The sequence below is a fragment of the Poecile atricapillus genome, chromosome 17 (genome assembly GCF_030490865.1).
Source record: "Poecile atricapillus isolate bPoeAtr1 chromosome 17, bPoeAtr1.hap1, whole genome shotgun sequence".
Classification (NCBI taxonomy): domain Eukaryota; kingdom Metazoa; phylum Chordata; class Aves; order Passeriformes; family Paridae; genus Poecile; species Poecile atricapillus.
This window is the reverse complement of record NC_081265.1, coordinates 2,615,553-2,686,450: the sequence shown is the minus strand read 5'-3', so window position 1 is coordinate 2,686,450 and position 70,898 is coordinate 2,615,553. Positions and strand designations below refer to the sequence as shown.

Below are 70,898 nucleotides of genomic sequence, written 5' to 3'. Positions count from 1 at the left end.
CAATAAGCTCCATCAGGTAATTAATAGCAGCCTTTACTACCTGCACTACTAGAACTGCTGCAAAGAAGACGGTTTTGTTACTTTTTAAAGAGCTTTCATGTGGTTACCGGTGCTTGTGGAAAAAAAAAATAAAAATCCTCATTCCCCCCAACAGCAGTCTGTACAAGTTGCTTTGTATTTTTCTCCTCCCATACCCCCTTCCACGACTTTGGGGCTTTCAAGTCATGTAATGTTTCGACGTGGCACTGGGAGAACAGCAAAAGAACAGAATCATCACAAGGATGTTTGAAAACTCTACAAAACTCTTCAGCAGCAGGGCAAGGTTAGTTAGCAGCTTTGTTTAGTTCAGTTTCATCATGGAATTTATTTACCAAAGAAAATTCAGCTTCAAGATGCCACATGTGGTTTCCCAATGAGGGTGTTCCAGCTTTTTCTTTTATTTTTCTTTTCCAAGAAGCAAGGAAAAGGAAAAAGCCCAAACCTGTGGTTGTCCAGGGGGAGCTTTACACGGCAGCTAGCCCAAGTTACACATCCAGTCAGTGGCTGAGTATTAAATCAGAAAAATAAGATGTTTCTTCACCCCATTTCCACCACTACTTTACCCCTTGTTTCTTCCACCTCAATCCTTGGGGCATCACGTGCTCTGCTTGGAAAACAGCAAGGCAGGAATTCAGAGATTTCCTTTCTGTTTAAGCCATGTGGTCTACTATTTCCTCTCAGCCTTGGTGAGACCCTCAGAGATGTTTATTTAACAGATAACTGGTAGCTCAGGGGCTTGGGTGACCTTCAAAGAGCTGAGCTGGACTCAAGGGAGCCTACACAAAAGATCAGGTCTGGACCAGCATCCTTAAACTTTAAACTTCAGCTTAAAGTAGCCTTCCCTACAGATATTGCAAAGGATGTTTAATGATGATGATGATGATGATGATTAATTATCCTCTGTGCAAAACTTCTCATCTTATTTCTGCCTTGACCTTTGGTAGTTCCATCTTACTGGATCTTGCTGTTCTCTCTCCCAGCCAGAAGGGATTACTGTGAATAAAGGGACCTTCTGCCATCTTTGCCACTTCAGGATGAGAACAAGGCGCTTTCTCAGCAGTGTGATCAAGGGGAACCAGATGTGACGAGTTTCCATCCTGCAGCAGAGCACAGCTGGATCCAAACACACACCTGCAGATGTGGCACAGCTCCCACAGCATCACTATGGGCACGAAAACTCTCTCCCAACAAGGAGCTGCCTTCAGCCTCTGTGCTCGGTTTTACTGTGGCTGAATTTCATGCAGGTTTGTCAGGTCACTGCTGGTGGATTTCCCCTCCAGCTTTCCAAAAAGGATCAGCATTTCCAAGAGCAGCCCAGAAGTGCAGTCAGTGGAGCAGCCCCTCTCCAGGCCTTGGGGAGGGAGGAGTGAGGAAATCAATGCTACAGCTCCAAAGTGATCAGACAGACACAAATTACAGCTCCAGAAGGGATGTCTGGACCTGAGCACACAAGGGATTTTGTTCAGGGTTTCTTTCTTGCTGTTGTTTTGGAGTTTTTATGAGCTAGCATGAAGCTGTCCCCTCTCTGAAGCCAGGTTTAGCAATCGAGGGATGTGACTGAAGTCAAGGCTGACTGTGCCTTTTCCTAGTTCTAGGAATAGAAGGAAATATCTGCTGTCTGTGCAGGGGAGAGGAGAGTTTTTCCAGCTCTGCACATCCCAAGGTGAACCTGGACCCAGCCCTCGCTGCCTTCTCCTCCCCACCAAGGCACTGCAAGGTGGGATGGTGCAGTGAGACCTCAGTGGGAAGGAACACATGACTCAAAAATCAGTGGGAAAAGCTCTCTTTTCATTTTCTCTGAATGAAGTATTTCTTTTTAAATAGAAGCTTGCTGATTCCTGAGGTTCACATTAAGATCTGATGTATCAAATGCCCATCAGCCACATCTGACCTTACTCTGAGAGAACATTCATGCACACATTCTTCTGAAGGGTTGAGAAGAATACAGGAGACACAAGATTTCCCAAAGGTCTGCTTTATCAAACTAAAACCCTTCTGTAAATCCTGCAAAGCAGCTCCTGATTAGTTAGGCACAGAAATACCTTTAAAATCATGGGGCTGCAGCTGGGATCCATCCTGCCACATGCAAGTCAAGTGTCTGATCTATCCAGTCACAGAGGCAGCTCCTGTCATCAGTGAGAGTGGACACCAGCACAGGGCATCTCCTCAAACTTCCCCTGAATGTCAGGCTAAGGGCTGAGACCTCTCCCTTTGGGGCACTATCTCTCTCTGTTCATCACAGAGGGAGCCAAGGTGTCTAATTTCATCTGCTTAAAAGTTCTAAGTTAAAAGAAACAGATCCCACCCTTCCCAACTACACTGATGAGATGAGTCAGTCATGCTGAAAACCCTCTGCAAGGCTTTTCCTGAATCGACCCACAGGACAGGGTGGCAGCACACAAGGTGCTTTGGGCTGCTGTCTCGCAGGAATGCTCAGAGTTTACCAGCAGGAAAGCTCTCCAGTAATGCAGTTTGAAGTTTAAAGCCTTGAATGTTTCCCAAAAGCAAATTTCACATCAAATATTTCAAGTATTTTGTTAGTCAATCACCCACGTTAGTTGGGAGGAAAAAGGAGCAATACCATAGGACAGAGCTATTTTGCCAGCAGTGGTGGAACGCTGAAGTTTAACTCTTTCAGAATAACTGGAGAGAAGAAATAAGGTACAAAAACATGGAGAAGTAATTTAAAATAATGACTAGAGGTGGTATTCTCTTTAACTGACCATCTGCAGCAATGTAACCTCTGAAAAACTCCTCACTTTAAGGAAAAAGTTCATCATCTTTTCTTCAGACATCAGCATTGCAAACATCAGCTGCAGCCTGGGAGCATCCAGTTTGGCTGGGAAGTGAAAGCAGTGGGGAATTGTGGCTGGCTCTGAAGCAATGGAGCAGCAGAGGATCACCTCGAGGAACATGCCAGGGATTTAGCAGCACATCCATCCATCACAGCCTGCTGAGGACAGCTTTACAGCCAGCAGGGACCAGGCTGGTCATTACAACACAGCAATGTGACCCTGGCAGCCCAAAGGCACGGCCTGAGGGATGGGATCTGCATTTCCACCCTTGGAGGGAGCAGGAGCTGCTGCTGCTGCTGTTCCAGAGCTGGCCTGGCTCGAGGGTCACTCAGAGGAGAGGCACAGCCTCGCTCCCTGCACGGGGTCTGAGCACCAAACACCTGCAGAAACTCCCTGTGGGCTGCTGTGCCACAAGGACACAGCTCTGGGCTCCTGGATCCTCTGTGGGATGGGGACTGGGGCAGCTCTCCCTCACCCCACAGCTCCGAGCACACCCAGGAGTACAAATGGGAAGATTTGCTGCTGGCTCTGCTGCTGGCCACGCTTGTCTGCATCCAACACACTCTGAGCAGGGGATTTCATCCAGCCCAGGCCTCAGGACACTGTGCTGGGACCTCAGAGTCTGGGAAAGCCAGTGCCTGTGACAGAACAGATCTTAAACTGGAATATCCTCATTAATTATGACTTTGCAGGGAGGTTGCCAATGGGAAAGAATTTCACAGATGCAAGAGTTGTATCTTACTCCATCCCTTCCTCTTATGCTTCAAAAGATAGGCCAAATGATCTGGTAGCTTATGAAGCTTCTAATTATTCCCAAAGCACTTGGCTCTTCCTGCATTAAGGGCCAGAGTTAAATTCTCCCTGGAAAGGTAACAGAGCATGGATCCCGACACAAAACCAGCCAAGAATGAAGGATGTTTGCAGTCTGTGGGAAAGGCCTGAGACCCTGTATGTCAATATTCAGAAGTCCATCCAAAACTCCCAGTTCTAAACTTAGTTCCAAACATAGCACATCCAGATCTGAATCTGTTTTGTCTCTGGCAAAATACAAATTTTGTCCTGCAAATTTTATTATTTATTCTTCTCATTTGTTTTCCTTGGTCATCCTAGACACAGGATGGGAATTATTTTTCAGACAGGATTCTGGGTAGATGCAATTAGGCTTTTATCATTACAGGAAAAGGGTGTTCTGCAAAAGGGAGATTTGGAGAGAGGATATGAAGGCTTCCCAAGGCAGCCTTGGCATTTGACACTGGCTGAGCAGCAGCTCCTCAGTGTGAGGGGACAAAGCTCAGTACCTGCCCAGGGCAGTGAGTGCTGGGATTTCTGAGGTGAGACAGGGTTTTGGCAGCTCTGGGATCAAATCCTTCCCACCTGCACAGCTGCAGAGTGGTGGATGCTGGACAGTCCACACAGAACATAATCTACTTCTCTAACATGGGAGTCTCACAGGAATTGCCACCTTAACTCTGGGTTTCAGGAGGTTCCATGGTTCTCTCCCAAGGATTTAATCACTGCAGGGATCTGCCCAATGGACTGATGTCTCCCAGGATGTTTGGGAAGCACAGGCCTTGTCAAATACCAGCTCAAGGCATCATTTCTCTTCCCAGTTATCCTTTGATTTCTTCAGCACCAGAATCAAGCAAACTTTGACCCCTGAGAGCAAAGAATGACCTCAAAGCTCCACTAAATCTTCCCAAAGAGAGCCTGGGCTGCTCCAAGGGCTTGTTGGAGAAGAGGAAAGGACTAGCACTGAATGTTTGTGGCTGCTTGCCCAGGTGCACCCAACAGAGCCCACAGCTGGGCAGATGCTGATGTGATGGAATTACAGGAGTGGCCACACCAGTCAGAGCACAACCCAAAGCAGACAAGGAAAAGTAATCTGGGCTCTGGTGGCCGAGAAACCCAACAGAGATCCCAGGACACAGCCCAAACATAGACACTAAAGGAAAGCCCAGCTGTCAGGGAGCAGGGGCTGTGCCACAGAGCATGGCCAGCGCTGAGACACGGGATGGACAGCCCAGCAGCTCCTGCTCTGCTCCCAACACCAACGCTCACAACTTGTCTTTTCCCAGGCCTTTGGTACGAGGAGAGCAGCAGTTTGGTTTTGTTTTATAGTTCCCATGCTATGAGGAGTTAATTGTAACCAGCACATTCCCTCTCCCAGTGCCTCCGAGAGCCGGGGAACGCGCTCGCCTCTCTTGGCTCCACGTTCCCAACGTGCCTTTGAAACCATTTGCATTTCAAAATTTCTGTGCTCAGGCTGTTTGCTAGCGATGAGCTCAGCTGACAGACACCCTGCATCCAGGGCAGAGAGGGGAAGGAAGTCCTGGTGTGGTCACCAGGAAAAGGCAGAAAAGTTGAGCCCAGTGTGCTCGAAACCACCCTGGGGAGGGACAGATAAATGTGTCAACATACATTTGTGTCAGGAATGAGTTTGCATACAACACATAAAACTGATGAGATCCATTCAACAGCCACACATTCAGCATGGAAAATGTGGTTCTTTGAAGAGCTGCTGGATAAAGCAACTGGTCCATCCCATCAGAATGCGAGGAGAGCTCTCCCAACCCTTTGGCTCAAGGGGAAATGGCTACAGCTGACAAAAGGTTGTTGTACTAATATCTGTAATTCCTTTGAGAGTCTCAGATCACAAGTACCACTAGAGGAGGGTAAAACATTATATTAGCAAGAGCCAGTTGTTATCCCCTTCCCTGTGGTCTCTTGCAGGTGATGGCTGTTCCATGGATGGGCTCTTCCTGCTGCTCAGTATTTTGTTTCCTTTTGCTTTTACCCTGACTGGTTTTTTATCTGGAGGCTGGAAATGCCAAGCACCTGCATTCAGAGGGATCCACTTCCCTGCTCAGCAGAGGCAGCCTCAATCTTCCCCAGATCTCCTCCCTGCTCCCTTATCCCTACTTCAATACAGGCACAAGAAAGGGAAGAGCTTAGAGCTGGAACATGGGTTCAGTGCAATGCTTAGATCCTGAGAGTGGAAAACTCACAGTCCCTCAAGAGGAGAGAGGCTGGGTTGTGGTTTCTGGAGGCAGAAATTTAATACAGGCTTGTAGAGTAAATAAACTGCAGCCTCATCCCTGTGTCTGGTGTGTGAGAACCTTTGGGCCTGGCAGAGGGAAAGAAATCCTGTCCCTGCTGGGGCTGGAGTGAGGAGCAAAGTGGGAGCAGCTGCAAGGCTGGGATGGGACCGGGCTGGTGGGCACGGAGGGGCTCTGGTGGCTGCTGCCCACTGCTGACCTTGGGATGGGGAATGGGAAATGGGATGGGGAATGGGAAATGGGATGGGGAATGGGGAATGGGATGGGAAATGGGATGGGGAATGGGAAATGAGATGGGGAATGGGATGGGGAATGGGATGGGGAATGGGATGGGGAATGGGATGGGGAATGGGGTGGGGAATGGGGTGGGGAATGGGAAATGGGATGGGAAATGGGATGGGGAATGGGAAATGGGATGGGAAATGGGATGGGGAATGGGAAATGGGATGGGGAATGGGAAATGGGATGGGAAATGGGATGGGGAATGGGAAATGGGATGGGGAATGGGATGGGGAATGGGATGGGGAATGGGAAATGGGATGGGGAATGGGATGGGGAATGAGATGGGGAATGGGATGGGGCAATGGTGGGGAAGGGAATGGGCAATGGGATGAGCAGTGGAATGGGGCAATGGAATGGGGAATGGGATGGGGAATGGGATGGGGAATGGGGTGGGAAATGGGAAATGGGATGGGGAATGGGAAATGGGATGGGGAATGGGGTGGGGAATGGGATGGGGAATGGGATGGGAAATGGGATGGGCAGTGGAATGGGGCAATGGGAGGGGAAATGGGATGGGGATGACTCTTCCCATGCTGTCCCCTGCCAGTGGGACCTGGTGATCGCCATGGGTGGGGCAGGAGGCAGCTCTGAGGGGCAGGGACAGGAAATTTCCTAAACCCTCTTTTATCCACAAGGACACTTAAGTGTCACAGAGTGAGAATCAGCCTGCAGAGCATCATTGTTAACCTAAAAAATACCCACCACAAACTTCCCCAGCTATAAAGGACTGAGCTGAAGCCATCCCAGAAGACCAGAGTTTTAAGCTGGTGACCAGCTCTGTCAACTGCTGGTCCTGGGTTTTAATTTCCTGAAGTGTCTCATTTCTCTCCCCTGCCAAAGGGAGCTGGAAAAAAATCCTCTTTTTCCCTTTCTTTCTCCCCTCCTCACAGCTGCTCTTTGAGTAAGGCCATACCTAACAATTATTCAGGAAAACATTATGTTGACATTACTGTTTAGAAAATAAAAAAGGGTTTTTAAAGCTAGAGAGTAACATCATGACCATATAGCACTAGTGAATGATTAAAAATTTAGATGACTGCCTTTGAAACAATAAAAAGCTTTCGAAGCTTCTTAATGAGCAGCTATCAGAAATAAAGCATTTAAAACTTCAGAAAGTGCCTCTGTGGAAATTTCATTGTCTTTGATGCTGTAAAATAACTGCAGGGTGGATTCATTTCAAGTTCTTTTTAGCATACTGGTCGTTTAGAAATATTGGGAGATATCTTTCTTAGCAATATGTGGGGAAAACAATGTCTTGGTCGCTTTCATTTATCTGCAATTTGACAGGAGTGCAGTTTATTAACTTGAAAAGAGACAGATACATTATCTGAAACACAGAGAGTATAGTGGGTATTGCCTCCTTTTTATACCAGTGGGAGTCCATGACACTTTGAACTTGCTCACCATTAAACGCCTTCCTGAGTTGTTGAAGAGGCCTTTAAAAAGGGAGCCTGTGCATTTATGATGTAAATTCGTTATTTTGACAGTCTTTGAAATCTGTCATATTCACGTCCAATTTAATGCACCGCAAAAATTCTTTTCTTTTAAAATACTTTTCTTTTAAGATTTCAAAGCCATTTTCATGTAGAAAACTATTGTTATACCTAATATATCCTGAAAGTGTTTTAGCAAAGGAACTTATATGATTCTGTTTTAAGTCATGTCAGGTTTTAAAACATGTCATTTCTTCAAATAAGCTTTGACCACACCATCTTCTTCTTCTTCTTTTTTTTTTTTTTTTCATTAGTTAAAGTGCACTTGATTTCCATGGATACAATTAGTCAGAATATCTGCTATAGGATCATCATTGGATCAAACAGGGTCCTTTCAGGCTGTGTTCCACGGAGCAATTGCCCACATATCTGAGATCAATACAGCCCAGCACACGGGTAGGGAGATGCAGGGAGCTGAGGGCTGCTTGGGAAAGTGGAGGATTGTACTGAAGCACAGCACATTTAACGAGAACCTGGGCCGGTGGGAAAATTAAACAGCTCCTTTTGAAATGATGAGCTCTGAGTATTTACTCTGAACGTGGAGTGGGGCGAGGAGGAGCAGGACGGGAGGGGGCCAGGAGGCATCTGATGAAATCCAAGTTCAGTTTATTTCTGGTCAAACCCAAGCCTCACGCATTTCAACTCAATCTTCAATCCAAACAAACCTCCTTAGGCTTGCTAATCCTCATTACACAGTGGATTTTAGCTGTACCTGCACTTCTTTATCAGTTTGCAAGATATTTTCAGCCGGTACAGAGGTCTTCATGCAGCTCTGCTTCAAAGCCCTGTACAGAGGAGGTTCTGTGCAGAGTTTCAGAGAATATTTTCATTTACAGATGCCTTATCACTTTGGGAGAGGGGGTTGGTGGGCAGGGGGAACACATTCCTCCAAAGCAGCCCAGAATCATCCTAATCTAGGGAAACGATCAAATAAGAGTTTCAAAGATCTCCTACTACAAAGGAAGGCTTTAAGCTCACTCCTTGCCTGCCCAGACTCCAGGGCTGTTTTGGAATACATGGAAATATCTCTGTAGCATGAAGGAACCTTCCACTGATGGTTTAAGCACCATTTCACGTGTCCCCAGTGGCTGGGTTTAAAATGCAGTGCACCACGAGTGAGAGAAACCAGGAGAATCATTACTTCAGTGGCATTTAACCCTATAATTGGGTGGTTTTTTTGGGCCCTGATTTTATAAGGTCACCCTGTTATTTCCTTTGCTGGCTGGCTTGTGATGGTGCTCTCACATGTTATTACTCTCTTCCATCACAAGGAATGATATTTCGGGACTGAAAGGGCGAAAGATTTGTAAGGACTGTCCTTTCCCACACTGTGATTGTCTGAAAGCTTCAAACAGCCAAGGGCTGAGTGGAAATGTGCTTTAGATGGTGTCTCTGGGGCAGAAATCCCACCTGGTCTAGGGGTAGAAAAGAACTGTAAGGATCTGATTATTTCATGGTTAGATCCCCTCGTCCCCCTGCAAAGGGAGGATATACTTTCCTGATAGGGCTTGTATCAGATATTAAACCAATACTCCACTTGATCTCAGCAAAAAGGCCATTAAATCTCACAACTTGAAAAAGGCATCTTGCTCCTTGAAGCAGGGAATCCTGCAGTGCCTGCCTCCTGCTAACCCCACGGCCCGGCTGCTCTCGCTCGCAGAAATCATTTCTGCTATCATCTCCCCCAGTCTCGGATTTCACTGGCACGAGCAAAACCTTGGGCTGCATGAGAAAATACTTTGAAATGGTGCCTAATTGACTTGGGCCTGGTTCAGGATATAGTACACCACACAAACCACCATAACATCAATCAGAGGCACAGAGGATGTCCCCATGTTTGGCTTAAACTACAGGGTATTTCCTTTGCCGAAAGCATTTTAATCACGCTTAAGTATAGGTTTGCCGTGGCAAAAAAGACAGACCTATTCCAGTCCTTGATTTTTCCCACAGAAGGAAACTTCTGTCAGGCATCCCAGGAAACGGCCCCGGGTTCGTTGCACCAACTGCACTGACTTCACCAGCCTTATCGTGCTTCTCCTCCTTTTGCTCCCACAAAAACTCATGTTTCTGTGGTCTGCAAGAGGATTATTTCCATCCAAGTCTGATGGCATTAAGCTTAGCCTCTGGGATCTGCTCTCCCCCATTTTTCTCCTGGGTTTTGTGCTCTTTTCCCTCACTCCCCCTCTCCAATTAATGCTCTGATAGTGCCTCTCTGGTAGAGGAGAAACAGGAGCTAGTTGTTAAGGATATAAAAAATGTTATTTCAAAGAGGTTACTGAAAATGGGCAGAGCCTGTGGTTCTGTTGGGCATGACTGCTCTGCACCCACACCTATGGCATTTTCATGCCTTAACACTGTCACAGATGAACTAATCACTCACTTAATGACTGTCCTTGTCAGACACGACTGCTGGCTTTAAAAATCTCAATTTTTGGTCATGCAAATGTCCACACTGAACATTTTCTCTAAGCTTTAAGTAACCTGTGTGAAAACCAAATCTAAGGAAACACAAATTGCATTTGGAAATCCAAACTGATGGGCTAAAAACCAACCAAGGGCTTGACCCCCTTTAGAGCAAGAGCTCAGGGACAGCACCACCTGGTTTTGGGCTGGCTCCAGGAGAAGAGAGGCTGTGGACTGTGCATTGCCAGAGCTGGAATTAGCAAGAAATTAAAGTCATGCTTGGGCATGCTGGGAACAATCATTAATAGCCATTTCAGTCACCATCTCCACTGCTCAGTGCACACAACAACCTCATTCTTTATCTTTCACTTCATATAAAACAGGCGTGATTTGCTTACAAATATCAGCAAGAGACAGAGGAGGAGGAAGCGGGGAACAAGCCCATGTTAAACCACTCTGCTAAATCAGACATACAGCAGTGGAAAGGATGAGACAGTGCATGAGAACAAAAGCACCACTCTCTAAAAGAGCCCTCTGAAACCCAGTTGTGACAATTTGTAACCATTGTGTCACACTGGTGTGCAGGGAGCAGAGCAAACACAAAAATGACAATCAGCATCCCAGCTGACACCAGCCTCAATTCCTGACCTGCTGAGATGCCACCTCTGGGAACAGTCATGAAATCAGTATTTGACTGGAAAGAGGGTTCAGGGGCAATTCCAGCTGGACAAAGCTGGCAAGTGAATCACAGACACACGTCAAAGCAGGGGAAGGACATTCCCCTGGCAGCTCCTGTTGGCACAAGGGGCTGTGCCCACGTGTGTGGACTCCACGGCATCCAGGAGCTGATCCTCACGTGCCCAGCTCCAAACTGGCTTGGATTGAGGAGCTAAATCCACAGCCCTTAGTGCTGCATGAGACAAGTGCAGAGCCCTGCAGAGTTTTGGCAAGAAGCCCCACTCAACAGGCAGCCCACTGAATCCTGCCCTCCTTTTCCAAATGGCCTTCAGGCACAGCCAGGGCCCTGCCCTAAGGGAAAATCAGCTGCTTCCAGGGAAAAACACAAATGTTCTCCCGTGGCCCTCTGTCCCAGACTCGTGTGTCCCTATCCAGAGCCCTGGACCTCACAGCAGCACTCCTGGGAATGGAAGGAACAGCCACTCGCCCTGGTTTGGGAAAGAACAGCTCAGCTTAATGCAAATATTGCCCAATTATGTGAAAGGGCTCGGTGCCTCGGACACACGGCTGCAATTCCTGAAAGAATCCAAGCAAGGCAAGATCAAGGAATCCTGGTCTGTTGGGCAACATCAGCCAGAGGACAAACCCAAGGAACACCACGGCACTGGGAGACACGCCAGGACATCCTGGTGGAGCAGCTTAACCGTGCCTAAGGGTAATGGTGACAGAGAGGAAGCTGTGGAATGGAATGGAATGGCCTTGCACACACTTCCCACAGCTCTGTGTGCTCCTGTCTCCTGATCCCCACCTTCACCTGCACAAGGATGCACATGCCCAACCCAGCTGAGATGCTTTTGGCTCGACCAGGCTCCCCCAGCATCCCCTTCTGCAAAAATTCATTTGATATTTTTGTTATTTATTTATCATCTGGGTTTTTTGGTTTTTTAATGTCCCCTGAAACAGCCTGCAAATGCAAATCCTGCTGTTAGGATTGTTGAAAGAAATCAAAATTTAAAGAAAAAAAAATAATAATAAAGAAAAATCAGAATGAAAACATAAAAAGTAAGAAGCAATGAAATATCTCCCAGACGGAAAGGGAAAGAGTAAAACTGCAACAGTGGGTTGCAAAAGCAGAATCCATTGAACTTCACAATCCTAGCAACATATCCCTTTGTTTACGAACCATCTGAAGCAAGTTCTACCCTGCAAACTCCATGGGGAACCTTGATTTCTCTAGCCAAATTAACTAATTTTCCTAACACACACTAAAATCTGGCCATTTGATCTGTCGCTCAAAGCCTGTCCTCCAAGTAAATAAAAACACCCTGGAGTTTTGATTCTGCAGCATCCCCAGCAAACTGGGCTGGACGAGATGTGTTCCCCACCTCTCACCCAGGAGGGGCACCAAGAGCTCCATTGTGCAGGAAAAAAATATTTAAAATGACAGAAATAAAGCCATTTTTAGATATAAAACAGGTGATATCTTTATACCAGTATAAAATAATTGCCATTTAAAGTCTTGGGTAGACTGAAGGGAAAAAAGTGGGACTTCACTTCCTTCACCCCCGTGGCACCCAGGAGCTGCTTCTTCCTCTGCCCCCAGGTACTGAATAACTTCAGCTACAGCTGGAAAACCCCACAGAGATGTCCATGAGCACAGGCTGTGCCAGGGGTTTACATGGAGCAAAATCTGGCTGTAAATATAACAGAGTCACAGACTCATTTAGGCTGAAAAGACCTTTGAGGTCATCGAGCCCGACTGTGAACCCAACACTGCCAGGAATTGGATGAAGGGTGGTGAAGCCCTGGCCCAGCTATGGCTGCCCCTGGATCCCTGGAAGTGTCCAAGACCAGGTTGGATGGGGCTTGGAGCAGCCTGGGAGAGTGGAAGGTGTCCCTGGAATCTGGAATCAGATGATTTTAAGGTCCTTTCCACCCCACACCATTCCATGATTCTGCGCAGGCTGGAGAATGCTCTGCTGCATTCACCCATCTTTGAGAGCAAATTATATTATATTATATTATATTATATTATATTATATTATATTATATTATATTATATTATATTATATTATATTATATTATATTATATTATATTATATTATATTATATTATATTATATTATATTATATTATATTATATTATATTTCTATTCTATTTATTATATTATATGATAATATATTATGTTATGTTATGTTATATTATATTAATTATATTATATTACATTATATTACATTACATTATATTACATTACATTATATTACATTACATTATATTATTTCTATTATATTATATTTATTCTATTCTATTATATTTATTATATATTTGTTATATTTATTATATCATATAATATATTGTTTATATTATATCATATCATATCATTTATATTATATCATATTGTATTATAGTATTCATTATTGTGAAAAATATTATTAATAACATAATGTTAATTTAATAATATAATATTTTATATTATTCTATAGTATAACATATAATTAATTAATATTATTATTATTCATTTTATTCTGTACAAGCAAACTGGTTTTCCCTGGTTCTGATGGTGCAGCTGGGCTCTGTTATCTCCACCCTGTGTCAGGCCTGGCTCTGCTCTCTCTTCTCCCCCTGTTTTTCTCTCCAGGGGTGCTGGGTGCTCCTCTCCTGTGTGACACAGTGACCCTGCCAAGGGAGATGAGCAGTTCTGGTGGTGCAGGGCACTAAAATCAGGGAGCTGCTGCTGTGCAGGTTGAGCAGGCAATGGAGCAGTGCTGGTGTGGTGCAGACCCAGCTGAGCCCAGGGAATCACAGCTGCAAAGCCAACAGCACTGAGCCAGCACAGCCCCAAGGGCAGCTCCTGCTGCCACACTGCACCTGCAGCCCCTTCCCTGAGCTCTGAGGGATCTCCAGAGCACCAGAGGATCCAGAGGGATCTGCTGACAGCAGGGACAGGTTTTTCTGAGAGCAGGGACAGGTTTTTCTGAGAGCAGCCCATGGTGGGTGGCACCCATGGCCAGGAGCTTGAGGAAGCCGTGCCCAGCTCCAGCCCAGCAAACACCCCCAGAACCTGGGGATCCTGGGGATAAAGGGTTTCACTGATGGAAAACAGGCATTATCAGCCTCATCTTCTGCATCCCTGCCATTCAAAAAATTGCATTTTCTCTCACTGCCAGCAGAACTCCAAGGAGCCCCTCACAGCAGCTCCTCTTTAATTCCAGTATCACCTCCAAGCCTTATCCTTATTCCCTCTGAGCAGTGTTGTTCCCCTGCTTGTTCCCCTGCAATGCAAATTTATCCAAAACCTGCAGATCCTGGTGGTGCCACCAGTGCCCATCCCGTGTGTTTCACCTTGCCCTGGAGCAGGGATGAGCTGAGGTTCTGCCACAGGTGGGTCCCCATCGCTTTCCTCAGGGGCCATGCGCACACTGCTCGCTCCCATGGCCATGGATTTGGGAATTTTGCAGCAGGAATGGAGAAAAATAGCCAAAAAAAAATAAAAATACAAAAATAGTGGATTTCCCTTTGCAAGGTCTGCCTCTCACCCTGCTTTTGCCAGGATCTGCTGAGATTCAGCCTCTGAGTTTTACTTGGGGAAGGCAGGGGGGAAGCATTTGTTTCCCAGTTCCAGATTTTCTCCTGCACTTACATGTTTGTCCATGAAAAAAAAAAAAAGTCCTCTATTGTAAAACTTGTCAAATGAGACCACCCAAGTGGCCAGAGGGAGGGAATTGGGAAGGAGGAAGAAATGCCTTGAAAACCATTTTCTTTTTGATGGTTTAGAAAGGGAATTGAATGTTATTGTCTCACTTTAAATATGTTCTTTATGAGGAGGTCATGTAGCAGGCACATAATTTTCTAATTACAACCATGCAGATAACATGGAAACAAAATATATGGAGATTTTCCAAAACAGAGGACGCCTTTTCAAACAATATTCTGTACAGTTCATCTTCCAAGGCCCAAAATAAAGCTGAGAGCTTTGCTCAGGAGGAACTAGATACAGTTGTAAGCTGCTAATCACTTCCTTTTACCCACTGGTTTATTGTCAGCAGAAAACCTAAACTCGGTCAGCCACTAGATAATAACTGGAAAAAGCTGTCTGAGCTTTGGTGGAGGTTCCTCAGGATGTGCTGCTGCCATCCCTGGAAGCATTCTCCCCAAACCCACTGGTGGGAAAGGTGGAATTCAGCCCCACTGTAACCCCTCCAAGACCCAGAGAGTTTTCCCAGCAAAACCTGCTCACTGCACGAAGGGAATTGCATGATCACATCCCATTAAATCGACAGGAAATGAGGCTTAAGTGAAAACTACTGATCCTGTTCAAATATCTCAGGGAAAGGGAGGGACTTGGGGGCTCTGAGGTGGATCCAGGTGGAATCACCAGCTCTTCCTGCCAATTCCCTCACCCCAGCTCCAGGGCTGCCAGCCTGGCACTGCCAGAGGGAGGTTTCACCCAGGGGTGCTCAGATTCTGTCCCCAGTTTGGGGTGATGGGGCTCCCAGTGTGTTCCCAGCTGGAAGAAGGGACAGGTGAGGAGGGGAGACCCTGCACAGCTCCTTCCACACACACCTGGGGCTGCAGGGGAGGCAGCAGCAGCCAGGCCTGTTGGCTTTCCCCACTGTTTCTCTGGTATTTCAGCTGCCCAGACTGGGATTACTGGGATTACTGGGATTACTGGGATTACTGGGATTTCTGGGTCAGAGAGGTGTCACCTGCCCTGGGCCACCTGCAGGGTCACAGCCACCAGCCTGCTCTGGACAGGATCCCATGGACATGTGCCATACCAGTTCCTTCCTGGAGATGGAAACTGTGGCAAAAGGGTGGGAATGTGTCCCCAAGATGCCCTTCTTGTTCTTCTCCACCTCCTGAGGTTGAAGGAGGGGATGCTTTTGAGTGCAAAACAGGCTCATAAATTATCTCTGGGGTTTTATCCCTTCCCAGAGCTGCCTCCACTAGAAACAACACCCTGTGAGTGCAGCACTGATAATCCTTGTGTGCAAAGCTCCATCTCTGGGAGGAACAGGCAGAGTCACACCTCAGCAGGAGACCCTGGAAGCCAGGATGGAGCAGGACAAGTGCTGACCAGCCCAGGACTGCAGCATCCTCAGGACATGGCACGGTGACCCTGGGTTTGTCATTCACAGCTCTCCAGCACACATTTTCCCAGCAGACAAAAACCTTCAAGTGCCACTCCGGCTCCATCCAGCTGGATTTGACCATAATGAGTGATCAGGGTTTTGCAAAGAGGGCAATTTAAATGTGTTTACACTGCCACTAACCCCCCTGCTTTGTTTGTCCAGGATGCTGGGGATAAGGGGATGTGTCTCTGCTCTCTTTGGAGCTGAAGTAACACAGTAGCAGATAATTGAGTGGATCACTTCTGGGCTGAACTGTCCTGCTTGCAGCCCTGGAGGACAATAAATGAGCACGGAGTGAAAGGGGCGATGCTGGCCTGGATTTCCAGCTCTCTGCACTGGAAGAAATCTCATTTTGGGAGACGCCTCGCGGTTTCTTCACTCATATCCCTCTCTGCAAAAGGCAAATCCATCCTTCTCCTTCCCCACATCTGTTCCTGATGCTCAGGACTGCAAATTTAATGTACACAACAGTTTAAGCAGCTGGGAACTTCTGACCAAGCACAAAATAACCCTTTATGGTCTGCAGTAACCAACATACCTGGTGCAACCAATACCCCCACAGCTCTTTGTGGTTCCAGTTACACCCCCGAATAAAGCTCAAGCAACCTGAGTTTTCTTGTGGCCTTTTCTTTAGAAATTTAGAGCAGGAATATGATTTCACTGGTTTGCTCCAGGATGAAAAAAAAACCCCAAAAAACAAACAACAAAACCAAAACAAAACCCAAACAAATGAACAAACAAATAAAGGGAAAAAAACCCACACTGAATGAAGTAAAAGGAACCCACGTGGAATAAGGAATTAAAAAGAGCAGCAAAGGACAGAGGGGGAAAGGCAGGAGTGACCCCAAAGCAAACCACTCCTTTTGTTTAATTGTTTTCAGTCCCAGCCTGGCCAGCAAGAAATGCCCCTTTTAAAAGAGGGCAGGGCTGGAATTCACACCTGGAAGCTGGACCTGCTGCTCCTGACATGGGGAAGGCCACAAAGCCCCAAGTCAGCTTGGATCAGTGTCAGAGCACAGGGGAATAAAGGGACCTGAGCCCTTCCCTTTCCACTGCATTGCTCCAGAAGAAAGCTGTGTTTGTTCGAGGTGGGCTGGATGGGATTTGGGGGGAGTGGTTTCTTTGTTTTGGGTTCTTTTGTGGCTTTTTTTTTGTGTTTTGGGGGATTTTGTTTCTGTTGTGTTTTTTGTTTGTTTTTGTTTTGGGTTTTGTTCGGGTTTTTGGGGTTTTTTTTAAGTATCCACTTTGTATCTATTTCTATCCCCAAAAGGGGGAGGAATTCTGCAAATCCACATGAAAGCTTCCCTGGGAAGCTGCGAGGAGCTGTGCTCTGGGGGGGCTCAGCCTCCTTGGGCAGGAGCACAACCCACCACGATGCTCCAGCCCAAAAACCATCAAAAACCCATTCCCAGAAATCAGCTTTGACAGGTCACACTGCCCGACCCCATCCCGAGCTCACTGATCTCTCACACACACCCCCAAACCTGCTGGCTGGAATATTTCTAACCTGAGGGTGGAACCATGCCTGATTCTCCAGAAAAGCTGATGTTTTTTAGCATTTCACTGCCCCTTTCTGAGCTTCATCCTGGTCCCCACCTCGGTTTGGCAGCACAAGTTCAGAGCCGGGCACACAGAGAAAATCGGAGATTTTCAGAGATCCACAAACCTGGAACCCCTCAAGGGCAAAATATCAGGTGCACCCCAGCAGGGATGTGTCTCAGGATCCTTCATTCCATCAGGATCCTTCACAGAAAACAACAAGACTCCCCCAAATCCCATTCAGAGGCACTTTGAGCAGAGTCATTCTCCCAGCCCTAATCAGCTGCAGGAATTAATGACCCATCCATGCTGTAATGCCTGTCCTTAGCTTGGGACCATTTGAAGCCCAGCATTTTCCTCATTCTGCACATTTCCTTCCACCACCACCAATTCTAATGAGGTCAAAAATTATTTTCCTTCCTTTTGCTCTAATCTCCTCAAAGAACAAAAAGAAGTATGAAAAGACAACACAATATTTATTGTAAATCAGTGACTTCTGCATTAAAATGATCAAAGTGTGTTTGCTGCACACTTGAAGTTCAGATGCAAAGGGATTTCCAACTTAAATAAATAAAAGATTGTTTTTCTGTAATGCAAATTGTGAGGCACGGAGTCGTCAGACACGCTCTGCACAAGGCCTGCTGCTCCTGCACCCCACATATTTTGCATGGATGATGCTCTTCATCTTTTCAAAAGCACCACCACTCCACCAGGGCATGCTAATGCGAGCCGAGGGGGGAACCGGACTCTACTTGATGTCTGATTACAATGTGCAGCTTAATAATATAATTTCTCAGTTCAGATATTGATCCTTGGGAGCGAAGCAGTGTTGGGAATAGAGCAGAGCAGGGGGTGGAGAAATCTCTGCTGCCTGTTTTCTCATCTAACAACTCCCCAAAGAGCCAGAGCCTTCCCCATCCCACATAGCCAGGCATGACAGGAGATCAAAACTCGCTGGGGACACGCTCTGTGCCTTTCAGGTAAGTTATACTATTATTAATGATCATAAAAGAAGCTATCAAGGTATTTTACATTTCTTTCATCTGGCAAGCCTGTGAGCACGTTGATTAATTGAGGAAGCCTCACTTTTCTGCAAGGTAGACTTTAATATTTCTGTGCTATGAGCAGGAAGCAGCGGCACGGGGTGGCTCTGCTCGCAGGCAGGGCACAGCAGAGCCACCCCAGGGTGACATCAGCCTCCAGGGACAGGGACAGGGACTGTCCTGAGCACCCAAATCAGGGACAACACCCTGCCCTGTGCACCCAGAGCTCAGGCAGGAGAGCACACCTGAGCCCAACCTGCTCGGGGGCCGGGCTGGGCTGGTGGGAGCGGAACAGCGCTGCTGGAATTTGGAAAACCATCCACACTCCTGAATAAAGGAGATCTTGTGGCACCTGGCAGTGCCCTCCCTCAGGTGTTTCCCTGCTGCTCAGTCAGCAGCCAACACACAGAGCTGCAGCACACCAGGACTCTTCACTTCCCAAGGACAGCCAGCCACAGCTGGGAGTATTTCCCCACATGGCAGCAGCACTCCAGCCAAGGTGATGTTTTCCCCTTTTGTGTGTTTTCAGAAGTTTTTCTGGTTAACCCCACGACCAACACAGCTATCTGTGTGTCAGGAACGCTCACTCATCTCCAGGAGACAGCTGGACCCTGTATCACTGGGAAAAATCCCCGCTGGAGATCAGGGACATTGACAAATCCATGTGTCCGAAGGGCAGGAAGGGGATTAGAGCATCAAAGTGACTAATTAGGGCAGCTTCTGCAAGAAGACCAGCTCCAGTTCAAGGGATGTGAAAATGGAAGTTGAACCTGAAGTGTTTGTGGCAGCCTCTTGGATGCTGTGAAAAGCAGCACATGTGTTTGGCTGTGTGTGAGTGTGTTGCAGTCTGCAACCTCAGGATCTCGTCCAGAGAAGCAGCAGGGTTCTGGGGACCAGCATGAAACACCAACGAGACGGGCTCCCGTTCATGAAACCATTTATTCAGCATGAGAACAAACTCAGGTCCAGAACAGAGAGCCCCGAACAGAGGCACAGCCGGGGTTTTTGAGGGACAGAACCGAGGGTTTACACCTTTGAGGGTGGAGTTCAGGGTCAGGGACCATTAGAAACACACCAAGGGAGAACCCCCCAGGGACTCAAACCCAATCAGAACTCCTGGGCCGCCCTTCACAAGGGGTTTGGGGTGGGACAATGTAACTCTTTGTCTCCCTGAGGCCGCTGCAACATGAGTGAGCACTCCTGGTAAATGTGGGAATCAAAACATGTGCTAAAGTGTTTGCAGAGTGCAGAACTAAATCTGAAACTGGTGGGTTACAGGGGGATCAAAATCTGAGGGGAGTAAGTTCACTCATTCACTCACCCTGCACAGCTTCAAGTGAAGCAATTCCCAAGGATCCACCAAGAAAAGGCAAAGTTCAGCCCCAACACAGCTCAGGCTCACTTGGACAAGCCCAAACTTTGTCAGAGCTACACCAGGTTTTCAGTTCCTTGCCAAAACCAGGAGAAATCCAGCACAGCTCCAGGCCCTGGCCAAGGAACTCCACAGAGCTTGGATCCAGACTGAAACTCCTCCAGATTTCAGGATTCCTCTGTGGTTCACAGCTCCACAACAGCCTTGCACTGACCTGCACAGTCTGGGACAGCCTCGAGGTGTTGTGTGCTTCCCTTTCAGGTGACCACCTCAAGCTGAGCATTTTTAAGCCATCTGCAGCATCATCTGCTGTGTTCCAGCTGGCAGGATCAGCATGGACTCAGCTCAGCAGGATGCTGTTTGTTTAGCTGGAAGTCCAGAAGACATCTTCTACTTATGCATCAGGGTAAATGGCTGTATTAAAGTTTAATTTTTTTTCAAACAGAACAAAAATAGACACTCATATACAAATTAGCCATTGCTTTGTGTATATTGTGTACCCCGTAATTAGCAGGTAATATTCACTCTTTAATTTAAGAAAAAAAAAATTGTTATGCTAAATAGGAGGATTTTTGCTTAATTACAGGCTAATCCTATTTCCTCAGAACATGTGATATTTTCTTATCTCCCCAAATGGAAAAGGCACGTTTGAATCGAGGGATGTTTGTGTTCCATCCCGTGCCATACACATTCCAAGGGATCTCCATTTTCTGTGGAGCTGGAAAACAGGAGGACAAGCTCCAAATCCTCCAGCTCCTGGGGAAAAGAGGCACCTTGCTCTGGCCAGTGGTGTCCCCAGGTCCTCTCCTGTCCCCATGGCACAGACAGGGAGTCCAGGCAGCCAAAGAGGATTTTCATGGACACTTCCATGACACTTTAAATCTACATTTCAAGAGAGGTGCTGGTTAAATGAGACATCCTACTCAATGTCCTTTATTTCTCCAAAGGCATTGGGAATTATAACTAAACCAGACAAAGTGTTGTGGTACCAAATAATCGATTAGAGAAACCCAGGGCCAGAGAAGCAAGGCAGCAAACCCCGTGCAGGATCAGCAGTGGGGCTGAAAACAACGCCCAGGCTCGGCTGCAACCACCGGACTCGGTGGCTTTTGTGTTTCTCTTTCCATTATGCATACCCTTCCCTTTTCCCTTAATGATTTAGTGATGTTTGTTCCCTCACACTGCGTGCAGACCTTGCAGATCAAAATAGCCAGTCATCTAAAAAAAATTCTTTATCCTTTGTTCTTCAAAGAAACCAAATAATCTCAATCCTTTGAGAGAACTCAAAGGGTGAAGGCAAAGCATCAGGACTGATGAGAACAATAGCGGTGCATCCCCCGACGGACGAGCATCTCCAGTGCTGTGTGGTTATTAAAAAAAAAATAAAAACTCCTTGTAGTGAAAATTCTTGGGTCAATTACTTGTTGCCACAGGGAGATTTCCTAGGAATTTTATTGTTGTTATCACCGTTGGGTGATTATCTGTAGCAAAACAAAGGTGAATTTTGATGTGAGGAGATGCAACGTTTGGTAAATCTTAAACAACAGAAAGTAGAAGGGGGTGGAGTGATGGGAGATCAAAGTCCCTGGGATTCCTGGAAGCTTTTGGAGCCAATGCTGGACATTCACTGCTGCTGAAGTATTTTTTTTTATCACTTTGGAAGGTTAAGCAGTGGAAAAGAGCAATTGGCCATACAAGCACAGCGTTTTTGCAGCAAGCCCTGCCAGTGCCAGGGTCTCAGTGCCCATCCCTCCCTCCTGGAGGTGGTGAAGGAAAAGCTTTCAGTGCCCAGGGGACATGAAAATCAGAGTTTTCCAAAGCACACACACACACCAGACTCGTTCTGAGAAGGACACAGATCTCTCTGGGCTGAGGACACCACATTTTGCCCACCACATTTTGGATCCCTTCACACTTCAGTGACGGGAGAGGCTGTGCCCACACCTCAGACCTCAGCCCCAGCTCCCAGAAAAACTGCAACAAATGCAAAGTGAAGTGGGAGATGCTCCTACAGATCGATTCTCCCTCAGCAGAAAGAGCCTTTTGGATCCAAATACAAATCACCTGCAATTAATTCCCTTTTCCTACAGGTTTGCACACAGGGAGCAGCTTCCTCCAGGATGTGGCAGGGGCAGAGGCTGATTTGCTTTTTCTTTGTGACCAAAGGCAAAAGGAAATATCAGAGAGGGCCAAGGCTAAAGCATTTCCCACTCACCAGACTGGTGCCTTCCTTTCACAAAAGTAGAGAATTAATTCCAGTTTTCTTTTTTAAAATGAAAAATAATAAAAATTTTCATAAGCAATAAAATAATAATGAAAGCTTTTCATAAAAATGAAAAATAAAATACAGTGTTTTCCATCTTCTGGTGTGAATTGCTGTGGATTTTCTGACTTGCTGTAGACTTCCCAATAAGCTGCAGCAGAAATGTTCCAGTTCACACCTGAAATCTGCATGGAGGGCGATGCCTTGACTCAAAGCAGTTCCTCAGGCTGTGACAACCCCACTGATGGATTTGAGGGTCCCCACTCCACGGGTCTGATGGAGAACCAGGCCCATACAGCTCCTCCTGCTCCCCAGCACTGCCCCATCACACAGAGCTGGGATGGACAATTTGTGTTTCCCCCATCCTCTTTTGCACATGGCAGGAATTTGGGATTTTTTTCGTGCCCCCACCACACAGGACTGACCCTTCTCCCAGGAACTCGAGCCTTATCCCCCCACTCCTGCTCAGAACAAAATCTGCACATCTGAACCACATCCCAGGGGATCCTGCAGTTACTCACACAAGGCTGGCAGGAGCAGGGCTGGAGCAAGGGATGGCTCCCACTGGACTGAAGAGAAGGACCCAGTAACTGCATGTTCTGGAAAAGCCACCCTGGGATATGAGGGCTGATAGGAAATGCCACCCAGCTGTCCAACAGGAAGCTGAAATGTGTCCATCAAACCAGTGCTCTTTGATCAGCAGCAGTCACACGTCATTTACACATCACAGGAGGATGCTCAACTCCACAAGGTGCAGTCAGCCAAAAAGGAAGGAGGATCAGCTGACTATTTGTGCCTTAAAGATGTGCAGTGATTAAATAAATACCAGAAACCAGCCCAGTCAGCCTCCCAAGGGCAGCAGCACCTTACACTCAGACAATTTACAGATTTTACACAACTTCCAACCCCACTGCTCACCAGAGTTGTTTCCATCCCTCATGTCAGAGCAATCTCACTCCCAGTTCCTCTTCCAAAGCCATCCCAAAGGACCTCTCCTGTGCTGTTTACAGCTGGACACTGCTGTGGAGACACATTTTGGCTCTAGGGACACTATTCTCACCATCCAGCCCAAATTTCAGCAGCACAAGCACCTGCAGCTCACAGAGCCAGGACCATAGACTGGGGGCTGTGGGGAGGAGAAGCTTTCCTGCACCTCCCCAGTGCCAGGGCAGCCAGGGAAGGCTGTGAAATACAGATCTGCTTTGCTTACACAACCACAACTCAGTGCCATGGGAGGGGCTTTGGGGCTGTGTGGTTAAAACCACCCTCAGAGCGATGTAATTTAAGGTTCAGTCAAGTAGCAGGTGACTCAGAGGAGGGCAGAGCCCTCGGGCTGCTCCTGCACCAGTGCCTGGACCCAGCACAGAACAAGGAATAGGCTGGGCTGGAAAGGATCCTGCAAAAGTCATTTCATCCAAGGGAGCAGGGACACCTTCCCCTGTCCCAGGCTGCTCCAAGCCCTGTCCAGCCTGGCCTTGGGCACTGCCAGGGATCCAGGGGCAGCCCCAGCTGCTCTGGGCACCCTGTGCCACCCTGCCCACCCTCCCTGGGAACAATTCCTCCCCAATATCCCATCCAAACCTACCCTCTGTCAGTTTGAAGCCATTTCCCTTGTCCTGACACTCCAGGCCCTTGTCCAAAATCCCTCTCCATCTCTCTCAGAGCCTTTTAGGTGTTGGGAAGTGTCCAGTACAAAATCCTGGGCTCTCTTGGATCCTTGCAAGCCCAGAGCTCAGATGAGCTGTTCTCAAAACCTTTTGCTTAAATTTTCAACCTCCTTGAGCAAACCTGGCCCCAATTTTAATCTGATTTGAGCTCCATTTGAGCTGATTTATAGTTCAGCATTAAACAACAACAACAACAACAACAACAACAACAACAACAGTTCTTTAAAATGGCAACTTTGGCCATAATTTATGTGAGGCCAGATGGAACTTGCTGTTTTCAATTAAATTTCAGCTGGATTTTGTAATTTTAGCGATTTTTTTGTTCAGAGCAAAGCATGAAAGAAGGAGTGGAAAGCATCAATTTATTCACATCAAACTTAACAGGAGGGTAGTTGCAGAAATGTCTGGGAGCAGAGCAGTGTCCTTCCAGGTACATCCAGCTGCAAATGGAAGACAACAGCCCCTGGATTTCAAACCCAGTGCCAGACCTGACTCTCTGGTCCCTTGGATCAAGTGTGCCATACACAATGCTGTATCCAAGATATTTTGACACCATCTTGCAGCTACTTTCCTTGAGATCCTGGTATTTTAATAGCCAGGATTAGCTCACAGCAAAAGCTGAACCTTTGACATTTCTTCCTTGCAAGCAACTCACAAATTGATGCTAATATTTGGCTGTGCTCAGCGGAGACCGAGTCAATACTTACAAAACTCGCTCCTCCCTGAGGTTCCAAGGCTGGGTATTTTGTTGTTTTGGGTTTTTTTGTGTTGGTTTTTTTTTTTTTACAGGGGGGAATATCTGGAACCTTTTAATGGATTAAAAATAAGTTGCAGTTGATCATTTGTTTGCGAGACAGAAAAGGCTTCAAAGATGCACAAGCGGATTAAGCGGGAGCGTCGGGATGATTCACAAGCTGATACAGGCCACCAGGCAGGAAGCGTCTCAAATGACTTGCTCCTTTGTGCCCGCTTCAAAGCACCCAGAATGACTGGCAGCCCCTCTCTGGGGACACCGAGGTGGCAGCAGTGACAGTGCCAGCAGCGAGGTGTGCGTGGTTTGAGGAGGAAGAAGGGAATTTGCCCCCCAGCTCACCTGCAGTTTATGGGGGGAAGCCAAAATGTGTTTTATAGCCATAACCTTCTCCTCGTGTTGTTTTCCTGCCTTGCTTTTCTTCCTTTCTTTGTCTTCTCATCCCTGCTTTTTTGTTTTTTATTTTGGAAATAAAGGAATAATAATGAAGAGGATGTGGTGTGTGTGTGTGTCAGAGAACACAGCCTGAGCATTCCCCCTCTTGCCGTGTGCCAGGGATGCTGAGCCAGGGAATGCCATCCCAGAGGGACCAGGGGTGCCTGCTGCTGAGGGAGGGGACAGCCCAGGCTCACCTGCAGCATCTATGGCTCACTAAAGACAACGAGAATGCCCCTGACAGAACTGTGCATGAAACCTTGGGCTGGCCCATGCAGGAAAATGTGAGTAAAGGCTTGGAGGAGACAACTATGAGGTATAAAATTGCAGCTGTGCGCAATTTTTACTCCCTTTTTCTATCTTTTTACTTTTATTCTGAAGATTCTGGGGGTAAAAGGGAGCTGTCTGCAACACCAGTCCTCCAGAGCTGGGTGGGGATGAGCAATAGTGAAGGTGTGGGATAATTCCCAGCTGCAGCTGCCCGTGGCTCAGGAGGCACATCCCATTCCAAGGGACACCTCCTGCCTCAGCCCTCTGAGCCTCTGGGAGCTGGCATTTCAAAAACTGAAGGGAGGTCAAACTTCCCATCACTAGAATTGTCCCAAACACATCACATCCCTGGAAATATTCAAGGCCAGGCTTGGATGGGACTCTGAGCAACCTGTTCTAGTAAAGATGTCCCTGCACACGGCGTGGGGGGTGGAACAAATGATCTTCAAGGGCCATCCCAACCCAATCCAGCCTGTAATTCTATGAAACTTTTACTCAAAGGCTGCCAAGGAAAAGCTGGACCACAGAGCAAGAGGCAGAGAGCTCAGTAGATCCTGGAGGCCGAGGATTAAGCCCATTGATCTTCGCAGAAAGGCTGCAGGAGATGAAGGCTGCCCACATTAATTCCAGGCAGATACACAAGCAGCAGCCACATGCACCATGTGGCAGCAAAACCTCCAGAGTTCATGGCAAAGGATGGCAAGGATTTAACGGAGTAAACTGTGAAATTAGCTGGGAAAAGTCTGCATAAAGGGAGGAGAGATATTGCATATACACGTGTGGGATCATTATATTACAGAGACTTTCAACACCATCTCATAAGGAACACTGAAAAAGACCTTACAAGAGACTAAAAAAAAAAATCCTGCACCTCTTAACATCCTGCACTTTTAACCAAAGGCTTAACTAGCACAGAGAGCAATGCTTTTCATATTTAAATCCCATCAGCACGATGGCAGGCCAGGAGGAAATATATCCAGGCTTTGGAGCCCAGCTATGAAGGGGGAACATATGAAAATGGGGTCAGCTGGGAAAAGAGACTGACAGACATCCCAGGGTGGCCACCAGTTCAGTGTGTGTGGCTGTGAGAGGCAGCAGTCACTCTGCTTTACCGAGTCTCCTTCATCCTGACGTGGGGCTGGTGCTGCAGATGCTCTGTGAAAGAGCAGGAGCTGCTCCCACATCACCAGGAGAGGCAGGTCCCAGAGCTCTGAGCTTTCAGACGGTTTGCAGCACAGCTGGCTGGAGCTGTAAAAGTCATGGGAGGTCCTGGAGGTCTGTGAATGTTGTCTCCTGTGCCATCCAAAGGGATTTCTGCCCCAAGCAGGGCACACCAGGGGGATGTGGTGCCAATGCCTGTCCCTCCCACAGCTGGTGAAGGTGCCCGTGCAAACCCAGCACAGGAGCCAGCAGGTCCCAGTGCCTGCTCCTCCTGGATCCTTATCCCAGTTCTCTCTCCTGTGTTTTGGCACTCTATCCCTGCTCCTCCTGGATCCTTATCCCAGTTCTCTCTCCTGTGTTTTGGCACTCCATCCCTGCTCCTCCTGGATCCTTATCCCAGCTCTCTCTCTCCTGTGTTTTGGCACTCCATCCCTGCTCCTCCTGGATCCCTGCTCCCAGCTCTCTCTCTCCTGTGTTTTGGCACTCCATCCCTGCTCCTCCTGGATCCTTATCCCAGCTCTCTCTCCTGTGTTTTGGCACTCCATCCCTGCCCTCCTGGATCCTTATCCCAGTTCTCTCTCCTGTGTTTTGGCACTCCATCCCTGCTCCTCCTGGATCCTTATCCCAGTTCTCTCTCCTGTGTTTTGGCACTCCATCCCTGCTCCTCCTGGATCCTTATCCCAGCTCTCTCTCCTGTGTTTTGGCACTCCAGCACTGCTCCTCCTGGATCCTTATCCCAGTTCTCTCTCCTGTGTTTTGGCACTCCATCCCTGCCCTCCTGGATCCCTGCTCCCAGCTCTCTCTCTCCTGTGTTTTGGCACTCCATCCCTGCCCTCCTGGATCCCTGCTCCCAGCTCTCTCTCTCCTGTGTTTTGGCACTCCATCCCTGCCCTCCTGGATCCCTGCTCCCATCTCTCTCTCTCCTGTGTTTTGGCACTCCAGCACACAGGCATTTCCAGCTACTGGAGCTGTGGCTGCTTTCATTTGCTGCCAGAGAAAACTCTGAGCCCGCAGCCCTGACCAAGCATCAGGCCTGCAGCTCCCAGCCCTCAGAGGTCTTTCAAAGCAGCTTTTTCTTTTGAGTTTGGGGGAAACCACTGGCTTTGGTGAGATCTGCTGCTTCTCTTTGGATCTGGGGCGTTTCTTCCCGTGTGCACACCCCTCTGCTCGTGCAGACAGACTCACAAGTCCCCTGCTGCAGGGAGCTGGGAAAGGGCTGTCCCACCCCCAGCCCTGCTTTGGGGCCCTCCTCAGCACCTTTATCCCGGGAATCCCAGTGAGGAGGATGGCCAGACTGGAGATGGACACAGCTCTGGTCACATCCTGCGTGGGCTCTGGCACACAGACTGAGGGGACCTGTCTCTGACACATCTCACCAGTTCACCTTTCCTAGCAAGGCTAAAAAGATGGTATCTTAATTAGATGGGAAAAGTACATCAAGCTCATTAACTAATCACGATGGAAAATCCCTGCAGCAGATGCCTGGATTGCCTGAAGTACTGCTTACTCTTAACTGCTAACTTTGAAAAGGATTCTGCTATTAAAGCATTATTTTGTTCCAAACGCACAACAAAGTCATTTCTTTTTTATCGTGCCTCTCCAAACTAATCCCGTACAGCTTTTACAAAGCATTGTGTGAGAGAGGCAGGGGCTGGGGGCACGGGGAGCCATCCTTAGAGATTGCTGGGACCCTGCCCAGTGGCACCAGGTGCCTTTGGAGGGACAACCCAGAGTCTGACACACTTCAGCTGCCTTCACCCGCTGCCTCTACAGCCCTGCCAGGAGCAAAGTATTAAACGACCTGAGGGGGATGAGGGTTGAAGTGTGGACTTATCAAGCAACCAAGAATAAACTCAGCCAATAACCTCGCTGTGATCAGCAGGAGACTGTCCTCCTTTCCTTTCTAGTGGGAGCAGATAAAGCAGGAGAAGATGAATCTTGTGGCCACTCCTCATTGCACCAGATAAGGACATGAACTAGAAATGTCATTTATATCTCTGAGCACCCATCCCTGCTCCTGCACCAGCTGGGGAGGCACTGCTGGGGTGCTGGGGCTGCACTTAGAGATGGGATATTGGGGAGAAATCCTTCCCTGGGAGGGTGGGAGGCGCTGGCACAGGGTGCCCAGAGCAGCTGGGGCTGCCCCTGGATCCCTGGCAGTGCCCAAGGCCAGGTTGGACAGGGCTGGGATGGTGGAAGATGTCCCTGCTCATGGATCTTTGAGGTTCCTTCCAACCCAAACCATTCACCCCAATAACATTTCCTCCCCACAATTCTCAATGAGAACTGAAGAAGTTTCAGAGGGACACAAAGGGACACAAATCTTGCAACAGCCCAAGCCAAGCTTCCTAAAGCCTGAGGAACCCCAAATTCTCCCTGAGGAACCCCAAATTCTCCCTGAGGAGCAGCAGCTGGAGCTCACCAGTGCCCCTTGGTGAGTGCTCTCCATGACCACCCCTACACAGGAGAGCTCTCCAGGTGTCTGTTCCCCAAACTACAGACAGCAAACCCTAAATATCTTCCCTCCTCCTCTCTCCAGGCTGAAGGAATGCCTCAAAACATTTCCAATTGTGCAATCTCAGCTGTCATATGACCTCAGCAAGAGAAAATGGCCAGATTCAGAGGAAATTCTCAGCCTAAACCTATCATTACCTCCTCTCCCCACACCCCCCACCCCATTTCAAACAAACAAACAAACAAATCAAAGACCCCAGAGCCCCATGGGGGTGTTGTTGTTTTCCTTTCCCTGGAAAGCCTGAGGATTTCATGGTCAGGGGAGCCCAGCTATGTGAGGAAGGCACCCTGGCCCAGGCACCCGTCCCTGTGCTCACGGCAGCATTGTCAGCCAGCAAAGCCATAAATCGCCCGCGGGACAGGAACCTGGAGACCAAAGCCGTGTAACTCAAACAGGCTCAAAGCAAAAGAGTCCCTTTAGTGTGAGGGTGGTCTGTGTAAAGTTAGGAGACACCTGCTAGCAAGCCCTGAGACACAAGCATCTGTGTAAACTTGCCCCCTCCCTGCGCCCGCAGCCCTTAGAAGGTGTTGAATGAAGCAGTTTTCATGAAAAAGGCTCTGTTTGGGGCAGCTCTGAGGCTCCCATGTACCTCAGCAAAACAGAGGCAGGGCTGTGCAGCCCTGGGATGGATTACCAGGGACCACAGGGAGCACTATTAATTATGGTGACACGCTGATCTGGTGCTCGCTGGGGGCATGGCTTGGGTGTCGGGGCGATAAGAGCCCGCTCTGTGCGAGGGGGCAGCCCAATAAAACCCAGAGGATCTGGGGAAAGCAGAGAGTCACACAGTGAGCAGATCCTGCTGAGCCTGGGGGACCAGCCTCAGCCCCCTGCACATCCCTGGGCCAGGAGTGGGCTGGCAGCACAGATTTTGGCCATCCCAGCTGTGGTCCTTCACCCCCTGGGATCAGCAGCCAGCAGGATTTGAGCACTGATTTATTTTTAATTGGGAAGCAAAAGCCAAACAGTGAACCCTCTATACACAAGGCCATCACACCTTCTTATGAATTAAACAGTGGAAACGCTTGAGCGCTGGCAAAGCTGAAATCTGGAAATACCAATATTTCACCAAAGCGGTTTTTAATATGCAGAAGTGTCATACACATTGCTCTGAAGTTCCTAGCTGTAGGTGAAATCTTCTCATCATCAACTCTCAATATAATATGTGCTTATCTTAAAGGACATTTACTTTCCTGTGCTTACAGCCTGTATTTGAATTGTCAAATGACACTTTGCTGAAATTATTAAAACCTAGAGGTCACAGGCAGCCCGACTTGAAAGCGGGAACACACATTCTTTCGTCTGAGCAAAAGTGCATATTTGGAATTTTAAATGCAAATTTTTTTTGGAGGAAGAATCGCTTTTCTGGCAGCCAAGTACAGATGGAACATTTGAAAGAAGGTTCTGCTTTAATTTTTGACAAGTGCTGTGAATAGACACACTGCTCTGCTGGGAGAGGGGAGGGATGGGGCAGAGCCCTGACCCCATCAGGAGCTTGGTGGGGGTGAGTGGGGGTCTCACCCTCACCCAGCCCTCTCTGGTGGGGGTTTTACAGCAGGTTAGAGCACACCTGACTGCAGGTGAGCTGGCAGCTTGGTGCCTTGTGGAGGGAGGCAGCACAGGGAGGGTCTGAGAGTGCTGGGTGCTGTCCCCACCAGCCTCTGGCTCCTGTCCCAGTCCCAGCGGAGAGCGAGGCTCTGGCTGCTGGGATATCCAGTTTCTGGATTCTGGGATATCCAGTTTCTGGATTCTGGGATATCCAGTTTCTGGATTCTGGGATACCCAGGCTCTGGACTCTGGGATACCCAGGCTCTGGACTCTGGGATACCCAGCCTCTGGATTCCAGGATATCCAGGCTCTGGCTGCTGGAATCCCTGCACAGCTGATGCTGAAGGAAGGCAGGCAGTGTCTGGCTGATATACCCTGACTCCAGGAATGTTTTCTTTCTGAGGGATAAGGCTTCTCTTTTCCCCTTGCTCCTACCTCCTTTGAGGGTGTTCAGTGAACAGATAGGAAGGGGAAGTAAAGATGTTCAACATGTCTCTCAGAAAATTCCCCCAGTCAGACACCTCACATGACATTTGCAGATCAGCTGTAACCTTCCTGTTGTGTAGAGGCTCTCCTCAGGATGAGCTGTGGTGCATTCCAGGACATGCCTCCCTGTGAGGCCAGACCATGCCAAAATTGCTCCTGCAAGGAGCAGGGAGGCAGCAGCTTGAGAGAACATGAGAAGCCACCGTGCCCAGGTGCAGAGCCAGGTGCCTCTGTGGGGAGCTCACCCTGCCTGAGCAGTGAGGATCTGGAAGCAAAAACCCCTGGGGCTTTGCAGGGCAGAGCTTTCCTGACACCTCTCAGCTACCCCTGGGCTGGTTTCTGGTCCATACTGCACCAAAGCTTCAGAAAATGCTTTTATTCTGTGAGAGCTGCAGGGAAGAGCAGGAGCAGTAACACAGGGATGATCCTGCCGCTCCACCAGCCTCCTGCCCATCCAGGAGCTCCCTTTGCACAGAGAGAGCACTGGAGGGGGAAAAAGCTTCCACAGGGCAGCCCATGCAGGGCTTGGTCACCATCTGTGAGCTGCAAGCCCAGAACCAGCAGGAGCCACAGCCCTCTGCAGCCTGAACAGCCTCCCAGCCTGTCCTCTCCTCACCCTTGGATGAAGGTGGTTGGTATTTTAGCTGTGCTTAGATAAACATTTGATAAAAAGGATGAAGACTCAGCTTCCTACAGCCCTGAGATGAGTCTGGTGCTTCTGCTCCCTCACTGGCAGGCTCCATGAGGGGGTCTCAGTGACAAAAACCTGCTGCAACCCCATCCCCAGCAGCTGGAGGTGAACAGCAACAACGCAGAGGTGACTCTGAAGAGGAAGGGATGGAGGAAACCTGCACATGGTGGCAGAGCAAGGCTGGGAAGAATTTTCCTACCATGAAAGGCTCTTCTCTTTTTTCTGCTCCTAGCACAAATAGAGAGGTTTGAGGTGTGCAGGCTCACAGCTGGTGACAGGGCAGTGACACCATCATCACTACCCCTTCCAGAGCAAACACAGCCCGGTCTCCAGCCATGCTGAGACCCAGGTTGTTCACCTCTGCCCAGGTGTTTCACCTACCCAGCCTGGACCCTTTCACACAGATGTGCTCACAACCACCCCTTCATTTCCCCATGAACCCAAACCCCCTCCTCTAACACGATGTGACCTGTCTTAACTATGACATGTTCCATCCCAGTGCCTGCCCAGAGAGGGGGACACTGCCTGCCAGCTCCTCACCCCCCTCTCCACCAGCACAGCTCCTCAGCCCCTTCCCATCCCTCCTGGAGAGCTCCTCGGTGCTGATCTGAAGTTTGGATGCAGTGTTGTTTTTATATATAAATGACATTATGACAAATGATGAAGGATTAAATTACACTTCAATCAAATCATGCCAAACCAGTAGGGATTGAGGTCCCAGTGGAAAGTATACATGGAGTTCCTCAGCTTCCTGATTTGAATGACTTTGTTCTTCTTCCAGAGAAAAGGGGAGGGGGGGGGGGACGAAGGAGAAGAGAGGGAAAAGGGAGAGGAAGGGGGGATTTGGCCTAAAATGAAACATTTTCCTTTTAAGTTGAACATTTGAAAATGGCTGGGAGGAAAGAGCTGAAACACTGTAATGGCTGATACTGAAGAACAGCCTGGGACTTTTGCTTTTCGAGAACAGAAGCCAGGGAGAGAGCTGTGGTGTGAAAAAGGCAACGCTGTGTGCCTTGAAGGGGAAGGTGTTTGCAGCAGCCCACCTCCTGCAGACACTGAGAACCCCCTGCAAGGCACTAACCCAATTAGCTTTGCTAGAGCTGTGCCGTGCAAAGGCAAAGGACTGACAGTGGTTTTGGTAAAGGCTAAAGACAGCTTCCCTCTGCCTTGCACTCCATCGGAGGCGCTTTATTATCTTTGTGTTACCACATCTTTCAGAGGTTGGCTCCAGAGCCTCCAGCTCTGCAGCTCTGTCCAGCCAGAACCTCTCTCCTCCCTCTCAGCACTGTTGAGAACAAATCCTGCAGAAACAGCCACGCCAGGGATGAGTTTGCCTGGAGAGAGACAGACAGACAGATGGACAGCCAGACAGACACTGCGCTCTAGGATTTGCTTTAAGCAATTTGCCTTGAAAGTTGTATTCAATAGAACCCACCTCGGGCTGATTTCTGGGTGCAAATCTCGAGTGTTGTGTCCAACACAGCCCATCAGTGGCCAGGCATTGGGATGAGATGCCCAGGGAGGTGGTGGAGTCACCATGGAAGAGTTCAAGAGGCAGCTGGATGCAGCTGGGGTTATGGTTTAGGTGCTGGGTGATGCTGGGACTGGATGATCCTGAAGGTCTCTTCCCACCCTGATGATTCTGTGATCAGTGGAAGCCCAAATAAGTCAAGCAGAAAACACCAGAGTTCCCTTTGGCTTGGTAGCTGCACTGAGGAACAACGGGGTTGATTCAGGTGTGACACAGTCCAGGATAGCATCAGTCTGACAAGCTCAGAGCTGCTCAAAGCCTCCCTGGCAGATGAGAACAACATTTCAGTGAGTTCTGAGAGCTGTGGCTCCATGTCTGCATGTGAAACAGAGCCAGAGAGGGTCTTGTACCTTTCCCATCTCCCCATTTGATTATTTCTGTCCTCAAACAACACACATGGCCTGCACATGGTGATGGACAAGCTCCTCTCTGGTCACATTATTATATTATTGTAATAATCTAATCTTGCCAAAATTAAAGGCAAAGAGAGCATTCCAGCAGGTCTAAAATACCACTTGGAAAGGCAGGGCCAATTCCACTGAGAAAAGAGCCAAGCCCACAAAAGCACACACGCACACACATCTACAGGTATGCTCAGGCACACACTCCTGTGCTTTTTATCCTGAGCAGGATAAAATCAGATCATCCCTGTCCCAAAGTCCTTTTGCTATGATTTTTCTCCTCCTAGTAACAGGCTTTGCAAAGTATTTTAAAGAACAATTCAGCAATAATTCCCAGGAAACCATTTGTTACCTGTGGTTAACGTCCCATCTGCTCACATGGCAGCGCAACCTTCTGACACAGAAATCCAGGAGAACACTCGGAGAAATCAAGACCCAAATTGGTTCAGCCTCTGAGGATAATAACGACTTAGAAATATGTATAAATTTAAGTGGTTTTGAATAAGGACAGCGTTTCAAAAAGCACTCGAATTGTTACTTTGAAATAAGCCATTATTTTCTGCTTTTTTAAATTCCAGTCTTTAATAGGGGATGAGACCCAGACTGCCAAGAACCAAGGAGAGTTTTTGATGCAAATGAAAAGCGGCATTTAAGAAGTGCAAGTATCCCATAATGGAGCCCACACCACGCTGCCAGCTCCCAGGCATGCCTGGAACATCCAGGGATCCATCCAGCCTGGGACACCAGAGCAGCGGGGTTTAGAGGCTCCCTGACCTCCTGGTTGACCTGGTTTGTGCTGGTGAGGCCTCAGGGCTCACACCACAGCTCCACATTCAACTGTTTCCAGTCAAAAAACACAGGAATTCCAACCTGGAGTCAGATCTAGATGCACATGGGTGGATGTGGCCATGCAGGGAGGGGATGGATGACAGGAGAGCTCCTGAAGGCTCCTTGGACTGGTTTTACTGATGCTACCCCTGCCCAATGTCCCAGGAAAAGCTCTGTGTTTCAGTGGGATTGACAAGGAAGGGCCACACTTAGAAGAAAAAACCTCTGGCAAAGAAGCATCACTGGGATGAACAGGAGTGATCCACACAGCCACAGAGGAGTTCAGGGTCTCCACACTCAAAGTCTCCATGGACACCCACTCCTGGCAGTGCCAGAGCTCCCCGGGCACCCCGTGGGTGAGAGGGGGAAGAAGCAGTTCTTGGAGAAGGCAGCAGCAGGACCCAGGTGCTCCCTGTCCTCCCCACACAGAGAGGAAGGAGCAGGACGTGCCTTCCTCAGCCCCAGCCGTGCCACAGGCTCCTCCTGGGTGCCCAGGACACAGCTCAGCGCTGGCAGAGCAGAGCCAGCTCTGCAGGGAGGAGCTGAAGCAGTGGGGATGAGATGACAGGAGGGGCTGAACCATGGGATCACTAAGGTTGGAGAAGACCTCGAGTCCAACCATCACCCAGGACCACCACTAGCCCAAGTGCCACATCCACGTGGTTCCCAAACACTTCCAAGGGTGGTGACTCCATCAGTGACTCCGTGGTGACCTCCAGGGGTGGCCACTATCTACCTTGGGCCGGCTGTTCCGTGCTTTACAACCCTTCCCATGAAACATTTTTAATCATATCTAACCTAACCCCACCCTGGTGCATCCCCTCATGCCAGGGCAAGCGGGAGGGAGGAAGGTGGGAGCAGGAAGGGGCCTGGCACCACAGGGGAGTGACAGAACGGGAGCTGGCCCTGCACAAAAGGCCCAATTAAAGCGTCCTCCCGCAAACAAACATCCCCACAGCCCAACTTTTTCAAAGATGGCTCAGGAAAGAAAAGGGCCACGGGATCGGCGGGATCAGCCTAAGTCATGTACATCTATTTAACAAGAAAACTCATTGATAAGCAAACCACCTGATGCTTGCACAGCAGAAAAGAAAACACCTGGTTCTGCCTGTGGGTTGATAAGCCAATATCTTTAATCTTTTTTTTTTCTCTTGATGACTGAAGTACACACTCTGTGCGGCCCTATGCTCCAGCCACATTGGTAATAGTAACAAAGCTTTGATGTCCCCCTCATTCAACAGAATGTTGTTTAGTTCAAAGCGAAGAACAGAGGCAATTCTTTGCTTTTAAATTATTAGCTCCCTAAGTCTTCTGTAATGATATAGTTTGACTGAAGTGTGCAGTTTATTAACTACATAAAGACGATATTATTAGAGCGGAGAAAGGCAGCCGAAAGTTTTGCCTTTCAGCTCAGCAGCAGGGGTTTTTGATACTTTGATCTCAATCAATGCTAAATGTCTTTGTGAGATAGAGGGAGCAGCAGAAATTACCTTTGGCACCATGACTACATCAATTATTTAGTTCTTTTTCTTATAAATTAAAGTGTTCTTCAACTTTTACCCCAATTTTTTCTTCCTCTTCCTCTTCTTCTTCTTTTTTTTTTTTTCCCTTCAGTTATTGGGGGGGAAAAAAAGCTGACTGGAAGAAGTCTGGCTGTGAGTATTAATAAAAATTCCACTGACCTTTCCCAGTCCTGGTCTGGGAGGGTCTTCTCTGTGTGAGGAGGTGGATTCATGTGAACAACAACAGCAGAAGGGGGGCTCAGGGTAATGTGCTGTTTAATCAAATCACTGTGTAGGCTCTTACTCCAAATTTGTCTGTATTTAGCCTAATTTCCTTTTTTTTTCTTTTTCCCCTTGGTCTTTTTCAGTATTGCTACTATGAATGCAGCTGGAAAAATGGGACACCTGACAAGAAAGGTGGAGGGAGACTATTTTACAAGAGCAAGTAGTAACAGGACAAAGGGGAATGGCTTCCCACTGCCAGAGGGCAGGGTTAGATGGGATATTGGGAAAATATCCTTCCCTTTGAGGGTGGGGAGGCCCTGGCCCAGGTTTTCCAGAGAAGCTGTGGCTGCCCCATCCCTGGAAGTGTCCCAGGCCAGGTTGGAGCACCCTGGGATAGTGGAAGGTGTCCCTGTGGGACTGGATGGGATTTAAGGTCCCTTCCAACCCAAACCACTCCATGAATCCAGGACTCCCGAGGCTGAAAGCAGAGCTTGCAGAGAGCCAGAGCGCAGCCCCTGGGGCTGCAGCAGCTGCCTGCACATTGGTGCTGGATGCAGAAACTCTCATTAAAGCCACGGGTGTCAGGTGATCCCACCCAGAGCTGTCACCAAACCCTACCCACACAGAACTCTTGTCCAGCCTGGAGTTCATCCCTTAAAGCCAATAATAAACCATTCCCACAGCTGATTCATCCCATCCCAAGAGGAGTGACAGACTCCTTCCCTGGGACAGAGGGAATCCAGCCTGATGGGACCAGAGGTGAGTGAGGAGAACATAGCTCAGTGCTTCCCTTGGGTAAGAACAAATGAGTGGTTATTTCAGTGGGATTTGTGCTCTTTTGATATTTCAGGGAAGAAGCTGGAGCAGAGCCAAGGGAGGAGGGTATCCCTGCAATCTTGGGGACAGCAGCTGGTGGCTGGGCTCAGTGCTGTGGTGCACCAGAGTGTGTTAGAAACCACTGGAACCAGAACCTTGGCTGGGAACACGAGCAGCAGGACCACAGAGGTGCTGAGGAGATGCCTTTAAACCCAGATTTAAAACACTGACCTCTGGCCAGAGAAATTCTTTGTGAGCAAGAAATAAAAGAGGTCTTTGCAGAGGTGTTGAGGCATGAACTGTGGGAACTTCAATATATTTTTGTGTAGAATGTGTTGGAGAAAACATAATTCTGTTTTCATGGTGATCAAAGTTTTGCAAGAAGGAGGACTTGAGACAGTGTGCTGAGCTGCTATGGCAACATGAATTTTAAAAAGTAAACTGACTTGCAAGAGCTTATCTTTTCCTCTTTAGTGTGGTGCAGAACAGATCTGGGAACCTCTACCTGAAAGGGATCCTGTGAGGTGTTCACCTCTGCTTCTGGGCCGGGTGTATTGCAAAATGCATAAAACATATCCCTCGTGGCAAGGGGAAAATTATTCCGTGCCTGGGTTTGTTCTGCGCCCCAAAGAGCCAAGTCACGGTGATTCTGTCACTGTTTATCACGGCTCAGATATTCAGATGCTGGGGTGGATGCAGCACGAAGCACTCGGGCTGTGCTGGCATCCTATTCTGGGAGCGGGGTGGGCTGCCAGGCGCTGCTCAGGGCTCAATTCCACCCACGGGCAGGCGTTCCCAAGAGCACCACGACGTGGGCTCGGTTTACAGCTCGGCTTTCAAGCCACCCGCACAAAATGTAGAGGCAGCGGTGTCAGGAACCCTCCCTGACAGCTCCTTTCAGGAGGGGATGCTGTGAGGAGCTGTCACGCTCTGAGTCAGCTGTTCTTCCAGGCCTGGCGTTCCAGGCAGGAAGAGCCTGCTTGCGGAACCATCCCAACCACGCCGCCTGCCAAAACCACACTGGGAATCCCATGGGAACCAGCCCTCTCCCGAGCCAGCTGGTACTTCCTGCTCCCGAGGCCTGATCCTGCTGGATGCTGAGCATTCTTTGTTCCATTTTTAAATTCATGAGGCTTGAGCAATGTGCGGTCCCAGACCCCGGGGAAGAAACAGCCCCTCGGTGTTTTCAGTGCTTTGGCAGTGTGGCCCAGCTGGAGAGGAGAGGGAAATGTCAGGCTTGAAGGGAGATATGAGAGATGCCTGGAAGACAGATCGCTAATCTGGAGGTTTAACCAGGTTCTCTGAGCTGGCCCTGCTCCCACATGCAGCTCTCCTCCCCAGCATAGGCTGTGACCCCCAAATCTGGCAGCCCCAGCTCTCCAGAGAAGGATGAGGATCACCAGCGTGGGACTCGCTCCCATCCTATCCCAACAGTGTCCCCTTGAGGTTGGTGGCTGAGGCAGCCTGGGAAGAGCCCTCATGGAGGTGCAGGGGAACCCCTGAAGCTGCTCTTGTTTTCCAGGCTGGTCCAAACAACAAATCCCAGAAGCTGTGGGTCAGCCTGAGTGAAAGAACCTGGAGGAGCCCACCCCAGAGTGGTTGTGGGACCTCCACACTCGGGAGTGGAGCACTTGGAGAACCACTCAGATAAGAATCTCCTTCCAAGCTGATTCTGTGAATGTCCAAATCTGGGCCAGTGCAGCCCATCCTGCAGCACCTGGAGCGTGGGAGCTCCTCCAGCACCGAGGAGCCGCAGTGGGAGGGTCTGTGCAGCCACGGGAGGTTGGAAAGTGGAGCCCCTGCGGAGGACACAGGGCTCCCTCTCCGCTGCTGCTGCTGCTGGAATCTCCTTTCTTCTGGCAGCCAAGCAGCAGGGAGTATTCTGAGAAACTGCCCACAGGGAGCGATCACTTTTTCCAGTCATTAACCTTGCACATCCCTCGCATTACCGGAATACCTTGGATGTCTAAGTTGCTGCAGCGAGCTAATTCCTCCAGGTGACTCCAGGCAGCGATAAGTGCGCTCCTGCACAGCGAGGGGATTTGAAGTGCCGGAGCTGAAAGCGCTCCCGACTCCGGCACGCCAGGCCTCCAGCAGGGGACACAGCCTCAGATGTCACAGCACGGTGGCAGGAGGGGTCCGGCCCTCTGGAGATGTCATTTCCAACCTGCAGTCAGCAGGCACCCAGGGGAGCCAAGAAAAAGGGAGGAGGGCCAGGCATGGGCTTGAGATGCACAGTGCAGGGTACTGTGCCCCAGGGAAAAGGGCTGTGGTTGAAGGATATTGGGGAAAAAGATATTTGCAAGATAGTGGGGAATAAAAACCAGTGCCCTGAAGGGATAAATGTTGGGAACTGCCAGTGCTGGCCTCTGGGATAGGTGTGAACCTGGCTGGTGTCGCTGCACTGGGTGCCCCAGCCCTGGCAGAGCAGCAGATTTGCATCTGAACTCCTTCCTCTGGTGTGGAAGATGAGCACGAGGAGTGTTCAAAGACAAGGAGGTGCCCAAGAGAAGCCTGAACCAATGAGAGAAGTATTTACAGCAGGATGGCTCTTATCATATATACATAATATTAAATATAATATTCTTTTCTCTGATAAATCACAATGTCTTCCTGTTGTGTTTCCTGGATTATACATCACCAGTGTCCTGCCAGGAGTGGCTGAGCAACAATATTCACACAAAAAATTGCAGAAGACATCAGATTTCTCTCTCATCAATAACAGATGTCCCTGTCAGTGGCAGCAGAGCAGGACCAGGTCCCTCTGACAGAGCAAAGCCATCGGGAACCAATGTGTGCTTATTCAAGAGGAGCACCACGGGCACTGAGGGCCAGCAGCCTCCTACCCAGCCCTTGGCTCCCCTGGGAAAGACTCTTTGGAGACAGAAGCAGCCTTATGATTTTCCCAAACTCCCCTGTGATGGGAAGTGTCAGGCCAGACCTGGGGAAAACAGGGAGCACTGAGTGTGTGAGGAGAGATTTAAATCCCACAGCAGGACTGAGCGTGTGGAACCACATCAGCCACACAGGAAAAGCTCCATTTATAACCAGAAGGTACAAAACAGCAACATCAGAAAGTACAAAACAGCGACATCAGAAGTCACAGGTCATGGCCAAGGTACAGAACAGGGACCCACAGCACACACACACACTGAGGAAACTCCTCCAGGGAATAAAACAACCACCTTCAAACACTGACACGAGGAAGGCAACAGTTCAACACCCAATATCAGCACAGCCTGTGGCAATGCATCAATCCCAGCTTGGAATGGCCCAAAACACCAACAGGGATTTGGCTTGGATTTCCTCAGGTGCTCCCAAGTGGAGCCTTGGTTTCAAACCCATGCACTGGGAAGCTGGAGCTAATGCAGGAGGGCTCTGCACTCCTTGATGCCTCTGGGATCATGCTGGGTTTGGATGAAGGAAAGATGCTTTGCCACTCAGCACACAGCTGCTCATGAGGGGCGCTCCATTCTCCTCAGCAAACAGCTGGATCTTAATCAGCGTGCTTTAAAATTAAATTTAAAATTTAAAAATTGTAATTAATGGAAGGTGGGCCCATTAGGGGACACAAACACGCCCCAGTTTTGGCACTGAAGCTTGAGTCCTGCCCTGCCAGCCCCCTGCCAGCCCTGCTCCAGCTGTGCTGTGTTCAGTGTGCTGACACCTCATGGCCAAGCCAGAAACTCCGATAAGACACCGTTTCCCAGGACATCACCCATACATCCTCCATCTGCTCCAAGGCATGAAACCAGGCTCGTTTATCCACAAGTTTGTCGTGAGCAGAACTGAACACACCGAAGACAGGAAAGAAAACCAGTCCAGAAGGGCTTGGAGTTCTCAGATCACAAACATTGGGCACACCAGGGGCTGTTATCGGGAGCTGTGGTGCTCTGAGTGTCCCTGGTGCTGGAGGATGGCTCTAACACACTTTTCCAACAGCACGGTCCACTTGCTGAGCCATCCATGGCAAACACTGCGGTCTCAGGCCCGTGGGGAGTGTCCGTGTTGGGGTTACCCCGCTCTCCCCTCCTCTGCGGGTGTCTCCCAGGGGCAGATCAGCTCCTTTGCAGAGTCCTTCCGAGCTCGGTGGTGCCTGTCCTCTCCCCGCCCGGAGCCCCCAGGGCAGGCTCGGCTCTCCGAAGGCATTTTGACTTGGAAGAAGCTGCGTTGGGAAACAGAAACTCATCACACACACGGCGCTTTCTGATGTGCTCCAAAGCGGCGAGCTCGCTCGGCTTTGAGATTTCCACTGTTCCAGCCCCGAATCCCAAGGCAAAACTCCGGGGCAGGAGCCCAGGGAGAGGAAGGACGGAGGGAATGTGTGCTGGCACCCCTTTGAAGCTGCGATGCCGTGTGACAGCGCTCCGGAGCGCGGAGACAGGTAGAGCAGGAACCCTCAGGTTCACACTTCAGAATTTATAATGTGGGCTCATCCACTCGGCCAGCAGCAGAGGAGGGTTAAATGAGACCAGGGACATGCTGCTCCTGGTGAGGGACATGGCCAGGGGTTGGTTCCTGCAGGGGAAGCTTTTCCAGACAAAAATTCCCTATCTCTGTCCTGGAACAACAAACACTTAGTGACTCTCCCTCAAGATTTCCCCTCCCTTGTCGCTTCTGGTTCTCCTCTGACATGAAATCACTAGACCAAACCCGACTCAGTGCTCAAGAACACTGAGGTTTTCCAAATTTAGGGGTTAAAAGTAAAACCCGGGGTTTTGCACCCTGAGCGGGAGGTGTGAGAATAGCAGAGGCACCGCCAGCATGGGTCCCCGGCCTGTCCCCATCGAAAAACCGCAGGAATGGAGACGGGGAAGAGACACCGGGGTTTGGGGAAAAGGTGATTGTCAGACGGGTTCCCAGGGACCTCTCCCTCTGGCCAGTGTCCAGGGTGGGTGTCCAGGTGTCCGTGCTCACCTGCTGACCGTCCTGCTGTCGGGCCGCCGCTCCCGCCCGCCCAGCGGCTGCACCTTGCCGTGAGGCACGGCCGGGCAGCGCGGCCGCAGCGCGCCCAGCCCGCCCGGGGCCCGGCAGCCCCGCCGGAGGAAGCGGCCCCACGAGCGGGATCTCCGGCCTCCGGACGGGTCGGGGCCCGCCTGGGTGCCCGCGGCGCTGCCCAGGGCCGGGCTGATGGGCGAGGGGCAGGCGGTGCCGTGGGGCAGGGCTGCGGGCCCGGGGGCCGCGGGAGGCAGGGCCCGGGGGGCGGCTGAGGGCGATGCCGGCGTGCTGCGGCCAGCGGAGCCGGAGGCGAGGTGGCCTGGCTGTGGGGAGGAAAAGGAGAGAGGCTCGGTCAGGTCTGGGGGTGACTCTCAGGGCTCCCCAGGCTTCTTCAGGAGGAGAATCCCTCTCCTTCTTTGGTGCTGCCAGGAGAGAAGGGCTCAGCGGGGAGGCAGCTACAGCCGCCCCAGCCCAGCCTGTGCCTGTCCCCCTGTCCTGCAGCTCTGTCCCCTTCCCTGCCCTCCCCTGCCGGAGCACTGAGGTGTCACAGCTTGCCCGGGGGTCATTGCTGCCACAGCCCCAGCGGGTGCTGACAGATCCAGCCCCACACCCGCCGGGATGCTGGAGGAGACAGCAGCTTGTCTCATTCCTCACAACGATTAGCTCCAGGCACGGAGGAGGCTGTCATCCCGGGAATGTGATCTTGGTTATGAACAGCACAATGTCACACCCACGGCACCAGGCAGGGCTGGGACAGACCCCGAGCCCCAGCCCCGGTGGCTCAAAGTACCATCAGCCTCATACTGGAGCCCCCAGTGCCCCTGGGGAGGCTCCAGCACAGCTCAGCCCGCAGGACAAGCCCAAGCACACACTGGACAGGACAAGGACAGCACATGCTGCATGCCAGCTCCACTCCCATTTCTCAAGGATTTACTCCCAGCAGAAATGAAAAGCAGCTCAAGTGTCCAAGGAGAGGAGCTTAGAGCAGAAGAACACACAGGACATGTACACACACGTGCAGAGATGGCTCAGAGAAGGATGAACACACTGAGACACAACAGAGAAGGATGAACTCGGTTCTTTTTCTGTTTTCTACATTTATTTTTATTAGACACATGAATGCATGGAAGCCATGGCCAAAAAAATGAAACAACACATGAAGCAAACAATTTCTCGGCTGGCACAAAGTGAAGTTCAGCTTGTCCCAGGCAACTTTCCTCTTCGGGGACTGAGCAGCAGAGGATGAGAAACGGAAGGCTGGGCTGTGACAGCTCCATCAACCTGTGGCAGGGGAAAGACAGCTCCTGCCTGTGTGTGAAGGATGGCTGTTCGTTCCACGTGCACTAACTGGTGGTAAACAAGCACTGACTGGTGTTCCACACACAGTAACTGGTGTTCCAAAGCAGTAACTGGTGATATACAAGCAATGTCTGGTGATACACATGCACTAACTGGTGATACACAAGCAATGACTGGTGTTCCACACACAGTAATTTGTGTTCCACAAGCAGTAACTGGTGTTCCACAAGCACAGTGACTCCCGAGCATGCAGCACGAACCCATGGCAGGGGAGCAGCGATGCCAAGCAGAAATGATAGAAAATCAGAGAAAGGAATGGATACAGAGAACATAACAAGCAAAGCAGCAGACAAAATAGAAGTAGAATCAGAGGGACTGACGGGAACACACAGATTTGTTATTTATTATTTATACCCTGACTTGATCTTCCACATGTTACTACATACTGGCAATCCCAACATGCTCAGTGCTCCATGTTACACAAACTCTGGAGAGACTGTAGAGTTCATCACAGCCAAGTAGCTTTGGGCCAACCCTGCCAGGTTCTGGAGTGTCTTCCAGTGCTCTGATGTCAAAGGCTGAGGGTGCTCAGCACCTGATGTAACAAAGCCTTGGGGTTTTAAGCAGAATTTAAAAAAAGGCAGCCAGAGCCTGCTCCCCTGTACAGCAGTGCAGAATGTGCCCATGCTTCCAGCAGGAGTGAGAACAGAGACTCAGCACAGACATCAGAGGGAAAATCTGGGGTAACTCCATTTGAATTCCTCTAAGGAGGTTTGTCACTGATGGGGTAAGGAAGAGTAGGACAATCTCCCAGGCTCAGCCACAGGTGGAGGAGAGGAGTGACACCAGATCAGTGTCCAGCCCTGATCCTGCCTCTGATGTCACACACGGGGAGGGCCAGAGTGGCTGTTGGAGCTGTTGGGGACACAGTGACATCCTGACTGTCCCCTGTTCACAGGGAGCTGCCCTGCAAGGACCCCAGGGCTCCAAGGGTCTGTATGCACCCCCCTATCTAAGGGCTCCTGCTCCCTGCCAGCTTTCTCCTTAAGCTTCCCCATCCCTGGAAGTGTTACAGGCCAGGCTGAATGTGGCTCTGAGCACCCTGGGATAGTGGAAGGTGTCCCTGCCTGTGGCAGGGGGTGGGATGAGATGAGCTTTAAGGTCCTTTCCAATCCAAACCATTCTGGGATTCTATAATCTCCCATTTTCTATAAAACCCTACCAGTATTAAAAAGGGATGAACTGGAGAGAAGCAGCTTCCCAGACTTCAGTACTTCTACCCAGTTCCTCTGCTTCCCCAACATTTTAATAAACAAGGAAGCTTTTCTTCCCCTTCAGTTCCCTTGACTGGGCTTTGCAGGAATCTTCACACTTCTGGTAATCCTTGGCCTGGTCCAGGCATGCTGGGCTTTTCCAGCAAGGCCTGGAATCTCCCTGAGCTCTTTAGCACTAATGTAGTATTTTAGCTTGCCTCATTCTACAGAGCAAAAGAGACAGAGCAAATGAAAATACTACTTAAAGTTTAAATCAGCTCTTAACACCTCTACCCTGCTCTCCCTTGCCTCTGGGCTACAAGCCAGTGACAACTGCAGCTACCTCCTGCTGGATTTTTAACAACAGAAAATAGAAAAGCAGGAAAAAGACAAGACAAGAAGTGGGAAGGATTGGATAAAATCTCTCTTAGCCTTGTGCATGCTCTGGGAAGGGGCAGCTCTCTGCACCTGCACGCCCAGCTCATGGCACAGGAGTCACGGGGAGAGCAGAGCAGAGCTTCCCGCAGATCATCTCCAGCGTGCCAGGGGATGTAGGAGTGTCATTCAAACTCAGAAGGTCAGCTAAACCTTCAGAAATGCTCCTGCTACTGTTCCCACAAGCAGCTCTTCTGTCTGCAGCCCGTGGTGCTGGCTGGAGGTGCAGGACTCTTGGAGTGGGGGCTGTGCTCCTCTCAGGGGGTGCCGGATGCACCCCTTGGGAGGGTGCACGGTCCCCCGAGGGGATGGGGACCAGCAGGGACACTCGGGGCTGGGTCACCTCGCCCTGCTCCCCGCGGGGTCATTCCCCTCTGTGCCACGGGAGGCTCGTCTGAGCCCGGAGCGCTGGGGCACAGCTTCACCCTGCCTTGTGCCACCCCGCTCCCGGAGCGGCGGGGAGAGGCAGGCGGGCTGTGCAGCCTCCCGGGGGATGTGCGGCAGCAGAAGGCATCTCCTCTCCCCTGCGAGGTGTGCGGCTGCTGCAGCCCGAGCCCGGCACAGCCCCAGCTGCTCTCCAGGAGCCATGGCAACGTGCGGGCAGCTGGCGGAGGGACAGCCGGCCTGCCAAACCTAGAGCAGCACTGACACCTTCAGGAGAGGGGAGGCGAAGCTCAGCACCAGCCTCGCCTTGTCTTTTCCCTGCTGCGGGGCTCAGAGCCTACTTGGGAGGAGCTTCCTTCTGGAGCTGGTTCCTGCGATCCAGCTTGCTCATGACCTGCGTGATGTCCACGGTGTTGGCGGCTTCTTTGGCTTTGGCCTCTTCCTCCTGCTGCCTCAGGATGATGGGGCTGGGGCTGGAGCGGAGGTGGCGGCGCCCGAACAAACCCGTGCTGGGCAGAGAGAAGGGAAGGAGAGGGGGGTCAGTGAGGAGAAGGGCACCAAAACCTCCATCCCAGGAAGCAAAGTCACCCAGGAGGACAAGCTCGGACACAGAGATGGCCAAAGGAGTGCAAAATGCTTTAAACGGCACTGGGTGACTCAGTGTCACACACAAACTACAGAACTGCTAGAAATAGAAAAGTCCTGCTCCTGAGGGACTCCAGGGCCCACCCACATCACTCCTTTGTTGTGTTTGCACATAACTCACACTCAGTGTGAAGCCAAACAACTCCCACCCGTGGAATTTTCTCCGGTGCCCAAAGGAAGATCAAGGCAGGGAGCAGTATGGGTGTTTCTGGTGTCTGTCATGTCCCCAGAAAACACCCAATACCTGCTTCAGCAAAGCACCTTCCACAGCAGTGGGAACAGGTGCCAACCCACCTCTGGATGAGGTACCAGCTCCAGGTTAATGGGATGCTGAGGTTTGGGGGATCCAGAACAAGCACTGACAAACACCAAGGCAGGATCACTGGGATCAGCCAGCATCTACCAGTGACCTTGTGATGTGTGGCTCAGGGAAAAACTGACCAAACCCCAGGCCAGCCAGCAGCAGGGCTTTTTCCAGATTTGCAACAGGCTTTTTGAAACAGTGTGAAAGCCCACGATTCCTCTTTCTTGCCTGCTGAGTTGATGGGTGGAAGTGGAACAGAGAAAGAAACACCCACCCCCAGTCTAGCACTGCACACTCGGCTTTAGGAGCAGCTGCAGTTTAAATGGCCTACTGGTGTTACAGCATAACCTTCATTTTCCTGGGAAAAAGTCATTTCCAAGGCCATCCACCTTGTGCCAGCTGTCACTCACAGGGTGCTGCTTGCTCCCACTTGCCTGTCACCTTCCCTTACACCAGGGATGAGCAGCTTTGTCCAGGCAGAGCTGAGCAGATCCTGTGGATTATCCCAAACCTTGGGTCTGTCTCTGCTCTGGCAGCCAGTGTTTCAGGGGCAGTTGTTTTCCCATGCCCAGGACACCAGAGCTCTCTCTTTCCAGGAAAGGAGCCATGATTCAGTTCAACAATCACAACCTTTCTCAGCAGACCCACCAGGGAAGGCAGCTGAGAAATCAGCAGCTCCATTCCAACTGTTCACAAGCCACTTCCAAAGGGCTCATGAATAAACAGCACCATCAGTCTCAAAGCAAAGCATCTTCTCAGTGCAAAATTTTATTTAATTAAGAGAACATCTAAATCATAGTAATTTTGCTGCAACTTGGGCTTTTTCTACCCTTGCTACAACAAGAAAAACAAACCCCACAATTACAGCCAGTTTCACTTGCCTTTTTTTGACACCCTCTTGTGGCACAACAGCCTTGGCCAGCATTTCCTTGTATATTGGAGACTTTAAATAGCGGCCATAGGAGTCCTACTAGGAGAAAAAAGAGAAGCTGGTAGTTATGGGCTGCAAACACTCTTATTAAAATCACCACCAAATACAGCTGCTCAGGAGCCAGGGAGGCTGGGAACTGGATAATCTCCCCCAGCAGCCCAAGGGACTTTGCATCTTTCAGGCAAATGTAGCTATTTAAACCAATATCCTTTCATCTTGCTGTAAAATTCCCAGGATTTTCCATCTCACAATAAAGCCTCACAGGTAAGACCCAGATCAAAAGATCTGAATGAAGCTTAGCCTGGGCCAGCAGGGTCTTAGAGTCACTGCAAGGTGAGGAGCTTGTGTTCCAGGAGCCAAACTTTCCATCAACAGGTGAAAATCAGTCTGGTTCTGCTGCTTTCAGTGCATGAGCTGGTGCCCAAGCTGGAATTGAAAAGCAGGACTTGCAGCAGCCACCTGACCCCCACCACCTTGGGGACAGGCTGCCTCAGAGGGAAGAAGCAGCAGCAAAACACAAATGCCTGAAGCAGCACTTGCTTAACTCAGCAAATTTGAGGGATTTTCAAACAAAGGCCCCTTGAAAGGGACAGCTGATAGCACACAAAGGCACTGAAAGGTCTGGAGGGCTGGAATCCCCCTCAGGCTCTGGCAACAAATAACAAACCTTTTTCATCAGCATGTAAATGTGGGTCTGAGCAGCATCTAGAACATAACGATGAGGGTGCTCCAGGCCTTTGACTGTGATGCCCATTGTTTTGCCATCGATGTTAATCCAGCGCCTTGCTCCTGGAGCCAGGAAGAGCCTGCCAGGAGGAGGAATCAACAGTGCCATTAGCAGCTGGAGAATTCACAGATTCCTGCCTATGCATGAAAGGAAAAGTCCCTTCAGCTCCCTGCTGCAATTTGCTGTCCTGATCTTGGGCAATCAATGTGCTTTTCATCAGAGATGTGCACTCACTTCCTCTTGCACATAATACAAGCCAAATTTTAGCTCACTGGAAGCAAAAAGCCTCTCCCCACTTGTGGCAGTCTCAAGAACTTTGCTGTTCCACACCAATATTTAAATTACATCCTAAGAATGAAATGTAACAGAGAACAGAGAGGAAAAGTATATATATATATATATATATATATATATATATATATATATGTATATATATATATATATATGTATATATATATATGTATGTATGTATGTGTGTATATAAACCTCACTTCTACTTTCATCTCCAAAAGCTCCTTTCCTATGTGGGGACAAAAGACAGCCACATCTGGTAACAGCCTACATGTAAAAATTTTAGGAATAAATCATTTGGAGAATGAGAACCTGTGGAAGGTGATGGGACTCATGCACAAAGAGTTTAAGAGTGGAAAATCTTCACACTCACTTGTAGATTTCTTCTGCTTTTTCTTTGACCTTGGATTGGTCTCCATACTTGAGATCCTCACAGGCTTCCCAGAAACCCAGATTCTCTCCTGCATGACAAGGACACAATCAGCAGAGAGTGAGACTGAGGAAAACACAATCCCATTTATTAACTCCTGGATTTGTTTGGCACAATTTGTTGGCCCCAAACCGGTCTCTCCAATTCTTCAATGACTGCAAGAGGAAAACAGCTTTCCCCTGTTTTCCCACTGACACCTCTAAGAACTTGTGAGCTCAGCCAGTTCCAGCTCTGTGGGAGCAGTCACAGAATCATGGAATGTTTTGGGGTGAAAGGGACCTGAAAGTCCATCTCATTCCCATGGCAGGGACACCTTCCAAGCCCTGTGTGATGTGGCCTTGGACACCTCCAGGGCTCCAGGGGCAGCCACAGCTCCTCTGTACACCCTGTGCCAGGGCCTGCCCACCCTCACAGGGAACAATTCCTTCCTAAAACGCCATCCAAACCCTCCCAGCCGATCCCCCGGGGGGGACAGCCCGGGCTGTACCGTGTGTCCCGTGCCACTAGATGGTACCGCCTGCCCTGGCTGCACAGCCTGCAGCAGCCTGGTGCCACTGCCACCTCGGCCTGGGCACAAAGGCACGGAGCCACTGCCCACCCACCGCTGAACTCCTTCTTCAGGAAGAGCTGGAAGTTCTGGCGGCCTTTGGGGTCCCGGATCAGCTCGCTGAAGTTGAAGGCCCATCGCTCCACGCGCATCCTGGTGGGCACCTCTACCCTGCGCGGGGAGAAAACAAGCAGCACCGCTGCTTTCTCTAATTAGCAGATTAATTAAAACCAAAATGCCCTTTGCTGCAATGCCAAGGGACTTCTCAGCATTCTCTTGTTTTCCAGAGTGGTGTAATGAGCTCCTGAAGTCAACCCACTAAGTAAGTTGTAATTAAACAACTCGGGCCGCAGCGGGATGAGGATTTAACTGGGATTTATGCAGCTCTCACAGTGACAGCCCAGCCTTGCCCTGAGGTTTGACTCAGTCCCATCCTGGAGGAGGCACTGGTTGCTGCCCAGAGCTTTGCTTCTCACAAAGGCATCCAGTGCAGGCATCCCCTGGGGATGTCTAATGGGGTGCAATCAGTCCATAACAGGATTGCTGCTCTCAGAACCACTGAGATGTTGGATGCTCCAAGCCCCGAGATGCCACTGTGTAATCAGCAAATCCTATCCAAAGGGAAAACCAAGGGAGGCCTCAGAGAAGGGATGGACCACCAGTGTGTGCTTCTCCTGAGGAGTGAGCAAAGACCCAGGGGAGCAGCTGAACCCTGAGCTGCTGCTGTTCATTCCTGTGCTAGTGAAGGTGGGCTTCTCTCATCCAAAGGGAGGATCAGACCCACTCAGCAAGGGCTGAGTGCACACTCCCATCATCAGCTCAGGAATTTCTGTGATGCTAAGGAAGGCTCCACTTGAAGAAGGCAGTGCTGAAAGTTCAGCATGGAGCATTCCCAATTTCAAAAAAGGTTTGAAAGGGAACACTTCTCTGCTCCTGATCAGAGATCAGACACCACAAGGAAAATCAGTGGTTCCCTTTCCTTATTTCTATCAGTATAAAGGTCGCTGTAAACCACAGGCTGGCAAAATAACAGAAATACATACAGCTTTGCATTGAGATCCCAAAACTCAGGGTCATCTGATATCCAAGGGTTGCTGGGGAGACATCCAGACAGGATGGGATCATTGGAGAGGAACTGCTCAGAGTACTTCACAACCCTGCAACAAATCCAAAATCAAAACAATTGATGAATTTGGAATTTGGAAGCTGGAATTACAGCCAGCCCCATTGTAGCCAAATAACAGATTCCAGATATCCTCAGAGGTGCAGGACTCTCAGCACAGGGATCTGGAACATGGCCCCTGCCTTCCTAGATTCATTAGCTCAGTTAATCTTTTCCATTTCCCAACAGAAGTCTCCTGGTTGTCTTTCAAAGCAGTGAATTTGTCAATTCAAACACAAGGAGATACAAGACCCTCTTCCATCACCTCTTTTTGCCTTTTCATTTTAAGGAAGGGGGACTAAGCCCCCAGACAGTTCCTGTCTCCTGTTCTCAGCTGGCCAAGGCCTGATCCTGCACTATTCCGGGAGGAAAGTGTCAGGGAAAGGAACACAAGGCTTGTGTTCTCTCAGGTGGATTCTCTGCAGCCTTCCCACGAGCCACGGGAGAACTCAGGGAGCTCTGGAAAAGTGAGGGAATGCAGAGGGCTCATCCCAGCTTCTCCCTTCCTCCATCACCTACCACAGGGCTCATTCCTCTGTGAGTGGCTCTAAGGGCTTGGCACACAGCAGAACTGTCTCCCTCCCAGCAGGAACCAGACAAACACTTCTCCTACCTTCTAACTTGGCCAGACTTCTAATTACCACCGATTTCACTAATGTCCTGGAATTTTAGCTCCCGCCTCCCTTTTTAATTCTTAAAAAAAAAAACCAAAACCCCTCTGGTTTCTGCGTTTAAAATTCCTTCCAGGCCAAAATGCTTTCATGTGCTCAGAGCTGGGAGTGCAGTGTCCAGGGGCCCATTGCTAACAGGCCCTTTGGCCCAGATCCTGCAGTCAGACCATGCTCCTGCACAGAGCAAACCACAGCGCTGGCACACAGCTGCTCCATCCTGCCTTCCCACTGGGAATGCCAAGGCATCCAGCACCTGCACCAGCCACTCCAGCCTGTATATTCTGATCAAGCAGATCTAAACCTGTCAGCTCAGGTAGCACTGCTGTGTGCTCTTGAAGTGCTTTGCAGCTTCTCCTAAATCACTGCGATGCTCTGAAGCATGCACAATGCCCAGTCACTGCTCATATCCTCATTAATAATGATTTGATTTGGACCCAACCCTGCAGCTGACACAGAGATCCAAAGTTCCTGAGATTTTTGATCTAAGTGATAGGCATTATCCCACCAGAAGTAATGAGAGAAAAGCCCCACTGCTGAACAGTTAGGCACCACAAAATTCCTGGAGAGTAGCCAGGTGTCCCCAGCTGCAGCTCAGAGTTTGGAGAATTGAGGCAGCAGAGCTTTAAGTGACCTGGGAGTCAGTGACAGACGAACTGAGCAGAGCTGCTGGTGCCCTGCAAGTTGTGGCTCTCAGAAGATTCTCTCTTCCACCCATTTCATTCATCCAAGACTGTCTTCTCCAGGGAACTGGCCTGAGCACCTTGTTTATCTCAGCTGTGATAGGAATCTCTGGTGGCAATGACAGTGTGAAGCAGGCAGGTGCTCTGGGCTGCACCTCAAGGTGCCTGGTCAGCACGGGAGGTTCCAGGCAGAAATGCCTCTGGCAAACACAGCAGTGCCTAATGCCAGGGCTGGATGCTTCATCAAGAACCTGATCAGGAAACACTCCCACTGGGAAGGGAAATTGCTAATTAATTACTTGGGTGTTCATGGAGGGGCTGTTTCCCTCTGCAGTACAGAATAACCAGAGGTGAGCATCACCGTGGGGCAGGGACACTCATGGGGGTAAATCCAGCCCAGGGTGGGGACCAGGGACAGCAGGGTCAGTCTGTCCTGCTGGTTGCTCCTCCTGAAGGACAGACACACTGCTGGATCCTCCCCTGGCTGCAGGGGGACCAGGCATCACAGATGTCAGCATCTCCTGATTTCAGTGGGATTCTCAGCCCAGAGGCTGGTGCTGCTCTGCAGCAAAGCCCCCAGAGAGCCTCTTCATCCTGCCTGGGACTCTGATCCCTCCTCAGCCTTGTGCCTCCTGGCCCAGACAGCACAGCCCAGACAGCACTGGGCCACCACATGGATTCCCTGGCTGAGTCACCAGCTGCCACAGCAGACAGCTTCATCAGCTCATTAGGAGATAAGCACTGAAGACTAATTAATGTGTGGACAGAAGGAAATCAGGACTTACCCTCCAAGAGAGACAGAAGATTTCACTCTGGTCTTCATGATGGCCTGCTGATAGTACATGATCTGAGGGGATCAGACATGGCCACGGTTAGGAGCACGGAGGTTTGAAGATAAGGCCTATCTAAACCTCAAACAGGTTCTCTCCCAGGTAGTGGGGCTAATTACAGCAGGGACTGCTTCTTCCCTAATTACTGGATGTCCAAGGAACCAGAGAATCCTTGAATTGTCTCAGTAAAATGTCTGTTTTCACTGAGCTTACTGCAAACATCAGAAGCGCACTTTGCAATGTGCAAGTAATTAAAAAGCACTCCCCATGTTATATAGAAATTGAATAATAGCTACCATCCTCAGCACCTACAAATGCTCTGGATGATTTAGCATGTAATTATCATTGATTCTTGGCTGTCTCTGTGCTGGCGCCACTGTGATTTCCCCACCACTAATTTTGATCTATTGGATTTCAGCCCTGGTGTCTGTCCTTGCCTGAGCCTTCCCGTCACTGGGAGAGCTGCTGGCTGCCTGCAGTGGGAGGGAATGTCCTGAAATTACATTGATAAAAGCTCCATGAGGCAGGGATTCTGCTTTTCAGAGTGCCCAGCCCCTGCACAGAGGGCTTTGAGCCACACTGGTGTAAGCAACTCATATGGGATGAACACCGAGAAGTGAGGGAAGCACCACTTACCTCTCTCCTATAGAATTCCATAGTATTTTTCTGTAATATATATAAAAAAAAGAATCATTAAATTGGGATAGGTGCTTACATTTGCTTTTTTTTTTTTAAGACATGGAAACACCGTTGCAGGGCTGCCGTTGTGCAGCGCTTTCCAATTAATTCTGATTACAATTAAAATCAAACACAGCAGCTGAGCTAATCAGGGTATCATCAAAGCTAAGAGCATCCCCACACGGTAAATTGTCCCATTAGCTGTATTTACTGTTTAGCATTGCTTCTCCCATCACACGCTGCCTGTATGCCTTCAATTAAGGGGTTATTCTAATGGAGCTAAAATAGATTCATTTACGAGACACAGATTAGATCATTCAATATTAGCTAAAGGAGACAGGAACCAACACATTGCAAAATATAAACACCACAATTAAAAGCCTCAGAAGCAGTATCTGCTGTGCAAAGGGTGTTTACGTTGTGATTTGAATAACTCAGACTATGTTACGTGTCATCCACAAATGAGCAGGCAATCGAAGGCAAGAAATTAACTGCAGGGTGTTTATTCACACAGCTTCCTTTGAAGCACAGTTACTTTGTGTGGAATAAACTGGAGAAGGGAGAAGGAAAGACAGGCTAAGTCAGGGATGCTCCCAGCAAGCCTTTAAAGGCTCAGGCAGGGTTTCAGTTCCTCAGCTCCTGTTTCAGTCAAGACCTGCATCCTAAAATTGTCCTGTCAAATGAAGCCTGTGGCAGGCAGGGGTCTGCAGAGTGCCTTGGTGAAGTGCAGTTTGTGAGGGATGAGGGATGGAGATTCTGGTACTGAATGCCACAGGCAGCTCTGCTCTCTCCTCACCTCCCCAGAGACCCCAAACTGCCCCTTTTGGGACAGGCAAGATGCTCTTCCAGGGTGAGGAGACCACTGTGGGGACACTGATCTGCTTCAGCACTTTAACCAGAGTCACCAGGCCTGCTCAGGAGGGAGAAACTCTTCTCCACATGGCAGAAAAACAGGCACATTTTGCTGACACTTGGTTCTGAGAGGCCCACTCACCATTTCAGCAGCAGGAGCCAGAAATGCAGCAGATGAGCCCAATCCCTACAGCACCACCACAGAGCCAGCCCTGACCCTGACCCAGACCCAGCCTGGCACCAAAAAAAACCCTCACAGGGGTATTGTGAGGGGAGGAAGCTTTTCCTGCTGGGAATGCCATGACCAGCTCTGAGTGGGCAGCACAGAACATCCCAGCAGGAACAAACAGGGCAGCAAAAACCAGCAGTGATGCTGTGCTGGCCCTGTGTGAGAGGAGGAAAGGACTGACACACCAGGGGAGAGAAAACGCTCTAGGACAGCAGGATCATTGCTCCCAGAGCTGTACAACCTCCCCTGCTGATTCACAAGCTCTTGGGACACCCTTATAGATGATGGAGGAACTGAGGAACAGCTTTTCACCCTTCCCTGCTCTTAGCTGCATCCCTGATTCCAGGCCACTTTCCATAGACACCATTTCTTCCCCTCATTTCTACAGTGCCATTGTTTCAGACAGACTGCAGAAATGGAAGGGAAAAATCACCTGCTTGCACAGAGAAATTTATTGTATTAACAGTCCTAAAGTGTGCTGTTTAGAGACCTGTGTTTCTGCTCCAGGCCAGCTGCCTCCTGCACAACAGGAACTCACTGTCTCCTTGGGGAATCTGAGATACAAACCAGATAAACCTCATCAGATTTACAAGTGCCAGCCAAAGGGTTCCATTTGATGGAACTTGTGGCTAGAGCATTGATTTCAACACCTTAAAATCATTTTAAAAAAAACTATTTTCTTCCACTTTTTTCCTCAACTGGGGCCTCAGACAGGCCTGGTGCAGTGGGGAAGGAGAAGTGGGTGCTGGCACAGTGGCTTGAAGGCAGCTCATGTGGCAGGAAAGTGGTGTTATCTTCTAGAGGGGTCTGAGAGGCTGCCAGCACACCACACACACGAGACAAACAGCTGTGGGAAAGAGAAAGAGAACACAGTGAGTGAAATGTTATATAGAGACAAAAAAGCATCAATTAAAATGCCATCACAACAGACAAATTATATGTGGGTGAAGAAAAATCCACAAACAAGGGAAAATTTTATTTTTTCACATGCCCCCCACAGCAAGGATCCCCTCCTGCCACAGTCTGTGTGGAGGTCAGTGTGGTGGGCAGCTGCCCCCAGGAAAACAAGGGGGGTTTTGCTGGGGTCTTGGTGCTCCAGGTGGGATGGGAATTTGTCAAGGCCCCTCAGAGAAGGGGCTGAGCATCTCTGAGCAGTGGCACAAACTGAACTGCAGCCAAATCCAAGGGGAGCCCACTGCTGAACACCCTGGGAGGCTGCAGGTGCTGGCTGTGCTCAGCCCCTTCCAGTTCCCCAACCACCAGTAACTGGGAAGAATCTCAGCTATTTCACCCCAGAGCTGCTCACCATTTCATTTCCCTTTCTCCCACAGTGCCCCCACATCCAGTTCCCAGTTCAGGGCTGCTGCAAGTGGCCCTGAGCACCCTCCATGTCCCTCTGAGCACTGCCAGCTGTCCCCAGCAGCCAGCCACCCTTGCCCCCACTATGACTGCAGCAGTGCAAAGTGCCCTGCACCACCCACCCACTCTGCCTCATTTGGAAGGAAATCATATTTGGAACAAAAGAGTCGTTTCTCATAATGAGATTAATTTTGCAATGCCCTTAACGAGTGACTTATCGCAATTACTGCGGATCAGCTCCCCAGCCCCGCGGGCTTCAAATCAAGATGGCAATTAGTGAAAGGCCTCAGTCTGTCTCAGGCGAGTGCCACAAGCTGTTCCACATCCTCTGACACCCCCGAGACACCCTGTGGCACTGGGACACCCTGCCTGCCCTGGTCACACCCCACTGCCACCAGCTCTGTGCTCCTTGGGCACTGGGGCTGCAGAGCCAGCCAGGACCTGCTCCAGAGCCCTGGAGCTGATCCACATGGCTGAGGCCACCAGCTCCTACAGGAGCTGGGATATCTGCTAATTCCCAGCTACCTGTTTGCTCCTCTGCTCAGTGTGAGACTTCCTGACCACACTGGGGAGATGATGGTCATGGTGTTTTTGCCTGCCTGGCCACTGTTCCCTGTTTACAGAGCTCATAAACACCTGGAAACAGCTTTGGGTGGAAGAAGCTGGGGGTGAAGAACAAGCACAAGGCTGTGCAGAGCTTGTTTGGGAGCAGGACACAGCAGATCCCACCCTCACTCTGCCCCAAGTGCTCCATGGCAGGCTGAGGCTGTGCAGGGACACTGAGCACAGGGCAGAACCAGCCCAGACTCTCTCCAGAGCTCTGGAAAAGCAAGACCTGTCTCTCCAAGCCTGCAAAGTGCACCCCAGCACACACCCAGCTGCCTGTGCACACCCCAGCATCCCTGCTCAGTGCAGAGCCAGCCTTTCCCTACACCCAGCCAGTTGAGAGCCTGCAGAGGCAAATCCTGACTCTGGGATTAGATCATCTCAACACTCATCTCCACTGTGCTGGTGCATCCAGCCCTGTAGCTGGAAATCGAATCTGCCACAGTCCATGCACCCAGTTTTGTTCAAATGGCCATTTTTCCCCTTTGTTTATCTGCCCCTGACCCTGTGCTTTCCAAACTTGTGATGATGCAGCAGAACTTTATCAGGCAAACTGACAGGGACTTATGAAATTAAAGGCCAGCGATGGCTCGTTGATCTGTGGCTGATTTGCTGCACACAACAAACCAGGGCATTTCATTCAGCAGCCCCTGAAGCCAGAACACCGATTTTTGAGGGAGCTAAAGCACCTTTCAGAAAAGGTTCCAGGAGGCTGTGCAGGTTCCTGCAGGCACTCACTGGTCATTCTCAAGGAGAGAGGTTTGATGAGAGCCTGAAATCCAGGCAACAAAAAGCTAAAGCATCCCTTAATTCTGCCCTCCTTGGAGCCTCCCCTGACGGGGGGAACTGACCACGTCTCTCATGGCCAGGGTGGAACTGAGCAGAGATCCCTCAGCTCCCCTCCCCTGTGCTACCACACAGCTGGTAGATGGATACAGCTCTTCAGACCGTTTGCAAACCTAAAATCCTTTCCATGTCAGCTGTAAAACTGTGGGTGAGAAGTTGGCTCACTCCTCTTTCTATCCTTCTCCCTTACCACTACTCCTTTACTTCTAAAAAAGAAAAAAAAAAGGCTTTCAGCAGCTGCTACTTACAGCAAGAAAAAAAAAAATAAAATACACCCAACCCTACACTTTGCTCCTTTTCAGTCTCTATAGCAACAGAACACAGCTGGCCAAAGCAATTATCCTGCCTCTGGCTGCCGAGATGTTTAAAGGCTGTTACAAAAACGGGAAGTTGTGGGAATACTGTGAGTGTGACAGCAGCATTTGCACTGAATTGCTGAGACATGCTTTGACTTTGCCTCCAAATGAACACCTTTAAGGGCACAAAGAATCATCTCAGAGGGTTGATGGGGAAAGGGAACAGCAACTCCAGCTCCTCATCCACTGACTGGATCTGTGTGATTTCAGACCCAAACCAGCTCACCCAGTTACAGCCCTCGTGGTCCCAGTTCATTGATTCTGTTTCTTTACAATATGCATTTTTTGGCAACATTTTGTACCTCCTATCCACCACACCAACTTCTTCATCTTCTTACCACACATCTTAATTACTCTTTGGGAGGTATTCTGTAATTTAATTTTAAACCTGGATCTTTGCACTAACCCTTTACACCCCACAAAGTTCATTCAGCACTAATAAAAAGGCAGCAAGGAGCACCTGGAGATAGAAATTCCTTAATTCAGTTTCACCAGCAAAGAAAACATATCCTGCAGCCAAGCACTCACTAACTGGTGTGGCAAGAAAGCTGACAAAGTCTTTTCAAGCCAGAAGAAGCTGCCACAGTCGATTTTGAGGGCCTCACCTCCCGGATAAGAGAGCTTCAACCTCTGGCCTGTTCAGCTGTTAGAGCTGAGCTGACACACTCAGCCTGCAGTGCCCAAAAAATGACAGCCCCAGGGATATTCTCTGGGTCCTCCCAGACAAATTCAGTAGGTGTGTAAAAAAAACTCAACAACTCTGTCTCACCTGGTTTACCTTATTTTCATTGGGATCTGTGACACGGTCTAACCCGTACTCGAGGACGTCCAGCATGCCCGGCTGTGGTGAACAAGAAAAAACAAAGCTCTGAAACTCCTTTGGTTTAAAGGTTGTGGATCACACAAATGCAGGAGGAGACCCCCCAAGCCTCCACTGCCATCAGCTCCCAGCCAGCAGTGCCTTGGGAACCCCCAGATTTGGGAAGGCCCCTCTTCAAGCACAGGTGCTGCAGCCAGACCTCTGTCCCTTGCACCTTTGAGGGCAACCAAGGAAAGGTGGTGGGGACTCAGGGCAGGCCTGGGCTGACCCTTCCCTGGCACACAGCCCAGAGGCTGTGCCCTTTCCACGTGGGAGCAGGGAGGGCAGCACCGAGTCACTGAAGTCACCCTGTCACCCTCTACTCACAGGAGTTCTGTTCACAAGCCAGTAGGCTCTCTCCTGGCAGTCCAGGGCGTACCTGTCCTCCTTCTTCCGCTCCTTCCCTGCCCTGCAAAGCCAAGAACAGGGGAATTCATGAATTTTGCCCTCCTAAAATCATGATAAGATGGGATGAGAAGCAGGGCACACCTCCAGCCTCCCATGGGTCCCGGCTCTGATGCTGCCTCCTGACCACATCCTGCCCCAGCTAATTCTGGGCTGCAGATCATGTTCACATGGCCACACATGACTCTGGATTTTGAGAAATCATCATCTTCCTGAGCTGAGCTGGGAGCAGACACATCCCCTTTTGATTAGGCACGCAGCCTTCTGGTAGCTTTCTGCTGACTTGCCCTGAGTCCTGCTGCTTCACGTCTGTTCCTGTCCTGTCCCCGGGCAGAATCCAAGGACTGCCACCCAGAGATACATCCTGGACATGTCTCACCCCTGTCTCTCAGAAAAGTAGGGGCATTTCTCAGAGAAACTACTTGGAAATGGTTCTGAGCAGTGTTCCCAGGCACTAAAACCCAAATCACCTCCACAATTAAACAGAAGAGGCACTAGCATGGTCTGGGCTTGGACCAACTAATTCTTTCCCAGAAAAGTCCCGAGCACAATTTGGGACTTAGAATGGGGAAGGGAGCATTCCCAACAGGCTGTTTGCATTTGGCCTCCCTGCTGTGGTTAGCTGGGTGGGTGCTCTGCACCAGTCTGCCCCAGCAGCACCATCAAACTGCCTCAGACGAGTTTAATCTACTGGTTCAGACACAGGCAGGGTATCTAACTTTGAAACTGCATTTGGCATCTCTTAGCCCAAGTCTGACCTCAATTTACAAGAACAACAGTCTTGTGTTTAATGAGACAGTTATCTGATGAGCTGTACTCCCAGGACTTGGCTGCCATCCCAGGGAAGACAGAGGCTGCTGAGCACCAGAGGCACTGCCTGCCCTGCCAGCAGGTAAAGGAAGGTAAGAGAAGATCTTTCCTACAGAAATAGGAAAGATCCCAAAAGGAGTAATCCCATCTCATGTTCACCAACTTTCCTGGCAAGTCAAGGTTTCAGGTCCTAAAATCAAGTCATTTTAGCTGGGTGCCTAAGTATGCACTTCAGTTTTCTCCAGAAGTCCTGCTGGGAGAATTTGCTGCTTCTTGATTCACTCCCTTCAGCTGAGAGATGTGCAAGGAACCCCTGACCCAGACCAAAACCAGGCCCCAAGTCCTGTCCACAAATACTTATGGAGAACACAGAGCTAAATTAAGTTGCTTCTAATGAGGGCCTGCAGCATCAGAACCCAGCTTCTTCACAGAACCACATCAAGTGCAAAGCCTAGACCTCCCCTCCAAGCCATTTTAGAGCTGCAGTTGGTGTTTTTAAGGTGTGATTTAACTGTGCACCAAGACAGCCAAGCTCTGCTCCTCACACCCTCCCCAGTGATGCAAACAAGGGAATGCAAGTCAACTCACTTATACTGCTCCTTGGCCTGCATAATAACAAAATCCCACTTGTAGTTTATTTTTTGATTGAGCATGCTGTAATGTTCCTGGAATAAAAATAAAAAAGCAGTTAGTGTGAAAATTCTGACCAGGGCACTCCCATGCTGGGGTTTTCTTGACTCTCCATAGTTCAATGAGGCCAGGCTGGTGGATGAGCCAAGAAATCTGGATTGTTCTGAATGCAATTACAAGAATTGCAACAGTTCAAAAATACCATTGCAAGGAGAGCAATTACCCCTGCTAAAATTATAATTGACTTCACAGTAGTTTTCTGTACTGGTCGTTTTTTCACTTGCAAAATGCTGGCTTTTGACATTGCTGGAGTAACACCTCATGCAATTGAAGAGGAGATTTTTTGCTGTGCTCCACTCATTAGCAACAAAGGGCTAAAGTTGTAGCAAATGAGGGTCTTGTAATGGAACAAGTGCAGTGTCTCCTCACCTTTTCATATTCTTCCAAAATCCCTTTCCTTTTAATGTTCTTCTTTGCTAGATAAATTGCTGTGGAGGTAGAAGCAAATTAGCAGTTATACTTAGACCAACACATCCAAGAATAATTACAAATTTACCCACATTTACAAACACAGGAGCCTTTGTGTGCTACAGTATCTTCCCAGGCATGAGCTCCAAGCTCACAAAAGCTCAGTGAAGAAGAAAGAACTCGGTGCTTTTGGTCTGACACTGATGCCCAGGCTGGGGGCACCCAGGCAGAACAGGCAGCGTGTGCCTTCTGCCAGCAGCCACCCTTCCCCTGGGAACCCAGCCAGGCTTCCATGGGTCAAGGGACACTGGACCAAACCTTTCAGGTGTTGAGGTTCCCCAGAGTTTGACCTCTAAGTTTTCTGAGCACAGGGCAGTGTTTTTTGCTCCAGTTCTAATAAAAGCATTCCAGTCTAAAACAGGCTTTTTTATTTCCCCGGAAGATCTACAGCATAATGCAGATAAAAGCCACAGAGGACAACCTTGGCATGGACAAATCAGTCTGTGAACTGTAGAGCCCACAGGAGCAAACCCAGCTGGTCAGCCCAAGTTTCATGACAAAAAGCATCATAAAGGCAACAAGAGATTTATATGGAAAGAGCTATCAGGAGATATTGGAAGTCACTCTGCTTTCTATAAAGAAAGAACCATCTCTGAATGCAGGGCTTGATCCAAATCTACAGGATGACAGCCTTGGGCTCAGATCCAGGAACACACTTAACTACTCAGGGAAATCTAATCTTGTGTTTAAAGTCTTCCCTCCCCAACAAGGTAATTCAGATGTGTTCCTGTGTGATGGATCTTAGTAAAACATAATTATAAGCTTAAGCACTTTCTCTCATCAAGGCCACCACAAGATGATCACACCCTCAACTCACCATTACTGAGAATTATTCACAAAATAGCATAAAAAAAACCAATGCCAGGGCTGGTCACTGCAAGTGGAGATGCAGCAGCAGGTGTGGAGCAGTGACAAACCCACAGCCCTCCACCACTCACCATAGTCTGTGTCATCAGCAGCCCAGCTCTGCACCGGCCAGAAATAGGGGGTCTGCAAGGCAAGGAGCCTCCTGTTAGTGCACAAAGGCTCTGAACTCATGGACTCCTCATTCCAAGTAGCAGGAATTTCCTCATTTCCCAAAGCAGTTCCAACCACGAACCTCGACACCATCCCGTTATTACTGTGCTTTTTGTATATTCATTATTCAGGGCCCCCACATCGTTCTGTTTCCAACCAGCAATTCCATTTGCTACTTTAAGACCTGGAAAGGAACACTCCTTGGAGGAAAGCACAGCTATTTTTAGGTTGAACAAGTACACTCATTTCATTGAAGAAACTATCAGAGTTTCCCTGTAAAGTGCAATCTCTGTCTTCTCTGTGCAGACTTCTCTGAGTCTTCTTCCACCTGCACAGCTACACAGCTCCTGGGAACTGCCCCTGCTTCCTGTTTTTAATAAAAACTAGTGCTGAACTCCCTCTCAACAGCTCACAGGAGCTGCAACTCACTTGAAACCTGTAGAGGCTGCCGTCTGCCTTAAGGGTGAGGTTCTTTGGCTCCTGAAGAGGGTAGATATATCCATATTTGACAAACAGGTCTCCCAGGTGGAGTGCCTCTGAAAATGGAGAATGCAGATGTTTTCATTGCACAGAAACACTTTGCTGGAATTAAAAGTGAGCTCTTGTGCAGGGGAGAATTCAGCTAAAAGGTTTTGCCTCTTGAGATCTTAGTTTTACAACTGAAAACTGAGAAAGCCTCAATTTTCACATTTTTACCCACCTTCCGCAGTGATCTGCAAGCGCTGAAGAATCCACTGCATTATATCAACACCTGCAAAGCAAAGCAAAGGTCAGGTACTGAAATCAGGAATGTGTCCAAACCCATGGGTAGAAAGGAGACCTCTCCAGACCTCACTGTGCTCTGGATCCCACTGGAAGCAGATCCCTTTTCTGCAGATGTGCTTCCAGCTGCAAGGAGGCACAGATAAAATGCACTGCTGGGCTCCCAGGGGCTGTGCTGGCACCTCCCCAGGCATCCAGCCCTGGGAGAGGGAGCCTGAGGCAGGCAGTGACCTTGGGCTGGCACACAGGGAGTGTGCACCAGCTCACACACTCTGAGCAACATCCAAACCCTCAGCAGCAGCTTAGAAAGGGCTTAAGGATGAAACAGCTTTCACACCCAGGGAAGGGGAGAGTTAGCTCCACCTTGCCTGGAAAGATTCACTGCAAAGAAGCTCCAGATTCACAGAGCACAGTGCTGTCTCAGTTTTGTAGAAGACCACTGACTGATCCTCTGAGGGGCAGAAGGGATGCCCAAATCTCAGATCCAAGCTGCAGTGGTTACAAGATTTATCAAAGATTCACACACATTTTAACTCTCCTGGTTCTTTTCTTGGACTGTGAGCAGTTGTACCCATAGGCAGCATAAACCTCCAGCAGTTTTAGTTTTAGGTTCTGGGGGGTAAATATCATGAACCTCCTTCCATTTGAAGAGGGCAAAAATGCACTTGTTCCCTGATCAATTACTGGCCTTTTCCTCCAAACCTCCTCCAGGACTGCAGACTGGGGTGTTGACCTTTCTTGACATTGCAGTGATGACTTAACTTTCTAATAGGGGCTCAGAGCTCTTATCCTACTGCCTGCTTCCTGAAATAGATGAAATTAAAGGATTATCTCATCACTCATTTCTAGACAGCTCCCTCTGTAAGCACTTTCCCCCAAAGGTGCACATTTAACTTCGAGGTTTATTTGTGAGCCATTTTACTGACTTTCACTGAATTTAACTAGTTAGCTTCCTGCACAGGCAGAGCCATTTTACTGACTTTCACTGAATTTAACTAGTTAGCTTCCTGCACAGGCAGAGCCAGGCTCCCTCCAATGATCTGTGTCCCCTGCTTCAATATCCTCACCACACCCTCCCTCATCAAACATGAATCAGTCTCTTTTGCAACACCCAGCAGCCAATCAGCACTAAAAATACCAACTAAGAGAGGGATGACCAGCACACAGGGGGAGTGGAAGTCACTTTCCTCTCAGAGGTGGACTAGAATTTATGACTCGTGTAAGATGGAACTGGCAGTAATTGTAGTTAAGGAAGCAGAGTAAAGCAGACAGCACGCAATGAGGGGCAGTGCCAACACACCCGACACCCGTGGACTTTTAGGAAGTGGGATTTGGGCAGACATCAAGAGAAGTTCTTGTTCCCCTGCACTTCATCTGCTTGGGACATCATCCTCAGCATGGGGAATCTCCTCTTTGTGCTGCCTTAACTATTCCCTGACAGCTCTGGGAGGCTCCTTTGTACAGGCAAAGCCTCCACCCAGCTCAGCTGCAGAACAGCTATGTGAGCCAGGATGTGGTTTGCACTGCAGTGCACGGAGAGCACGCTTCACATGGGTCCAAGTTCTCCTGACCCTTCCACTGACTGGCTCTTCTCATGGGCAAGTGACTTCAGTGCCTCTGCAGCCTCGTTTTTAAAAAAAAAAAATGGGGCAAACAACACACTGGGCTTAGCAGGCTTTGCAAACAGTGGGGGAAATCTCCTGACTTGCCTGGAGCAAGCTCACTGGTTTCAGTGGGAGTTTTTGTTCTGAATTTCAAAGTGCTGAAGAAAGATCGAAGCAGGAGGAGGAAACTTGGGTATGGAGTATGTGTGAATATTTATAGCAGAGGATTCCTCACAAGAGCTTTTGTGGAGGCTTGGAGAACAGGGAAGCAGAGGTACCGATATGCCTGGTGAAAGGAGGAGCAGGCACAAGGAGGCTGTGATAAGAGCTGCCTGTAACACTGTACATGGCACAGCACAGCTCCTGTCTGCTGCTCCTTCAGCCTCCTTGAGGCAGGCAAAGCTGTCTTTTACAGGCACAGAAGTGGGTTGAATATTTTGTTCTTTTCCTGCCTACTCAAGAAAAATTATTACTAGCAGTAAACATTAAAAGGGAGACTAATTGTTTATTGCTCATTTCTGAAGTACCATCTTTCAGTCTGCCTCCAGGCTGCTTGTTTTAATTGGATTTTAATATTTATCTTTATTTGTGATCCAGCCTCACTGGGAGCATGAGATCTGGAGGCTGCAGCATGTCCTCACCTCTGTGCTAAGAGAAGGCAAGGTCACTTGAGTTAACCCCCATGAGACAGCTGAAAGTGCCTGGGGATCAAACTTTGGGTCTGATTCAAAGAGCAGGAATGAAACGAGACAGGAGTGAGAATGAGATAAAGGGAGCAGGTACATTTCAAGTGATGTACAGCTGATATTTATTGGGAACAGAGCTCCAGCACGCAGCCAGGCACTGACAGCCCTGGGGTCTACACACAGCTTTTCTCTGCTGAGCTGGGCCCAGCTCCCCTCAGGGAAGCTCTTACCTGTCACAGCGTGGGGGATGTTGGCGATCATCACCGTCTGTGTCTGTGTCTTGATTCCCGTGTCCGGGTTCTGCATCTCCATCATCAGTGTTTCGATCTGCAAAGCAGGGGAGGGGATGCATTTCAGGAGTCCTGGGAGCCAGCATTCCAGAGGGGTGGGCACTGGTGTGCCACAGCAAAGCCTGCAGTGGCCACAGCCCTCTCTGAACCTCCCCCTGGCACCAGAGATGCCACCTCCAGCCCATGGCAGCTCACACTGCCACGGGACACTCACAGACCCAGGGCTAGCACAGGAAGGACAGGATGGAACCACTCTGTGAGAGCTAAGGGAAAATATATAAATAAAATCACTGCTACCCAAAAAAGTTCCTCTCTGGCTCACTGGGCACTTAGAAAGAAAAATGGGGAGGGAATAAAATCTGTGCTTCTGTTAGGAGGTGCAGAGGTGTGTGAGGGGCTCTCTGAGCTCCCCACCCAGGTCTCAGCCCCTCCAGGGATGGGGCAGGGACATCCTTTCTGGAAACATCTCCTGCCTGGGACTCCTCAGGGATCCTGGGGACTCATTTCTAACAGAGGATGAGTCACACTCAGGGCCAGACAACTTCTATTTCTCATTCCCAATTATCTTTATTTCTTTTTAAAATATAAAGATTTTCAAAGGTATTTTCCTCCTCTTTGACTTCCTACCAGCACCACTCCAAAAGCACAAAGCTTCTGCTTTCACCTGGGATCTGTGCTCAGATGGATGGAGCTGGGACACACTCCTCATCTTGTTTTTGATTCTCTGAGTGCCATGAGAGCTTTGGGGAAGATGCTCCTTTTGTCTTCTGCTTCCAGGGATATTAAATCAAAGCTGGTCCAACAGGACCAATTTGGTCTCTCCACACATTTGTTTTGGGTGAGGCTGTAGCTTTCAAATGAGAGTAGAGGATTTAACGAGTGTGACTTGATGACACACACACATAATGGAGGGTATTGTCTTCACAGGCACCACAGTGACTTTGGTCCCAAGTCTTGCCAAGTTCTGTGAGGATTTAAGCTGTAGTGACAGGATACACTCTGGGCTTGTCAGTAAAACTGGATTTTCAACTGCTTTTAAAGGCAGTGACAAATTAATGCTAAAATGGAGAAGCCTGGTAAAATTTAACATAAATATTTGTATAAATACTTATAAAATATTTTTAAAGAGCAAAGCCAGACCAGAAGTAATGGAATATGAAGACATTTTTTTAGGTCTTTTAACAGAACTCACAATTTCAGCCTCAGAAAGTTCAACTGTGTGGGATGAGGTGAGGCAGGATGGTCCAGCAGGCCAGGCACTCATTTAGGAAACTGGGATTGTCAGGGAACACCTTGGGAAGTCACTCTTTGTGACTGCACAGCCCCTTCACAGAGAACAGAGATCCTGGGGACAAGCACAGCCCTGCTCATCCCCCTGTCCCAGTGACCACCCAGGACATCGCACCGAGATCCACCAGGCTCAGGCAGGGCTTGTTCCAGGCGGGCAGCACAGCACATCCTGGTCCCAGGTGGGCTCCAGAGACTCATCTTCAACCAGCTGAGAGCAGGGAATTGGCTCAGAAAGCCCCACAGCCCCTCAGCACAGCACGTTCCCTCCCTTTAACCAGTGACTCCAACTCTTGTCTTGTTCATACCCTGCCACACTCCCTCTTTGTCACTGGAGAAATAACAAATATATTAAAAAGCAAGGGGCTGCTCCTGGGGAGTGCCTAGCTCTGGCTTCAAACCATCCACCTTGCTGATCAAAACTCAGCCTGTCTGTGTCTCTTCTCCCAAGGGAGCAGTGGATTACAGCGATCAGGAGTTGCTATCAGCAGCAGCCTGCCAGAGGGAGGCCAGGAGGGCTGCTTCAGACACAGCAGGAACACTTCCTTGCTCTGCTAAGGGCATTTTGTCGTGCTTTCAGCCAGGAAAGAGCTGTCTGGTTTGAATTTTGCAGAACCAGAAGCCACTTCCTGACTGGTTGATGGGTGGAGATGCACACAGAGGTAAATATCAGGACTGCCAAAGGAGCCAGGCTCCAGAGCTCATCTCACGCATGAGCCCCATGGAGATTTCACTCCAGATCAGCTGGACTCCCTGCCTGGAGGTGAATGCACCCTGAAAGCCACACAGGACACAACAGGAAAACTGTCTGTCCCCTCACTGATTGCACCCTGGGTGCAGGTCCCATCCCTGCTTGCCAGAGTTTTACCCTTTGGACACCCACACAGCAAAAACAAACTCCTGGTGCTGAGACTCAGAAATGTAACAGCAAAACGCTGCCAAGGTGAGGAGTTCAGGCCTTCTCAGCATCAACCCAGAGACATCTTTGCTTCAGACATAAGAAAGATCAATTTTCCCAGCAGGAATTTCCAGTTCCCAGCTGAGTGCACAGTCCTGGTGCTATAATTAAATATCTGCTGCTTTCTCCATCGTATTTGCCTGGTTCTATCCCCCCTCACTGCCTGCTGCTGTTTGCAAGGATCAGCCCTACCTGATCTGATTTCCAAGGTAACAATACAGTCCTTATCCCCACTCTGGCCTCTGAAGGCTCATTCAATTGTTTTCTAGGTCTACAACTATCAACCTTGCTTTGTACGTTGATGGATGATCAGAAAAATAGAATGAATGAAAAAAATCCACTGTTAATCACCTAGAACTTCCTGCTTTTCCTTAATTAAAGCTGAGGAGAAGTGGCTTGTTCCCACTCAGTGATGCCTCAGCTAAAGGAAGTAAATCTGTGAGTGGGGAGGGCAGGGCTCTTCCCAGTCTGGAGGGGATTTTTTCCAAAGATGTGGCACTGGCATCTCCCAGCCTGGAACAGGGAAAAGGAGGATAGAATGAGGCTGAGCTTGGCCTAAGGCTCAGCTCAGGGCCTCACTTAGAGAGCAGGAGTCTGCTGGATTCCAGCAAAAACACAGTTCAGGTGCTCACACACTTCTGGGAATGCCCAGGAAGATGAAGACCAGTAGCTGGAAAGTCTAAGCCTAGAGAAGCAAAGCCAGGCTGGAAAAGCCCCCAGCCCATGCTGCAAACCCTGGAAGAGCTCCTCCCTGGCTGCTGCACAGCTTGGGAGAAGCCACCAGGGACCAGAGTGAAGAGGAGGCAGAAGAAGGCATCCATCAGCCCTACCCACAAGGTGTGAGTCACGGTGCACCTCCTGTAGCACAGCAAGGAAAAATACCCAGCTCAGCAGCTGCTGGAGAGCAGAGCCCAGCTCTGCCAGCTGATGCCCAGCAGAGCCAGATCTGACTGCTGGAGCAGGCACAGGTACCAAGAGCTTGGGTTCATTCAAGCTCTCGCAGCATCCACCCAAGTGTATCCAGCCAAAATGCATTTCAGAGGCTTGTTCACTATCCCAACAGACTTTTGGGTCATTCTTCTTCCAGCCAAGATGGTTTAGAAGGGGGGAAAAATAGAACAAAACAAGCTAAGTGCTAGCATGATGAGCAGGTGAGACACTGGGGGGCTCTGATCCCCTCGCAGTTGGGCCATAAAGACCAAGCTCCACATCCAGCCCGGGTCATTCAGAGCAGCCTCACAGCAACACAGCCCCCCACCCCTACAGCAAGCCCCTGTCCCATGGCAGGATTGCTGCTGTGGTCACCAGCTCCACGCTGGAGAGGCAGCACAGGGAGGCGCTGGCAGCTGTGAAGGCACAAGGGGCCCAGGGGCTGCAGGAATCCCTCCCTGCAGCAGCTCAGGCACAGCGTGTGTCAGCTGGCAGCAAAGCGTGAGCACAGGCTTAAGCAATTAATAAAGCTTCTTTCTAGGATTTTAGCTCCTCATGGGTCTAAGCCTGTAAGGTGCTCGCTGGGTGCACGCTGAGCACCCTCAGCTGCCACCATGGGCCACCAGGAAAGGTGCCTGGTGTGTCCAGGCAGCTCTGAGGATGTGGCTGTCTGCACACAGACCACACTGCCATGGAACAGCTGAGGCTCCAAACACGGCTTCTCCAAGGTCTGGAAAAAACAGAGCAGGAATGAAAGTAGAGATAAGAGCCAAGGGCTTTTGCTGACCACCAGGAGCTTCCCTTCCCACTGCTGACAGGTCCTAGACTCACAAAGCACTGCAAGCGCTCAGCCCCCCCGGCTGCTCACAGTGTGAGTGGTGCACACTCTGTAACAGCCATTCCCTGTGTTTTGACTGATCTTCCCACCTGAGGAACTCGGAACACTTTGCAGAGACTGCTGCACTCCCACGGAGCAGCTGAAGCACAGCTGCAGGCGGCTGTTTTCTCAAAGCACGCAGCTTCTCCTCTGCACCCCCGCACGCAACTCCACCGAGTATTACTCAGTACAGATTTTGGCCTGGAGTATTTCCCTTGGCAGGGCTCCCCAGCCAAATTTAACATGTAAGACACAGCACCAAAGAAAATACCCTCTTTACTTCCTCTGGTGTAGTAAGTACAGTGTATGTACTGCCAGGTTCATACCTCAGCATTGAATATCCTCAAATTCCCCTCCCTTTACCCCTGGAATCCTCCTTAGGTTGTGGGTGTTGAGGAAAACCAACTACAATTTGAACAGCAACTTGCTGGCTGTACTTGTCACTGGAAATTCAGTTAATTCCATTCAACAGGATAAGCCACACTCAGGAGAGGTGGGTGGGAGAAAAGCTAGCTTAACACTCTGCTTTTTAAAATCTGCAGATACCAGCTACACTACAACTGGCTATGCTTTGAATGAATGCTACAGAAAAAGCCCACCAAATGCTTTACGGAATTACACATTACACCCAAAAGCGTGGGCATACATCATCCCACTCCTTCTACTGCTTCTGGCCACAAATACACTCATTTCTGAAAAACTGGAAGGAGGTGGAGAGCAGGCAGTTGAGTGTAAAACACCCTCTGAATGTGGACATCATCTGAAGGCACTGGGAGCACACACTGGACCGACTGGAGCAGGGCTACACTGAGTGGCCTGGTGCTGCACATGATGGGTTTTTCCCTGGGAATGGATGCAGCTTTGAGGGACTTTGAAAAAAAATAATGGAAGAAGGAGAAAACGTGTCAGGGGAACAATACAGATGATAAACAACATTACAGTCCTATTTTCTCCATCCCTTCAGCCTGCCCCCCGAGCCACCTGGGATCCACAGCTCTCTGCAACAGGTCATGTCCCCAAACTCCCGGGGAGGAGCTGTCATCCCTCGGACCCCACACGCCCAGAGGTGTCCCGGGGAGCCGTGGCCGAGCAAGATGCTGTGAACGCACATCACCCCAAGCTTCGCCAGCGCCGCCCTGGGCATCGCATCGCCCCGCCCGGCCCCGGCGTGCCCATAATGGTGCGGCTGTCCCCGGCGCTGCTGAGCCCTCACCTTTTTCAGGAAGGCCATCCTCGGGCGGTAGCGCTGGCCCTGGTCGAGCCGTGTGACGGTCATGGTGGCGGTGCACGGCGGAGCGGAGCGCGGCGGCGGAGCGGGCCCGGCCGGCCACAGCGGGCTGCGGACACCGACACCCGCCGGGGGCGGCGCCACCGCCGCGCGCCGCAGCCAATCAGCAGCCGCCGCACCGCGCTCATTTGCATGAAGGCACGGGGCGGCCGCCTGGGGGCGCTGGTGGGAGCGCGCGGAGGGGATGGGATGGGATGGGATGGGATGGGATGGGATGGGATGGGATGGGATGGGATGGGATGGGATGGGATGGGATGGGATGGGATGGGATGGGATGGGATGGGATGGGATGGGATGGGATGGGATGGGATGGGATCCATGGGATGGGATGGGATGGGATGGGATGGGATGGGATGGGATGGGATGGGATGGGATGGGATGGGATGGGATGGGATGGGATGGGATCCATGGGATGGGATGGGATGGGATCCATGGGATGGGATGGGATGGGATGGGATGGAATGGAATGGAATGGAATGGAATGGAATGGAATGGAATGGAATGGAATGGAATGGAATGGAATGGAATGGAATGGAATGGAATGGAATGGAATGGAATGGAATGGAATGGAACGGAATGGGAGGGCCAGGAT

General features: G+C 49.7%; 1 protein-coding gene across 5 annotated transcripts; it reads right to left on the bottom strand.

Annotated features, from left to right (window-relative positions):
- Nucleotides 1–39,538: 39,538 nt before the first annotated feature.
- RGS9 (regulator of G protein signaling 9) lies at nucleotides 39,539–70,361 on the bottom strand. Of its 5 annotated transcripts, none has more exons than XM_058852166.1 (19): nucleotides 70,232–70,361; nucleotides 64,907–65,003; nucleotides 62,325–62,375; nucleotides 62,054–62,160; nucleotides 61,546–61,597; nucleotides 60,509–60,567; nucleotides 60,038–60,114; nucleotides 58,562–58,643; nucleotides 58,154–58,216; nucleotides 53,086–53,115; nucleotides 52,405–52,466; nucleotides 50,150–50,263; nucleotides 49,162–49,277; nucleotides 48,503–48,590; nucleotides 47,779–47,917; nucleotides 47,062–47,147; nucleotides 45,573–45,740; nucleotides 41,840–42,183; nucleotides 39,539–41,087 (listed from the first exon to the last, which is right to left on the bottom strand). In XM_058852166.1, exons 1-19 carry the CDS (start codon nucleotides 70,292–70,294, stop codon nucleotides 40,981–40,983), a joined length of 1,905 nt encoding a protein of 634 aa, XP_058708149.1. In that variant the 5' UTR covers nucleotides 70,295–70,361; the 3' UTR covers nucleotides 39,539–40,980. The 5 variants fall into 5 exon arrangements, 4 of the variants coding, with proteins under 4 accessions (XP_058708149.1, XP_058708150.1, XP_058708148.1 ...); XM_058852167.1 differs by having other exon boundaries at nucleotides 45,626–45,740; XM_058852165.1 differs by lacking the exon at nucleotides 39,539–41,087 and having other exon boundaries at nucleotides 41,593–42,183.
- Nucleotides 70,362–70,898: the final 537 nt, after the last annotated feature.

What these genes read in the sequence shown, in the direction of transcription:
- RGS9 (XM_058852165.1), bottom strand. Translation starts at nt 70,294, where the DNA reads ATGACCGTCACACGGCTCGACCAGGGCCAGCGCTACCGCCCGAGGATG. An exon ending in TGCTGATGACACAGACTATG is followed by an intron (nt 60,568 to 61,545) that starts GTGAGTGGTGGA and finishes CTACCTCCACAG; the next exon opens with CAATTTATCTAGCAAAGAAG. An exon ending in TTTACATGCTGATGAAAAAG is followed by an intron (nt 47,148 to 47,778) that starts GTTTGTTATTTG and finishes TTCTCCTAGTAG; the next exon opens with GACTCCTATGGCCGCTATTT.